The sequence below is a fragment of the Achroia grisella genome, unplaced genomic scaffold (assembly GCF_030625045.1).
Source record: "Achroia grisella isolate CSIRO2021 unplaced genomic scaffold, CSIRO_AGI_Agris_v1 utg319, whole genome shotgun sequence".
Taxonomy (NCBI): domain Eukaryota; kingdom Metazoa; phylum Arthropoda; class Insecta; order Lepidoptera; family Pyralidae; genus Achroia; species Achroia grisella.
In genome coordinates, this window is record NW_026712795.1 from 1573050 (window position 1) to 1645138 (window position 72089).

The 72089-nt window shown below is 32.0% G+C and overlaps 3 protein-coding genes across 7 annotated transcripts; 1 reads left to right on the top strand and 2 right to left on the bottom strand.

The window, feature by feature from the left end:
* Positions 1–16957: 16957 nt before the first annotated feature.
* Positions 16958–32628, bottom strand: LOC131843579 (fructose-bisphosphate aldolase). 4 transcript variants are annotated; one of them, XM_059192254.1, is made up of 10 exons: positions 31336–31483; positions 29283–29399; positions 28312–28403; positions 26334–26508; positions 23782–23985; positions 23253–23368; positions 22602–22701; positions 21927–22126; positions 20981–21055; positions 16958–17401 (listed from the first exon to the last, which is right to left on the bottom strand). In XM_059192254.1, exons 1-10 carry the CDS (start codon positions 31412–31414, stop codon positions 17306–17308), a joined length of 1254 nt encoding a protein of 417 aa, XP_059048237.1. In that variant the 5' UTR covers positions 31415–31483; the 3' UTR covers positions 16958–17305. The 4 variants fall into 4 exon arrangements, with proteins under 4 accessions (XP_059048237.1, XP_059048234.1, XP_059048236.1 ...); XM_059192251.1 differs by lacking the exon at positions 20981–21055 and having other exon boundaries at positions 31336–31482; XM_059192253.1 differs by lacking the exons at positions 16958–17401; positions 31336–31483 and adding an exon at positions 32513–32628 and having other exon boundaries at positions 20268–21055.
* On the top strand, positions 26012–46604 carry LOC131843580 (fructose-bisphosphate aldolase-like). Of its 2 annotated transcripts, XM_059192256.1 has the most exons (9): positions 26012–26143; positions 40062–40182; positions 40847–40938; positions 42242–42416; positions 43128–43331; positions 44185–44300; positions 44904–45003; positions 45773–45972; positions 46509–46604. In XM_059192256.1, exons 2-9 carry the CDS (start codon positions 40071–40073, stop codon positions 46602–46604), a joined length of 1095 nt encoding a protein of 364 aa, XP_059048239.1. In that variant the 5' UTR covers positions 26012–26143; positions 40062–40070. The 2 variants fall into 2 exon arrangements, with proteins under 2 accessions (XP_059048239.1, XP_059048238.1); XM_059192255.1 differs by lacking the exon at positions 26012–26143 and having other exon boundaries at positions 39993–40182.
* Positions 33625–34332, bottom strand: LOC131843572 (general transcription factor II-I repeat domain-containing protein 2B-like). Its single transcript, XM_059192244.1, has one exon. The coding sequence runs from the start codon at positions 34330–34332 to the stop codon at positions 33625–33627; it is 708 nt and encodes a 235-aa protein (XP_059048227.1).
* Positions 46605–72089: the final 25485 nt, after the last annotated feature.

Sequence of the window (72089 nt, forward strand, 5' to 3'; positions counted from 1 at the left end):
CCGCCAACATATATCCTTAGCGTAGACTAGTGCATATCCTTATCATTAAAAAAAAATAAGTATATATTCAGATTTGATACTAGAAGCACTCCTAAAAACAAGCAAGTACCTACAGACGTATTTAATGATTTTTCGTAAATCTGCCCTTTAGGAGAGGAAGGGCGGCTATAAATTGGGATAATTAAACCAAGCAAACCTGCGGGTAAAAACTTGTACCTATTTAATAATATATAAAAAAAAATATCTGTAAGTGTTGTAGATAAGTACACAAATTAAAATTTAATCCCGAGTTTTCATTACTAATTTCAACGATTCTCCTTTTCAAATTTGGAATTTATTTTTATCTAAATTAAATACCTACTAAATACTCAGCTGAAGTAAAGTTTATCGACCTAAGCAATTAAGTTCGACCTTATGTACCTCTATTAACTTCGATTGGGGGAAAATTTCGAACATGAGTGCAGCGAACACCTGTCTGGCGAAGGGGATCGGAGAACGGGATGGCACGGAATATTGGTGTTATTGATCGGTTCGGAAGAGCTCCTGTTGCATCATGAACGCCTAGTACTTTCCGATCGGCTGTCCATTATTGGTATTTGCCGATACAATTCCAATAATTTTCAAATCGAACCGGAAAATTAATGTAGTAAGTAGAATCGACTCCATAGATAAGTTAGTACAAATAAAGTTTATTTTGTAATGGTATCTTTAATTACGGCGTATTTATTATTCAGCGTAACCAAATTAACAAAAACGGTAAATATCAAATCTATCAATCTATTTGTCATTGGTAAATTAACTTAATTAATTCGCGGAGGAGCGAGAGCACATGAACGTGGATGGATGGAAAGAGATAGGACGACCAAAAAGAAAGATGGATGGAGTGTGGAAGCTGATATTGTAAAAAGCAGAGTAAACTCAGGAATCAGAGGAAGATGGCAATTAATGACATAGGAAAATTAACTTAATATACAATTTATTAATCTGGTTTTATAAACTGACGTTGTCCTGACCGGAATCAATTCATTAGGATAAGTAGTAGCTTATTCCAAAGTATTAGACGTAAATATGCCTTATTTTATGATTCAGATTTTTAGTGTATCTGTTAATCAAATTTATTTTCGCATTTAAGAGATGACCTTTCTTATACTTATAGCTGTTTGCTATAGAGATGTTTCAAAGAAATAAATTCTTAGAAATTTCTTTTTAAAATTCAATTAATTTTACTAGTTTTTAATATATCACCTAAGCAATATTTCCAAAACCACAATTATCACTATAAAACTAATAAAATTCTTAGAAACAAAATTAATTAAATTTCTTAGATTAAAGACACTTTCTCGATATTAATAATTGTCTAAACTCTGTAATTCCAACACCGTGTAAACTTGAGTGTGAATCGGAGATCTTATAATTGAATTAAAACTATAACAAGTGGCTTGTCCCGGCTTCGCTCATAATTTACAAAGATGTGTATAATTGTACACACTGGAATAATGTACCTTTTAGCGAAATATTTTTTTAATTCAATGCATAGATTCCATATTTTACTTTCCTTATAAGTAAATCCGATTCCTCTTATTAGTATAAATAATAATATAAGCGAAAGTTAAATTGTTATATTATTGTCATGAACTGGGGTCAAAAATCCATAACTTTCTGATTCTGTAGTATATAGACAATTTGACATTTGCAAAGTTCGTTAAGTTACAATTCTAATTGTACTGGTTGGTACAAAATTGTAGTTAAACGTTTAATTATTAATCTGTTTCACCGGAGAATTGTTAGTAACAGTTCAAATTATGGCTGCTGACTTAATTATTTTCGTTTAGTTATAATTCATTATTAAAATGTGGTCCCTGTAATCACCCTAAACAATTTTTAATTATTTATTAATAAGTATTTAAGTAGAGTAGATCTAAATGAATATCTCGATTCATTGAAGATTTATTTTTTTGTTCTTTGGTTGTAACAGTTTTTTTTGTAACAGCCTTACCTATTTAAGGCCCACCGCGCATATGAAATATTTATAAGATTTCGGTAGTTATGTTTTCTCACATGTAATATATGACTGGATTACAAAAGTGGAACAAGGGTTCAGATTTTAGGTTCCGGGAATAGGAAATAAGAAATGCCGTAATTCATGATGTCACTTTGTCCTCTATCGGGGTGGCGAGACATATAGGCAAATAGGTTGAATCTTACATCTTTTTTGCCGTGTAATATATCACGGTAACCGCGTTACGCGCTGTAACTTTATCTGTAGTGATTTACTATGCCCGTGTAACAGGATTTTAACAGGTCTGATATTTATATGTATCTGTTTTTTTTTCTTTTGACACCGGCGATTTGTGTTACCGTTAGCCTAAATATTTTTTATTGAGCACAATGCCACTAATAGCTGTTAAAATTATTCCATTGTGAAATAATATTCATCAATATAAAATCATACCTGTTTCTCTGGGATTAGAAAACCGATGATAATATATTGGCAGATTTAATACAATTTACTCCAATTACAGAAGGCTATCAGGTCAGCGTGTATCATAAACATAGTCCTAGTAGGTAAGCACTAAGCAGTAAACTAGTAAGTCATGTAGTTTGAAGTCTCATGGCATTTGTACTTACATGCATTTATGCTATCCGTGTGGTAGTGAAGTAAGAATACATGCGTCACCACTCCTATTTTATCTCCAAGATGTCATAAGAGCCGGCTGCCTGGTAGAACAAAACAAACATTGCTTGAAGAAAAGAAAAACTGGAAATACTTCGTTTGGCAAGTTTAGCAATAAATGGTTTGCCTACTACTGATATGGGTGTCAAAAAGTGTCATTAATGGTTTATTGTGGGCATTATTTTCATTATAATCATAATGATGAATTGAGTATTATTTATCGAAACATAGCAATAATTATGAACGCCTAGTATTCTAGAACAGTCTTTTCAATACAAACCTTGCGATTGGGTTCTAGAAATAATGAAGGTTAGGAAAAGTTAAACGATCTAATAAGGCGAAAACCCGCCTTTAGCTTATTAGATCGTCTTAAAAACAATATTTAAGGAAAAATCTTAATATAGTCACAGATAATATAATAAAAATAAAATAAAGACTGTATAACGATTTAACGATATTTTCGTTAAATATAGGTATGAAAAACATTTACTCATCTGTATTTTATTTAACCTGTTTACCAAAATTTCAGCACTATTATAAAACCAATTACAGCCAAATATTCTATAGCCATGATAATATTTATTTATTAGATAGTGTATCGCGTAGCGTTAGATTTCATCTACAAGTTTAACTACTAACTAAAGTCATAATATTGTTTTTTTACCCACAAAATTTAAATATTAGGCTCGTATAAAATCGCTATCTCAATTTGCATAGGCATCATAATAGGAAACGATAGTTCAAGGAGTAAAAATAGAACAGAAAACAGAAGATAAATGTTATATGTATGAAATATATCATTAAAAAGATTTACAATAAACTAATCAAAATATTCATAAACTAGCAACTCAAATAATGGCTCAAAACGCTTTCCTAGGCAGCCATTTCAAATTTCTGCCCTGCGCGGGTTGAACGAATCATAAAAATAAATCATTCTCTTCTCGGCGTCAGAGCTCCAAGCCTCCACAAATACCAGAGCAACAGGATCCTACAATAAGTAACCGCATTCCAACGCCAGTCCCTATCCTTCCAGTTGGAAGTGCCAGCCGGCAGTTCGGTCAATGAACTAGACAGCGATAGAAACGGGATATCTATCGCTGTCTTACTTCAACGCCATGCAGAGTCATTTTATAGTGATTTATATTGCAAGGGCAATAGAGTCCAAATTTATGGTATACCGGGACAGGATGCAGGTAAAATTTATAAGAAAAAGAACAGCTGATTTCCAACTATTGATTGTAACATCGTATCACATCTTAAAAGCAAACCAATATGGTCTTTATTTTGTTTAATATTTAAGTACAAATTGGTTTCTTTGCCTTATTTTGGTTTTGTTAAAAATGGGATAGGAGCGTGAGAAATTCGGGAAGAAACTTCTTCGGTTGTACTAGGAAGACATATGTATAAGGATGTACTGTTCCCACGCTTATCCTTGAATCTTATTCCCACGCTATTAAAATTTACAACGGATTATTCACAAGAAAAGAGGCTTTATGAGTTTTTCTAAACTCAACGAGATTAATTTGCAAATAAATATCTAAGAGAATCCAGAAATAAAAGTATTACAATATAAGTATGTACAAAAATATTAAAAAGGCATAAGTAATCGATTATTACATTTTTTTTATGTGTAATGCTTAGTAATGTTTTAAGTTTTTTGTATTTGAATTGCGTGTGTTGTATTGTATATGTTAATTTAATATTAAGTTTATTACAATTGTGAGTGTCATGTGTTTAACCCTAGCTAATAAATACCATTTCATTAGTTGAAGAGTAATTGTCTGTCGTGGTATGAACATGTAATGCGTAGGAATGAAGATAATATTTTAAGGATTAAAACAGATTAACAATACATAAGTGTACACTATATACATGCGAAAACTTTTTAATACTAATGCGATTAAATTTTACATTTAAATATTAAATCTATTATATACTTTAATATAATATTTTATCTATAATATATGTGTAATTATGAAAATATGTATAATATAATATATGTATATACCCTACAGTGAAAACTTCTATTAAAAACTTATCAAATCGCAGAGGGAGCCTAAGAATAAAATAAATATAAATATATACATATAAGAAAATGAAAAACTGTGAAACAAATAAAAGGGATAAAAAAATATTTTAAGGAAGGTGTTACATATGATTGTGGATGGTTATAAGGGCAGAGGAAGGCCGAAAAAGAGATGGATGGACTGTGTGAAGGATGATATGGTAACAGAGGAATAAGAAAGAAGCAGATGTTAACCATTTAATTTGATATAAAACGCCAAAATAAAGAATCATTATAAAATGCCCAAATAAAAAATTCTCTCTCACGCTGATGATATGATAATATAAGAAGCAATTACGTAGGTACGAAAGACATTGTGTGACGTGTATGCCTGCCTGCGCGTAGCCGTTCTTGTTATTGTTATTTCTTTATATTGTATATGTAGGTATATCACCCTTTGATGGGTTGACCGACTTATCATTGCGGATGAAAATCACTAAAAAATGATATTATTACCTATAGCATGTTTGTGGGTTTCGAAATAAAAAACAAATTAAGTTTTGTTAAATGCTGTTTTTTTATATCAACGTGGTAGTTGTTAATATTTTCTTCGAAATTCAAAAATAATCAGGACTCAATACTAGCCTGCAATAAACTAAAATGTTTTTAAAATAAAATCATACTGCGACGACACTGGCAGAATACGCAAATTGTCAACTGTATTTTTTTTTTAATTACCACTTTGTTTTGGATACTCGCCATTGCAATAGGAAATTTTAAGGAGAACCAAGATAAATAATACGTATAGATTGACGGTAGAGTAAGTAGCGTAGTTAGCCTGTAATCTTTCTTATCTGTGGTAAAGTAGTAAAAATGTTGCAGAGACAACTGAGCTGTAGACAACCGTTCGGAAAGTACTAGGGTAGCATAGAATGACAGAAGCGTGGCGTAACCGATCAATGCCCACCAATACGCATTACCCACACATGTATAAAAACTGATGTGTGTGCATCTTGTTCCCGGTTTTTTCACTTTCCTTTAGAGTGGATGCAATATTGTCTACTTCAACATGCTTTGTAACCGTCATATTGCGTAATTTTGGCGGTAAAAATATACTCTATTAAAAAAGGGTAACATATTTAAAAGAGTAAAGAATACTGAGATGATTATGGTACACACTTTGTTTTCCACTAATTCTAAAAATAACGAAGTTCTCATTTCGGCTGTTTTCTAGCGTGTCTTTAAACTGAAAGAATACCGATGATTCTTTTTGTAATTAAAACGGTATGTTTTAATATTACAGAAATTGTATTAGTAATTATGAAATAATTTTTGTAATATCGTAAGCACTCATTTGTTGTAGAAGAAATGACATCTTGTTCTAAAATAAGTTTCTACAAAATCGTGTTTTTGGCGATGGAAGATAACCTATATTTCTACCTATAGTTCTCGTGATACAATTTTCTGGCCAAATTTTATTACGATGTTTTGTCATGAAAACGTAAGAAAGAGACAGACAAACAAACTTTAAAACAATATAAGTTGAAATATGCAATTATTCTCTAAGCTATGTAATATAATCTGTGATAATAGGTTGAAACTGTTTTATTTTGTGTGTGTTTAATTTTGAGAACATAATAATTAGCTTTTTGAACAAAAAAATATGCAAAGTCAATATTTATTTAAAGTAGCCACATGCAAACAATACTTTTACGCAACTAAATGTATTAATTAACTTTATTTAATATATAGGTGTTACAAAGAAACCTTGTTTAAAAGGCCACAACTTATTATGTTAAAACGTGTCAATAAAATCAAAAAACTAAAAAAAAAAAATCTTTATTTAATTTGTTGACACTTTACAGATTTTTGATATTAATTATCCTTTTATTATTTAATTTACTGTAATTTTTATACAATTATTATTTTTGCATACCAGATTCTGGCGCATCACGTAAGTGTAAGTAAACTAATCTTTACTAAATTTATAAATATATTAATGATTTAATAAATTCAATTTATTTACTGGAAAATGTATAATTAATTCATTAAATTATTCTTAAGTACCCGCCCCTGATGTAATGATCCGCATACATCATATCCCCAGCTAGATCAAATAATATATCCCACTTATGACTGTAAACAGAAAAAGGCTAACGTGAGAATAACGCTTGCGAACTAAAAAAAATATTACAAGAATCTGTGAACAATAAATTAAAGTGCCAAAAAAAAATCCACGCAAAGTAAAGTTCATTTAAATTCTATTCCTTGTTTTATGTATGGTCACTAGGACAAAGTATCATGCAACAAAATTAATAGAACCAACTACAAACATTGTAATCTATTATATAAAGAAATGTAATTCAAACAGAATAACAAATGAACAACGGTAACAATTAATATTTGTTATTGTAATGAACCTGTCCTTATTACAATGTGGGTTGTGTTACAACATTACATTATAGCCGGGAAATAGATTACGTTTCATTGGGGCCAATAATATAGCATCACGAATCTACTGGTGCACTAATAGCCTAATTCGTTCGACAGGGCCGAAGTCAAGGCCTGCCTCAGAAGGCAAAAATGGAAATTACTAAATTTAATAAGTTTATTAAATTTAGTAATTTCCATTTTTGCCTTATTTTCTTATTGTAATATCATTTAATAAAATTATATTTATACAGAGGCGTTATCAACACCAGACAACACATACTTCCTTTTTAACTTCTGTACCCGTTCGAGTTGTTGCGTGCTAACCTGGTTTGATATTCTGTTATCTGGAGCTTTATATTGAACTCTGGCACTCATCCCTGATTCATTACCAGCAAGAATACAGACCATACTCTAACAGACTCCCCTTACTAATATCTATAAATATTATAGAATAAAGTAAACCTCGTCGCGTCGCTGTATATTTGCGATAACATTAAGAACGGGTGTTTATTTATCAATAAATAGATTCCTGAGGAAGGTTTAGGTGTGTAACTGGTTCAAATTTTGTATAAATTAATTTAAAAAATATAAAGATTTTATTAAAATTTCCTATTACGACTGATTAAAATAGATGGATTTCGACACAACTTGAGAGATGTGAGCTAAGTTGTACTATTCGTAATTGTAGCTGTTGAATCATCACTACATATGCAAAATTATATGTTTACTAATACGTTAGAATTTATAATTTTTACTAACATCGTCACATATATATTTGGGCCAGATATATTTGTAACTGTTATATTTTCCATCAAGTTATCGGCTTGTTTAGCATTCCCATTACATAAAAAGGAAATAAATAAAGAAGTATATTTAAAGAATCTCTCTCTTTCTCTAGGGGTGTAAGGAATACTTGTAAAAATCTTCACCCTTAGTTCCTCCCACGCGTTGTAAGGTGCTAATAAGGGCATTGAAGCAGCCCCTGATTGACACCGTTATGATATTTATTGCATCGTAAAAACTATCAGGCGCTAACTATGGTTCGAGGGCGACAATAATTGAGTAATATTGAATAACAAGTATTAAGGCTATGTTTTAGGGCCGATTTGGCTACTGTTAGGAAACTGGGTTATCCGCAATAAATGTTTTAGTATTCATAGCCGCCTTTATGTAGCCACTTTTATTGTTACAGTTAGCACTTATATTTATCTTACCCTTATCTATTTTGCCCGGGTGCTTGTAACTTTGTGAGTTCTGTCTATATTAGCATACGTATATGTAGACTTCTTTAAAGTCTTACCTGTATAGAAAGTCGTCTGCGTGGGTAACTCAGTCTCACTTATTTCGGTAGTCAGCTTGCTTTGTAAACTTTTTGGTTGCAAGGTGCAGATTGGGCAGTGAAAATACAGGATAAGAGGTATGACTTATTAGTGATGACAATACAGGGATATCATGGGCGTTATATGATAATATCCATAGAGCTGTTCGTGTATGTATATTAGGCGACCATTACCGCTTACATTAGATAGACCGTCAGCTTGTTTTCTATTCCAATTACATAAAAAACTATAAATAATAGTAGGTAGTAACATCTTGATATACAGAACCAAAGTAAAGGCAAATAGAAATTACGTATATTGTAATATTTTTATATATTATGTGTCGTATTGATTATTCATTTTATGTATATTGCGTAAACAATAGTAATAGAAAACTAAAGTGCCAACAAGGTTAAAAATTCTATACGAATAAATGCTTCTTCTGACTTTGACTTTGTCATCTCTGAAAAAACAAACACAAGAATATACCAGAAGGTGATATTTCATAAACACTGTAAAATTCCAAATCTAAATTTGTCATTTACGATGAGATAAAATGATTTGTTATTTGATCTCAGTCGACCTTACGGCAACGGCGAAATAATGGTCTCGTAGAAAAACGGATATCCCTGAGAACGTGTATAAATATTGTGGTCCAATGGCCATCAAATTAGGGCTGCCATTTTTTTAGGTAGTATTTTTGGTTTAAGTTACAAAAACACATTTACATTATTATTTTTTTATACTACGAAGGTGGCAAACAAGCATACGGTCCATGTGATGGTAAATGGTTACCGTAGCCTATGTATGCTTGAAACACCAGGATTTGAAAGTTATGACAAAAATAGCAAATAAATAGGAACACAAGCAAAAGGTACAGCCTTTTGCTAATGAAAATAGTCAAATAGTTACACATTTGTTTTATTTTTTTATTTTATTTTACATAAGTACCTATTTATTTTTATGACAAGTGACAAATGTGATAAATTTCGTATGTTCCAGCTTACATTACAAAAACGCAACTGAATTTGCAATAGTAATATTCTACTATCTGCTATTTCTATATTATATAGCACAATTTACTGAAATATAGTATGATCCTATACATTAAAGCACGGGTGGGAACCCTACCAGCAATCCCAAGGCGTTTCCGTAAACTAATCCATGGGATTTCATGGAGCAACGAGGACGACGTGATGAAAGATGAAATGTCAATTTCCGTGTCAGGACGATTATAATTTATCGTTTAATTGCTAATAAATAATAATCATAACCCTGGTCAATTAACACAGCACCATCTAGTCACAAAGTAAGCAGAGCTTGTGTTATGGGTACTAGACAACTGACATAAATACTTAGATACATATATATTTCTGTAAATACATACATAATATACATAGAAAACATTCAGACCAGTTCAATTATACTCATGAATACAAACGTTTGTATCGTGCGAGGAATCGAATCCGTGACCATCGGAAGAAAAGTGATGTCCTGTACCGCTAGACTATCGAGACCGTTGAACATATTTGTTTATACCATTATTATTGTTTGTAATATTATTGATACGAGTAAAGATTTTGTCTATCTATATATCTATTGCATAGAGACTAATATGGGATAATTGTATCCATTCGAACTCAAAGTTTTACTATTTATCAAAATAGTATTTAGTGCATTCGAAAAATGTTTGGTTTGGAATAATAATGCTGTAAAAAGCAAAAGACGAGCCTAAAACCTTATATGAAATTTACTCGTGTACGGTGCTGCCACGTGTTGTCAATTGAAGATATTTATGGGTACACTCTAGACACAGCAGGACTGCTTGCCCCAATCCAACCTCATTAACTGAAAGTACACGTGCTCCTATTTATTTTAGATAAATTGAATGGTAAACAAACTGTCAGTCCTCTAGATTGTAAGTGGTAACCTATGTAACATAAATATGTGTTGCCATTCCGTAGGATAAGATGTCATGCATATTATTCTGTAATTTCACTGCCTGAAAAACATCATGTAACGCAAGCAGCTTGACGGCTACGATCAGTAAGACTCGAGGTACCCATGCAGACGACTTTAAAAAGTTACCGAAATGTAGATATACATCAACACATCATCAACAACACGAGAATTCAAATATGAATAATATTCTTCCATAGATATTTATATAATCTATATGTAGGTATATTAATAATGTATAGACAGTGTTTTCACTCACCGTTCAATTTAACAGAAATTTTGTCTACCTACGCCTTAATTAAGAATGGGGCTAAATGAGAAAAAGGGGTTTTTAAAGACAGATTAGAGATTTCATAGCGCGTTCATAAAAACAAATTTTTCAGACTCTTACTGGTAGACTTATTCGTACGGAACCGTTGTCACCGTCTACCACTCAATCTCCTTGTTTGGTTACCACATACCATCATTTGGGCCCTCAGCTTACCATTTTACTTTCATAAAAGACGGTATTGCATTCTATGTAGGCACACAAAAAAGGAAATTTTTTGAACAAAGACAAGGAAATATATCCCTTTACGTTTACTCCGGGGACCAATTTCATCCTTTTCGAAGGACAATCGACTAATCTTCAACACTGCTTGATCTCTCGCGAACGTGACGCTGCTATCTCAGGCCCTTGAAGGTAACCTTGATCGCAAGGACGCCATCTACAGTACATCGAACTAATTCCATTGCTTCTTCCTTATCCCATTCATTTGGAGTTGGCGTAATGTTTTTCTTCTCCATTCATCCGTGTTTGCAGTCATATAGTTATTCACTCCCTTTTTTGCCATATTAATTTTCACACAGTCATTTGTATTTTTCCCTTCCTCGTTTATACAATTTTAAACTACAATATTTGTCAAAAGAGCAAGACGCAAGTTTCTTGCTCGTTCTTCTTGTGACGAGGTAGCTTTCCGAGCGGTAAATTAAATAATAAATACTATTAGTTCTTAAATTTCAGTTTGTTTAATTATTTTTCTCTTCTACAGTAAATCATTCTCTATACTGATATTGGAGATCTTTTTGACAACTAGGTTTATTACCTAACAAAGCCCTCAGTGGTCGTGAGTTCAAATCTAGCCAACATTATTTTGTGTCAATTTTTACATATAGCTCTCTAGTGTTGCAAACACCTATAACAAACCAAATAAATCCCAGAATTTTGTCACATGGCACGAATAAAAAAAAGACTTACTCTTAATATTTGAGTTATTTCTTTAAATTTAGTTATATCTCATTAAACCAAAATTATAGTTTTAATTGTAAAAAATGTAACTAGAGTGTTTCTGTTCTCTATAGGCCGTCCCCTATAGATAAAAAAACTGCAGTATTACTAATGTCAAGTATATATTTCTCTTAAGACAAACATAAAAATGTACAACTAAACAGAATTATATAGCACATTGTAGCGTTCCGTGTAGCGTTGTACGAGTAGCTGTCAACCTGAAATGTAATCCATTTGTTAATTTAATTATAATTATCTTGTCAATTGTTAAGAGTGTTTATATAATGAATTCTAATAGGTATATATATATATATATATAAAAACTATGTCTATACCTAAAATAGAAATGTAACCGATTGCTATCTGTGTATGGTCGATAAATGAGAAAAAAAATATTGGGCGATGTTGAATGACTTAACGTATTTTAATGCGGTTTTTTTGGTGTTTGTTTTATTCCAAACGGTTTACAAACAAATGTTCAGAAAATAAAAGCGATTCTAATATTTTCTACTTTTGGTACTATTAGAGCATGTTTCGAGTTGTGTCTCTCTCTGAATATATTAAAAATATATATATATGTTATACTTAATTGTTATCAGAAGCAGTCGAAGAAATAGGTCATCTATCGATGCGTGTTGAATGCAACACTTGACAGTTTGTCAACGGTGTGTTTATACATCAGGTCACATGTTGAGCGGAGTGCGTTTATTCTTTTCGGCCATACTAATGAGTGGTAAACGATGGAGGCCCCGAGGTCGACCTTCTATGAAATTTTGGTCTCGATCGATCGAGCCGTTTCGGAGGAGTATCGTTATAACAAATCCTGATCTCTAAGATCGCTTCGCATTTCGCTCAATGGGAATATTTGAATTCAATGTGGCCAGGAGGCTATCCGCTATTTTTTGGTTTGATATCGGCGTTTTATTTAGCGGAGAGAGTCAGAAAAAGTAATGTCAAATTAGACACAAATATTTATTTGGTGTTGGCCAGATTTTAACTTAAGCTTAAGTTTGTGTAGAGTTCCAGGAGACTACGATGCTTGTCTTCCTGTATGAAACATTGGATCCAATGTTAGACCAAGTTTGATGTCTGTTTGCCCAACATAGAAGCCAACGACGCGTTTAGCCGACCGTGTAATTAAGTTTTAACATAAACAACATAGAAAATAAACATTAAACCATTTAACAATCACAATGAGCCTGGATAATTAACATTTGTCTACACAATCACGTGTACATAATTAACGGTGGTTTACCTATCAAATGCAAGTACCTAATTAGAATATAGTGTTTATTGATTAAATTGTTCCATTTTATTAGACTCAAAGTTCATATTAAAACAAAATGTAGAAATGTTAGCAACCCTTTTCGACATTAGGGAAATAGTCATCTAAAAATTTATTAATGAAGAGATGCGTATAAGGGAATTATTAGTAATCAGTACTGGTGAACCTGTTCGCTCTACTTCAGGTTGACCTCCACCCGTCCCCGATGGCAACCATCATGGTGAATTTGTAACGATAGGGTAAGTAGTCTTATCGTCCTCCACTGCTGCTACGCCAGCGTATACGATTAACGCAGCCGAGTGCACCATTCCATTACCATCTAATAAAAACTTTTGTCAAAAATAATTCTCTTCATTTACGTTACTTTTTAATTAATATTCTTATTGAAAACATTAGTGGGTCGATTTATTTACCATTATCAAATTTATTTATAGCAATTTAATAAAGAAATATTTGATATTTAACTTGTTTGTTTGTTTCTAATACATACAATCAAAATAAAAATTTGTCCGATTTTAAAAGGTCTTTCGCATACATTTTGTATAGGCTACCTACAATATTAGTCTTAACGGAGATAAAATGCGCCACGGGATGTATCTAGTCATTAATAAAATCTAATTTGACTGCGGAATAACCAAATAGCTTCTAGGAACTCCATTATGCAAATGCGGCTGTTGACACCTGACTTGGACCCTTAAAGGTGTCACAGTAAAGAGGGCGCACTCTAAATCCCTGAATTGTGAGTAGTGTTGTGCGTAATAGTTCACGGGTCATGTCCCGGCTCTTCATTTAACCCACGGGTCTACTACGAAGTAGTTCTAACTCGAGACAGAGAGTTGCGAGAATTTTGCGTCTCGGAGCGCTCAGTTTAATAATAATAATATTCCTATTGTGCATAAAAAAATACCAAAAAGAACTCAATTTAAAAATATACTAACAGAAGGCCTTGAAAACCTTATTGCTCAAAGCAATGTCTTACAGACAACCTGAAACCAGTTTAGTTCGTAAATCTACTGCGAACTGTTTATTAGGTTTTAACTCGAGTCATAAAAAGTCGTATTATTGTTGGTAGACTCTTAATTTATCTCATTCATGTCTACAGTGAGCTACCGCGTTTCCTTCAGCTCGAGTAAGAGATAAGCAGTAAGCTGCTTAACTTCTGCGCCCATATTTATTATTGTTAGGCTTCAAATATCTCGATTTTTAAATGATTAGGCGTCTATGTTTCCTAGACCGCAAATACGATACTCTTTTTTTAGAGCACGATCTCTAGAGAGAAATCCTATGAAAAAGTTCTTTAGTGATCCTCCAAACTAGTTCCTTTGCGAACTACACAAGACTAATTGCGAGTTCAACGCCGTCTGTCTGACGTACAAACATTATGACTGTCATTTGTAAAGATTTAAAGTATCATCCCGGTTATCATAATTTAGACTCATTCGTTATCCCAGTTTCTAGTTGACAGGGCACATGAGGATCTGTTTAGATTTAAAGTTCAAAGGTTCGAATACTGACTGTCGCTCTTATATATTTTTAGATTAAATAATATACAAAATTTACTACGTACATTCATGAAAATAGCATTTATGCCTAGATTAATTTTCATACCTATTTATGAAATGGTCATAATCATGTTTTATTTTCTTTTGTTATCTGTACGTATGTTGTATAGTAAATATTAAATAAAATATATAGTAAATAAGAATATTACTATAATGCTGAATAAATGTCTTTGTTATTATTATTACTAATCTGTATGTAATAGGAATGGTACGAAAGCAGACGGCCCTAAAGGTGGTAAATGGCAACCTTCGCTTATATACATGACCAGAACTAAGGACATTACGTCATGTATATGTACTTACCCTATAATAGATTTGATTACCTTTGGTGGTCTGGCGGTTTAGGACACCGCTTTACTTCCAATGGACTGCGGGTTCGATTCCTCGTACGATACAAACAATGGTATTCATGAGTATGATTGTATCAAATCTATGCTATTACAGTTTCTAATTATACATCAATAGCTTGCTTTGTAGAAAGTTACATAGTGGTACCACCAAGCTGATGACGTAGTTTTGCCCCACGTAACGAATTAATAAAATTTACAACACTAGGTTATACTAACACCAAACATATTCCTGTCATTTTTTTTTAATTCTTGTACGCTAATACAAATGTGTTATATATGTTTGTATGATAGATGGTATGGCGTATCCGAGTACGCTAACGGTCGTCGGGGGATGATAGGCAGGAGGACATCATGTCCTTACTACCATGAAGACATAGTCCAACTTAGCAATTTTGGAAGAAATTTACGATCAAGATAAATTCACGAGGATCTGACATGGTACGCTGCTAGCAAAGGGTCATCAATCCACATTACTAACAATCCCCTCCCCCTCAACTTATTAGTCGCTTCAATAAGTACAAAGTTGATGTGAAATCGGATCCAAACGTGGTTAATGAGTTTTTTAATCGAAACACGCTTGTGGAAAACGATTCCCGGTATTACTTGAGTATTTAGATTTATTTTGATGATATTTAAAGCGTTCAGGAGGTCTCTGACCTATGAATACTATGAAATAGGTATGTTCTGCGATATTAGAAATAAAGGGATTGCTTTCATCCGCGCGTAGTTTTTAAGTTTTTATTTACTTACGACATATGGCTGAACTACAATAAGTTATATGAGTTGGAAGTTAAAAGACGAAGTCGGTGAGGCGAAGTGACTCTAAAATATTTTAAAAGATGTTGGCCTGTCTAGAACTGCGGTAAGATAATAGAACGTGTATCAAAAGATGCATTAGCAGGCTCCTACCTAAATGCGCTGGGCAGGGAGAGAAACACGAGCGGTGAAGGCGAGTGTTGATGTACATACCTACCCGAAAACTTCTAAGTGTTTCCCTAACTCTCTCTCTCTTTCAAACGATTGAAACGGCTCCCGCACACTTTATGAAATCATGATGTTAAAAAAACTGTTTATCTGTTTGTGTTAAGGTTTGCCTGAACACAATAACAGCTGGAGGGGGGAAAGGGGACTGTTGTAGTAATGTGGACTTATGATCTTATTGCTAGCAATGTACCATATCAGGTTGACCTTCACGCGGTTCCCCCTGAAAACCATTGTGATAAATTCTTGGAATCGTCAGCACAAGCGGGTGTACTATTCCATTGTCATACATAAAAAAATAACAGCTGGAGGAATTATTACGAAATTGTCACAGAGTATGTTGTAAATATTGCAACATATTCTGTGACAAGTTCATCATCATCATCATAAGGAGAATAATTAATTTATTATGAGTATGATTGTATCGGTCTGGATATATTATATGTATATTGTTTTTTAAAACAAAAATCTAAGTATTTATATCAGTTGTCTAGTACCCATAACACAAGCTCTGCTTACCGTGGGACTAGATGGCGTTGTATTAATTGTCTAGGGATATTTATTTATTTATTACTCCAGCGCAGACCGTTAGAGAAGGCGAGTGAACCATTCCATTATCATTAAAAAATATTATCGCCTTTAACCCTTAAAAGCATGATGATGTATATATACATCAGTATTTTCTCTTCTTTTTACGAACTCTTCGTAAAAAGTTGCATGAGGTATGTGGAGAACTCTTTGTTATAACGGTGTATGTGTGAAGTTATAGCAATCTTAATAACAACCTTAATGTGTAATATCAAAAAGAGTTTTGAATGAAACCTCTAAATATATTTGATAAAGTATATAATAATCTTACAAGTATCAAAATATATTATACAACTATATGATAACGATATTAAAAAAGTTACATGATTCTACTTACTTATTACAATAATTACATATTGTTTATAACAATCTCAGTAAACAATAAAATTTGCACAAAACTACAAATAAATATTATATGTGACATTTTTTCAAAAACTTAGAACACTGGATCACAATTTCATTTATTTAGTAGTTTTTGCAATTGAGTGTATGGCAATATTTATGATAATATAGGCTAATAACTACAATCTGTGCTTATATGTGATGCATCAAGGAAATGTACATATATTTTCATCAATCTAAAGTATTTTTATAATCTCAACAGTTATAGTGGGCTAATGCAATCATTTGATGAAACAACTTATAATAACATTAATACTACTAAACTATAGTAGAAAATATGGTAACAAATAAATACAGGCACATTGTAATTGCGCCATAATTAAAAAAAGAATGCACTTATTTTTTCTGTTCTATCACAAAAGTAGTTTTCTAAATATTGTCAGCCAGTTATAAATTGGTATCTATAAAATACTTTTTCACGCAATGTCCATTTTTTCAACGTAACTGCATTTTATAACTGTGATATTAATGTGCATGTATTTAGTATGCGTGATTTGCAACAAAAAGGCCTGCATCGGCGCCCAAACCTGTGACAGATCCGGCTACGTATTTCCCATGCGACGCTTGTCCGTTGGCCTGAAAAGATACAAAACAGGACGATTAACAACATACTGATTGCAACAAGAAAAAAAAAGAAAAAGTTTTTTTTTTGGAGTACCCTAATGCTGTTGGCCGCAGCTGGCCTTTACAGCTTCACCGGACGATAGGAGGCGTATACAGATCCAATATATACACGAGCGAATACACCCGCGGAAGGACTTATGCAGCGTCGAATGCCAGCTCCCACCCCCAACCTCGGCTTAGGCCGTCGTAATTTCGATCTCCCTTTAAATTGGATGAGTGATCGATCGGAGTGGATTTGTTTGCGGGAATTAGGATTAAAGTAGTGAGCAATGATGTTAAAACCCGCCTCATAATAAAAACAATAATGACGTAAATCTATTTTTGTTCGAATCGGGGAAAAATTATAACGAAAACAATCGAAAAATGAAACTTGATAGTTATAACTAAAATAAAAATTGTCCTAAATCAGTCCCCGTGGTACGGTCTACATATCTACATGTACTCTCAACTTTGCTCAGGCATTCACTTGGTAAAAAGTAACAGACAGACAGGCACAGATTGACATTTATAATATTAATATCTAATAAATATTAAAGGAAAATTTTATAAAAAATATATTTGAAGAAAAAATCTTTTTATTTATTTCTACTAATTCATTTATTATCGGGTGCAATAAAATGTGTCAAATTAAAGCCTCTATAAAAATACCATGCCAGAATTCCGTTGTTATTTAGTGTAGCAGCGGCATTTTAATGCCCTTAATCCTCACTTCTCACTGGGCGATTGTTTGCCAACGAGATAATTTAGTTCAAAGATCAGAACAACCTTATCTTTGTACTTAAACGATTAATAAACAGTAAATTTCATCATTTGAATGGACGTCTTGACGGGAGCAACAAGTAATTAGTTTAGTTTTTATTTATGGGGAAAGAGGAATCGAATCTTTTCGAGTAACATCTTCAAAGCTGAAGTTATTTCTGTTAAAAATTATAACATATTTTAATATCTTTACATATAAAATCTTTATATGTCTTATCACTAATTTTAACTAGTGTTTTGTACTACCGTTCTTTGCAAAAGAGTGATAAAACACTGTAATAATTAATTTGGTCAATTTTTCGTTATTTTTTTAAATGGTAAATATTTTGTATATGTTTGTGTTTATTTATTTATTTTTCATTCAACAGACAGTGTGTACAAGTTTTATATATATACGAACATTGTTAACCACAATTTTTCTTATTATTATTAATTATAATTAGAACAATAAAATGTTATTGCGCAAGCCATAAGAATACGGGAGTTAAGCAAATAAGAATGAGTAAGTATGAATAACAGGTATTATGAACGGTTTTAAACTTTTTTCAGGATTTAACAATTGCACACAAATATTTGGCAAGTTCACTAACATCCGGTATTTCAACAATCACGGTAAATATAGATACCATTTATGTAATAGTTATTATTCAATTATAGTTTGAAATGTCGGGGAGAAAACTAAACTATATTCAGATAAAATAATTTTACAGGTAGTTGAAAACAAAACCGACGAGTTGTTTACAAATCAATTACAATTACTATTTAATAAAACATTTGTTTTATCATTCGTGGAAAATAGTACCTATCTAATTCTAATTTAGCTCGCGTATATTGAAGATATAGGTAAATACTAAAACTAGTATAAACGCGAAAGTTTGCGAGTATGGAGAGATATAGAGATCTGGATGTATGTTTATTACTCTTCCACGCAAAAACTACTGAACGGATTTTCATGATCTTTACACTAATGTAGCTTATACATCTGAATAACACATACGCTATAATTTAGAAGATATTATGTAAACTGGATGAAATATAATGATAAATGTGAAGTGTGACAAAGAGGAAGTTGTGCGGGTCAGCTAGTACCGAAATAAAGGACTTTTATAAACATTATATCTAGGTAACTACTTCGACATTATTATATAAAATATTGGAATCTGGAGTTTATATTATGTTAGACATAGACAAACCCCTGTCAATTAGAAATTGCAATTGGTACAAAGTAGCACATTTTTGGTCATCACATTACATTTCAAACACGTAGCGACATCTTTTGATAAAATGTTGAACTTTTTATCAATAAGTATCTCTAATTGTAGCATAGTGCTAATAAAGCATTGCATTCATATTGCTTTATTTTGCCGCAATTTAAGGGGCGCAGTGATCGCTTCACCGTTACATTATTTTGTACTACACAAATAGCTAATAGTATTTTTTCTCATGTGACAATATATGAATATAAATGAGAAAGTATCTGTCTATTACCTGTTACTCGTTACCAAACAGCTGGACGGATTTTAATTATCATATATAATTAAAAAATTTAATATTTTAATCAGTTCTTTAGTACCCATAACACAAGCTTTGGCATCGTTAGGGACTAGATGTCGCTGTATGCTTTTGTCCTGGGTTATTATTTGTCATTATTATATACTATCTACATAATTATGTTTCTGTAACGTAGCTACATCATCCGAGAATTTATCTAATTGAGCTTTTTTATCTAAAAAAGCTACATATCGAAGTTCCCTTTTTAAATAATATACTAAATGTTAGATTCAGGAATAATTTTACATTTATACTCACTCCCATTTTAAACAGTTCGTGGGTTTTTAAGTGGTACCGGCAGATCGGACAAAATACCACGGGCCTTACCGCCCCAAAGGGAAGGTATTACGGGATTCTTTTTTAACTTACCACTGGTAGGATTTATGAATACAACAAATACGTTTGATAATCTAGAAAGAGACATACACGACACACTTGGACAGGAATTAGGTTATGATGATGATAATGATGAGTTAAAGAAACAACATGGAAACATAAAAAAACAAAATTAAAAAAATATAATATTTATTATATTTTCACACACACACATCACAAATTGTGAATTGAGCATGCAGTTAATACATATCTAATTTAATGAAAAATGAATTCTAATAATATGATAACAAGTACTACAGTAAACGCGTGAATAAACTATAATATTAACTATTTTATAGGCACTAAAATGTTCTAGCCGAATATCTGTACTAGTGATGTAGGTTTAGTTAGAAGGAAGTCTTCTTTTTAAAATAATTAAATATCGCATGTAGCTTAAAAAATATATAGATTCTCATTTGAGAATGAACACATATTCTTGAAGCGCATTGTTGCGTCATTTATAATTGTAAAGAATATTATATAAATTTTCAAAAATAGAATTTATAAAAAAATGCCTGACTAGAACATAAAGATAACCGAAAAATACAAGAATAAATTTGTGAAAATCCTTATTAAGTAAATAACGTTTCTGAAATTAGATTTCTATAAAATAAACTTAATAAATATCTAATATGTCGAAAAACTTATGAGAAACTTAGAAAACTTTGAGCTGCGTTTTAATTTTAATTAATGCTAAATAAGTTGTCTGAGTTAGCGAAAATAAAACTTTACGAAGTATGGATCAAACAAAATCCTTTTGTAAAAAAAGGCCACAGATTTAATTCGATATTGTCAATTATAGCTTTTAATAATATAATAAAATTATTAATAAGCATGCGCTTTAACAAAGTTAGATTTTCCAGCAGCTAGAGAAGGAATAGATCCAGCCTGGTATTTGGCTGTAGACGCTAGGCCATTTGCCTGGTTATTGTATTAAAAAAAAAAACAAATTTAAAATTAGAATCAGTGTAGGGCGTGGTGTGCAGTTGCGATATAAATCCACATTGTTGCCGCCATTGGTGATCAGACGATGGCGTGATGATGATGATGAAGGAAGAAAAAGAACAAATTAGTAATGTATTCTAGTGTAAAACTAAAAATTTTAAACTAAGACATATCTACTCCATGGGTCTATTATGTTGGCTCTTGTAAGATGAAGAGAAAATTAATATTATCTCTTCACTACTAAATGGGTGTACGGACTTAAATGAAATTTAGTATGAAAATAGATAATACTTCGAGGACAGACATAGGCTAGACATGTTTTGTTTAAAAAAGCAGATGAATTTGCAGGAAGTAGCCAGCATTTAAAAAAATTTACACTTTATTAGAATCTAGATATATTGAAATATAAATATAGAACTGGAAACTTTATTTTCTATACGACCATTCCCTCAATTCTCAATTTCGATGACAAAAAATGACCAGTAAGATATCTAGCTTTCTCTATTTTATATACAGAAATACATAATCGAGAATTATTCCAATCTAAAAGAAAAATAGGAAGCCTTCGGTGGTCTAGGCTTTTCGGCAGAATGCCTTACTTCCGATAATCGCGGACTCGATCCTTTGTTTTCCCGAGTATGATTGTATGTATTGGTATGGGAGTTGTTTGTATATACTCTATAAAAAAAAAATATTCTGGCACTTGTGTATTACCCATAACACAAGCTCTGCTTAGCTTGGGATTGGAAGGGCTGTGTGAATTCTTTATTATTTGGCTTTATATTATGGCTGTGAGGTTTATTAGTATTTTCTATCTATTAACATAATTGTTAACATAGAACCTCACCTTAGCACGCTTGAGCAGTTCTTGCTGGCCAGCAAGAATGTTCTCGGGCTTGCCAGCCCAGGCACGGAGGACAGAGGCTTGGAGGGCGCGTCCAAAGCTGAAGGTGAGGGCCCACGGCCTTTTCAGATCTACTGAGTTTATGGCGTTCAAGTGTACTGATGCTTCCTCCTCTGACTGACCACCAGAGAGGAATGTGATGCCTGAAATATAAAAAAGGCGATGTAATAAAACCAACGAACATAGATTATGATCTATGTGTAACTAAAATAGTAGATATACTGATGTTAGTGACTGACCACACAAATTTTCTATCTAATCTCTTAGACAACTCTACCTTAAATTTCGGATTATATTTGAAGAATCTTAATCCAAATTTTTTTATGAAATTAAAATTGAAATCGAAGTGATGGTCAATCTGATGGGAAGTTGAACTGTTGCCTTTATATGTGAGCACTATGGTCTCATCTACTAGACTAGCTTCTTAACTGTAGATTTAGGCGAGCCAGGCGACTTTGAATAATGTCTACCTGTGGCTAACTTAATCATAAACAATTTTGTTTAAATACCCACTATCATTGTGAATTACAAAGTAATTTCTGCTATTGGGCTAAGTCATTGGCTTTGATAAATCAGATCATATACTAGGGTACCATAACAATGTTGATCATAACTCACCAGGTACGGCAGCGGGAACTGTCCTCAATAAAGCAGTGACGGTGGCACGTGCAACGTCCAATGGAGTGTAAGTTTTCTTGCAGGACTGACCAGCAGTCACCTAGAGAAGAAAATTAGATACAATTATTTCAGTTCCTTACTTTGTTGTAATCCAATGTGTTTATTACGATTGAAACCAAGTTGAAACATCTAGTCAATTTAAATACCCATTTTTATTCGTATTTTATTAAAATTATAAAAACTCATTGAAGTATGTTTTTCATATCTGAGGCAATGATGAGTGGTGGACATGAACAGAGTGAAATAGACAGCATCTTAATGGCTACTCTATAATCTAAAGATTAATAAAGAAATTAGGAAGCAGGACAGAGACCTTTCACTGGCATAGAAACAATAATAATTCATAATGATACAAAATGCTATATGGCTCGTCAATTATACACAATTTTAGAATGTAATCCAAATTTAGTATTAAAATTGTTAGATCTACCTATTTGTTACCTTTTCAGTAAAAATGCCTTAACAGATCCTCCTGAAATTTGGCGGGAAGACAGATTGTATCGCGAAGGATATAGGCATTTAAAAAAAAGTGGCCAAAGTCACCAGAAAGTATAAAGAATAAATAAGTATTAATAAGTCAAACTGCCTTACCATGTTAGGTTTGAGTAGGGTACCCTCAAGGTAGACGTGGTGGTCGTTGAGCGCCTTGTACACAGCTGCCAGGACGACCTCAGTGACTTTCTGTGCGCGATCAAGGTCATGTTCACCTAGAATAAAAGTGCATTATTCATCACAAACAAATATGATCAAGTTATTATTAAAGACAATTATACATTAAGCAGTCAAGGAACAAATCTAAGTTTACGTTTTACTATTTACAATACAAGTATACACTTTTATATCTCTTATAGATTATCCACTCCAAAATGTGGCAACATATTGGTTGTGTGTTGATAATGGAGACTATGATGCGTAGGCAAAGGTCAGGCCACTTGGTTAATTCCTGGAGAATTAATTACAATGTACTAACTAACGTGACTGAATTTATACTCATGCGCTAGTGTCTCGACAGACGGTAGCACCATTTCATCATCATCCATTTCAATTCATCAAAAATAAAAATGTTTTATTAATACAAAATTTACTAGGAAAACACAAAATAGTTGCAGATGTCACTTACCATCAGGAAGAACTTCGGGTTCAACGATAGGCACGATGCGCTGGCTCTGACAGATCGAGGCGTACCGGGCCAAGACATTAGCGTTCTCCAAAATGGCCTGATAAGATGGAGTGTTGCGTCCGATCTTCAATACACAGCGCCATTTTGCAAAGTGGCAACCGTCTTTCTTGTATTGTGCGCAACGCTGGGCGAGGTCATCAAGACCTAAAACAAATATAGATTATTTTTTAATTTTAAAACTAAGTCAAATAAAAACTATTCCTTCAATATTCATGAAACAATAAGTTCACTTTTACCAGAGTAGCATAACTAGATAAAGATAGAATAAGTATGTTTTGAAAAAAGAAGACTATTTTTAAAGATTTATAAATTGCAATTATTCTGATTAGTGTACAGGCTCAAAAACTATGCATTCGATGCGATTAATATCGTTATTTATCAAACAATACGTTCACCAGGGTAGCATAACTCTGAAGACGTAGAAAAGGTATGCTTGATGATCTATAAATAAATTGTCGCCTATACACTTACCACTTAAGAACTGTATCTTACTACATATATCGGAGGACTCATAACTAGTAATTACGTTATGATAAGTACGACAGAGGTACCCAAGCAGATGACATTATAGAAAGTCTACCCCAGTTCAACTAAAAATAAATAAATACATAATATACTCAAATGCAATAATGTTTTTAAATATAACATTTTGCATTTGAATATAATAAATTCTCAGTATCATAAAAAATGTATTTAATACTTATATAAGATATAATTATCATTTCAAATAACAACCAATCAACACATCGCGTGCGTTTTGTATCCATCACAGAGAACAAAACCATAACATATACGGATATGTGTGTAGATAGATAGTCAAACAAGCGATTTTTTTTATCAATTTGTTTTACGGCTCAAACAAGTTGATAAATTACAAAAATTAAAGTCAATATCCAATGTTAAATAATAATAAACAAGCCTTAAAAAAAAACTATTAACTTGTGACATATTTCTTCATTATTTACATTTTTTGAATGTTGTGGTGTGGCACTATCCGAAATTAAATTATTTACACGATAGTAATTTTATTATACTGTAGAATTTAATAAATCGATATAATATCTCTTTTTTATAAAATAAATGACCTTTTCTTCATATATTATGGATCATTTGTTATTTCTGATTGTACAAAAAAAAATATTAATTTCGATAAAAATATAGCCCATAACCCTTTTGTATATGACCGTATATTGGCAAACAATACGACTGCCTACATGTATTTTATTAGCAGTTGTCTATATAGATGAACAGATGCTGCATGAAGGGACTGGTCTTGATAACTATTACTGATATATTTGTCACTCAAATGACTATTACATTTACTTTTATCAATCTTGCTATATGGCAGTTTGGATTATATTTAAGATGCAGTACATATTTAGGATTTTGTTCACACAAAATCCTAAATATGTACTGCATCTTTAGGATTTTGTATGACATTCATTTATTTAAAAGAGGAACACAGTTTCTTATGTTGTGTCTGCTTTCCGATTCCGAGCATTAGAATTATAAAAATATTATTTGAATATTCAAGTGTTTATATTAAGTTTATTTCAATAAAGATTATTTATATTTGAAGTATATAAAGGACAGAATATCACAACTATATGACTATGGTATCCCTACTTTTAGCTACCAATAGTCTCGAAATCTAACCCGGACAAAGTAAACTTTAATTTGTGTGACAGTTTGTGTTGGTCTGTTATTTAATTAAGTTGCATATATATTTGAAAAAATGTACTTACTAATATCTGGTAGTTTTGTAAAAATTACAGTAGTAGTTCTCTTTAGCTTAGAACCAGACATATAATATACATTATTTAAATTATTAACCGAGTCTTAACACGAATAATTTTATGGCAAATAAAGGTATTTAATATTTAAATAATTAATTTAAATAATGTATATTAAACACGAAAGTTTAAAATTAACAGACATATAATACTTTATCTGTATTTAATTATTATATATAAAGTTCATGTCATATGGAACACAGAAAAGTGAAAGAGTTTTACATGTAGTTCATTACTATTATTTTTTATTGTCCCCTAGTATACTTTCCAGAAATCTGCACAAATAGAAGCTTCTTTCTGGGATAGTCTACGGTGCTTGGACTTTGAACAGTCATACTCATACAATGACCTATTTGGGGAAACTCTCGGTCAAAAGAATTAAAAATGATAAGTTAAACGAGCACCTAATTATTTCTATATTTTATATAAGAAATAGATAAGATAGGTGACGCAATGTAGAAATAAATCAAAGTGACGGAAAGTGCCAATATCGCATATGGAAGATTCTGGTTAAGTAACATTTTTTTTATTTCACTCCTGTTGTGACCTGTTTCCATGGGTATATGCTTTCATTAATAAGGGTTAGTCGTAATGGTACACCAAATCCTACTTCCACCTGGAATTGTTCATATTATTCTTTTTCGGCAATTTGACAAGAAAGTTAACCATGTCAGTTGTTCCAAAACAGTTACTACTTACCCTGAGTGGTGCATTCATCTTCCGATCCAAAAAGAGGTACGACACCTTTGTCGACCTTGATGCCAGGAATGATGCCGCGTTTCTCCAATAGAGACACCAGGGGTGTGCCATCATCCGTCTTCTGGTACAAGGTCTCGTGGAATAGAATCACTCCGGAAATGTTCTCGGAAATTGCCTGTAATGAGTAATAATTTATTTAATTTCTAATAAAAAAAAACTTTAAAGTGACCTTCTTAGTATGGTTTTAACTTAGTACATAAACTTCGCCATAGATATGATCAGTGCGGCAAACAACACCCTCCTACTAATCTGTAGAGTAAACTTCTAGCGGGAGAAATACATAGGTGAGATAGAGATAGCTGTGGAAAGTGTTTACCTTTAATAATAACAAATATCTAGAATAAAAATTTAATAAAAAGAAAGTATCATTCTGTATTATTTTTTTAATAACAAATTTATTTTTTCTATCTATTTAATTTCGATACTTTGATTGAATGCATTTTTATTTACCTTACAAAAATACCCAGATCAAATCAAACAGGCGAACCTTATTAATTTAATATTAGTACCAGGAATTCATAAATGTTATGTATATCTCGAAACCAATATTATGAATTCCAACTGAGTTGCGAGAACTTGATTTCCAGACCAGTAATGCAACAAGATACGAGTGCATTCACCTCTGTAGTAGCCGTCTAGTATTAAGTAAAGGAGGACTGTGGTAGATTTTGAGCATTTTGTATTAAAAATGCTTGTATAATACAAGCAATTATAAAAAAAAATACAAGCAACTTACTACATACTACTTCGAAAACTGTATATTATTTCTATAGTGGTATTCGTTTGGTAATAAACAAATTCATGAGCTTGTCGGTGTAAAAAGAAAGTGAATATATTGATTCCGGCATGAGGAAAGAACGTCGGATGAAAGATCGGCGAAAAAGACATCCTATGCGAAGATGATCACGAAATGTGAAGCAGGAGTTGTATAAGGCTGGTTATCTTCCAAAAAAACTGGTGATCTTGAGACAAGAAAACTACTATATACAAGTATATATCAGTACTAGGGTTCATTCCCGGGAATTCTCGGGTCGAGAATTCCCGGGAAATCCTTGGGTTCTGTTCCCGGTAAATCAAGCTCGAGAAAAGTCGAGAACTCGAGAAATCAAGTACCTATATAGAAATTAAATTGACGTTTGTTGTATTGCGTAGCGGCACAATAATACAAGATATTAAGGTTTTCTTTCATGTATATTGACGCGATATTTTAAGTTTTCCATTTTGTAAGCTGAGTGACCCAAAGAAAAAACCAAGCACATGTATTACGGTTTTCGAAAAACAAATGCATGAGTGAATAGCCGTATAAATTTGAAATTGAAATTTCTAACCAAAGAGGAGATATTTAAGATCAAAGTGGCCAGTACGACAAAACGCTAATTTCATATTTAAGAACCTAATATATTTCAGTATTTAAAAAAAATGGCTTCTTCATAATATGTATAATGTTTTTAAATATACCTACTCAATAAAAGTTTTATAATTAATTTTATAGTTAAATTTTATAATTAATATTTAACAAAAACTGCAGTGATTTTCGTCTCAAATGAAACCACTGAGTTTTTTGACGTTATTGGAACAAAAAATAAACCAAACGTACGTAAATGTAAATTTCTCGACAACCCGAGAAGACCCGAGAAATTAACCTCGAGAATTCTCGAGACCCAAGAAATTGAAAAGCTCGAGAAATCATGAACCCTAATCAGTACAGAGTATAGATATAGCAGTTAAATTACAAATCAAAATGCATGACATCTCAGTCCTTCAGAATGGCAAAGCATGGGTGATATCACGGGTGACACGTGATTACATAATGTCCCGTGTTGCTGTTCATGTATATAGGTGATGATTACCGTTTAGCGTTAGATGGCTTGTCAGTCTGTTTATCATTCCAATTAGGTACATAAAAAGTATAGGTTACCGCATCAGAGCTGAAGAGAAGTTGGCGGTATTTGCGGCGATTTTCTTCTGTATTCTCAACTCCGATGTCCTGGAGACGCTTGCCCATGGTCCCTAAACATAATACAACATATTCAAAATCAAAGTCAAAAATCATTTATTCATGTAGGGCATTAACCGCTTATGGAACGGCAAATTATTTGTATTAATATTTTTTTCTACCAGTCTAGTTCAGTATACAAATTCAATCTAGAAGAACTGGCAAGAAACTTATAATTTTTTTTAATATTTACCAAATTTTCTCATTGTGTACTATGTAGGTGTCTATGTTTAACATAGAAGTGAAAAATCCCGTGCATGAAGTATTATTACCGGGCATGTTTGTCATTCGAGTAATCGTTTAGTGTGTAATAGGCTTTATTCATGTCACCAATCACAAGAACATAATATAATAGAAACAATTTTTAAGACAATCAAGAACTAAATAATTTCTCTGTAATTGGAATGGCAAATAAGATGACTGCCCAACTGATGGTTCATGCGACACCAGTAGTACCACTCATATGTTGCCATTCCAGGGGACTAAGATGTCAAGGTACTTATCTTATAATTTCAGGAATAAATAATAACAATAATAGTAATAAATAATAAATAATCTCAGAACAATTCACACAGCACATTTAGACCTAGCTAGCTAAAGCTTGTGTTATGGGTACTAGATAACTGATATAAATACATAGATAAATATTTTTTTCGTAAATACATATTATACATAGAAAACACACAGACCGATACAAACATACTCATGAATACAAATGTTTGTGTTGTGCGAGGAATTGAACCTGCGACCATTGGTGTGTTAAACCGCTATATCACTGGAGCCATCAGGAATATTCTCACATAATAAATTTAAGAATTATAGTATAAAATTTAGTATCAATAGTAAATAAATTTTATTAAATGTGTGTAAAGAATTGTTGTAATAAATCTAACCTGTAGATTCATCAGCTGCAAGAATACCCTTGCCAGGAGCAACAATGGCTTGGGCGATCTTCTTCAGCTCCTCCTGAAGCTCGGGGGTGGGGTATTGGAAGTAGGTAGTCATTGTGGCTGCAGAAACATACATAACATTAAAACTTTATTTAAAAATCGTGAACAAGTTTTAACTAATAGAATGAATTAATATTTCTATATAAAAACTTCTTCCTCAAATCAAATAGTATCACAAGTATTATATATATATATAATATGTAAAATGTTTATGAAAAATTAAAATAGAATGATTTTGAAACATTGTTTTAGAAAAATGGTCTAACAATAAAGATGTAAAATGTTTATGAAAAATTAAAATAGAATGATTTTGAAACATTGTTTTAGAAAAATGGTCTAACTTTAACATGTAATCTGACAACATTTTATATTGTGTTTTATTTATGACAGCATTTACGCAGTGATATAATAATTAATAATATGCTGCATAGTGTTACATCCGCCAAATGGACTGTACTATAATATAGTATATTTAATACATAGTATATTTAACTTCAATGCACACAATACAAAATTCTATTTTGTATTGTGTGCATTAAGTTAAATAAATAAAAAAATAATTAATAAAAAACATTTAAGAAATCCACTCAAAAGATTTTTCAATTTGGTTTCCATGTATACTTAAAAAATATTAAAATCACTGTTTTTAAAATACCATCAGTTTTCCTTCTCTTTGGGTTAGTCCGTTCCAGATCACCATTATCATATTTATTTTTAATTTTATTTATTGTCTTTGACATTGCAAAGTTTCACACTTATTTTCTACAAGACCACTAAACGTGTAGCAGATAGGAGTAGTTATAATGAAATAAGCCCAATCAATAATTATATTCATAACAACATTAATAAAAAGCACAAAAAAACTTTTATTACAAGTAGGCAGGTTATATATAGGACAGAAATAACATTAAAATATTTTTATATTGATATGTTACCAGATAAGAACACAGAGACAAATAACTTCAAAGTCAATATTATGTAAGTGTCTCCACAACAATCAAAAACTATAAACTATAAATTATTTCATCTTAGTCTAGCTGCACTAGTGACATACTTCCTGTGTGCTATAGTCAGTTTATTGCTATGTGTATGAGATGGATCCAGTGACAAATGTATAGTCATATTTTATGGCTATGTGTACAAGATGGATCAACTAACAATTGTGTCAGTTATAATGCGCCATTGATTTCCCGACAATGAATTGCTGTTTGGCATCAGGTTGGTTGAATTCTGTATTTCACCAAAGAACACCCAAGGATAGAACGAGTAATAATTTCAGTACCAGCATAGACGGAAGAATAGTCATAATTGTACATATAGTTTGATTAGTATTGAAATCAACTTAGCTACCAGAAAGGTACCAAATAACCAGTGAATGGTACCAGAAAATGGTGCTACTTAATGAAAAAACTAACTTTCAAAGTCGCTAAGATAAAATATCAAAATCTTGTTCAACTGTATATTCATCTGTTAAAGAGCTATATTTAAATGGAAATCTGAAAAACTTGTGTATATTCTGAGATTGCACATTTTGTATAGAGGTTTTACACTTTATAAAAATTCCACATTCGCTACAGAAAAGTTTTACAGGAGCACCAAATTTTGAAAGTGTGCCCTTAACGATTAACCTTGCCTTTGATCATGTTTGTTAATATTTAGCACTATAGTTGCAAAAATAAATTTATCATGGACTTAGGAAATAAAAGCAGATAATAAACGGGTCAAACAACACGGAACAGTAAATAGATAAATTATTATAATCAGCAGATAAAATCAATACCTTCACTATAAGCACTAAAACAACGCTAAGTTTATGACACAGTTATTCCATTGATTTTTGCTTTCCATAAACACATTTTACCTCGTATTTTTGCGTTAGTCACAGTATATTAATATTAATCATCAACGTAGAATAGATCGACTTTGCAGAGGTAGGTACGTGACTCTATCGGCGTTTGGAATTTATATTCCGCAAATTTTAAAATCAAAGGCCTACCCTTCGTCCCGAAGCCTGGCATCCATCCTGATTCAGGTGGTCCTTTTTTACCTTTTCCCTTTTTGCCTTTTGGAGGCATTGTATTTTAAATTTCACTTAAAATTAATTTTATCAGAAAAATATACTCGACATTACGGCTAATATAATTGTAATAAACTCACCTTGACCACAGCAATTGTGTCAGTTTTTCTTTGTTTTCAAAGTAATTCTTATTTAAAAATAAATAAAAGTTTGAAATTGGAAAATAATTTAAGAGGTCAACGACACTAATTAGTTGACAGCGAATAGTGTTGTGCCAGGTATATGTATAAATTAAAGTTATAATCGAATTTCGAGATTTTATTATTTATCAAAAGCATATATAATAGCAATAGGTGAATAATAATTGTATTATTATTAGAAGGTAGGATGTTATTGCGTTTGAATAAAAAAATATATCTACTATCATTATAACTGCTTAAAATAAAAGATTTAATTCTTGCCTGGTAAGATAAATGCACATTCTGGTTGAGAATAATATAAAATTAAATATTGAAAACCTACCTATCAACTACTACTTTTACTCTCATTTCTTACAAGACAGTAACCTTGAAAGGTCACCGGAAAAGAACAACGTGTCAAGTATATACAAAAAACAAAAAAAGTAATAGTTTTATATAAAATATTAACTGTAACATTAATAAAATATTGACAGATCTTAAATATAGGCTTTATAGGCACCTAATATTTCATCACTTTTATTTATTTTGTATGTAAATGAAAAATAATGTTTAATATTCAACATAACGTGAAGATATTTCTTTATTTAATTTAACACTACTAACAAGTTATAATTTAAAAATTAGATAACAAGATATAATTTAAAAATAAGACAATATTCACTAATATTGTCGAATAAAGAATAAAAAATGTATTTTAATATTATAAAAAGAATCTCCTCGTCATAAACAATTTAATCATATATACACCTTAAAAAGTATTTATATTAAAACCAAACATTATTTTGCGTTTAATTAATTCAAATAAGTGTTAATTGACGGATACCGTATAACCGGAAAATAAATATTGTATTATATTTAGAGTAATATAACCTAACTAATCATACAGGTATTACCGTTAGAAAGTTATTCATTTTCCCTTATTTTTAGTGTCAAGTTTTATAAAAAAAATTACTTACTATTATTTTTTATGTGTAAGACGCAGCCAGACACTCCCAAACTGTTACTCTGTTTATATTACTGTCAAACGGTTTGGATGATTTGGATGGATGTCGAAGAAAGGACACGATTGAAAGGTCATTTGAAGGTCTGCTGATAGCAAGCAACTTCTGTCGCAGATTATAAAACGACATCTAGTAGAAAATTGTGAAACTGCTTCAATTTAAGATAACGTAGCACGTTCTGTTGATCATGAAACAAAACAATGCACAAGCAATTCATATTGATTGCATCCACAATACATAGATGACGCTGTTCATATTCTTTTTGTGTAAATGTACTCACGCTCAATAAAATAAAATATTTAATCACAGAATAATGTAAAATCGTAAAAAATATTACATAGCGTAATTTTTAGTTGCAATGCCGAAGTTTTTCATATTAAATTTCAAAGTAACACAGGACATTTTTTATAATCCATAAGATCACTCGAACGAACGAACTAAGCCTAAGAATATCTTGATCTCATCTATTTCAGAAGCCAACCAGCTTGCTTTGTAAGATGTGTTTCAGTTGAAGCATAAGATAAGCAAATCACAGGATACAGAGACATACCAACATCTTAATACTTCGGAATGGCAATGTAGGTATAGATATCCTCACCTAATAGATATATCACACATTAACATGTAGTCCTAGGTCTGCTCATTTAAGTATATAGGCGATGGTTGCCACTTACCATCCATTGAGCCGTCAGTTTGTTAGCCATTAGAATTACATACAAAAAACTTTTTTATTAACAAGATTTCTGTCATTGTAGATTCTATTAAAGCGGTGAGCTAAACCACTGGACCACTGAGGCTGCTGTTTTACTATTTTATTGCCTAATTACCTAAACTGAAAATAGTTTTTTTTAATGGATTATGGTAAAATGGATCATCCGCCTGTGCCAACGGTTTACACTGTAGAGCAGCGGTCTTCAACGTTTTACAATACAAGGGCAAAAAAAAAAATTTTTTCTGGTACCATAGGTATTTTTATAGGCAATGGTCAGGATGATTAAACAAGTAGATAAGTAGAAAAAAAAAATTATTGAGCTAACATCAAATAAAAATCAATTTAATTCAATTGGTTAATGAGATATCTGACACTGTTTATTTTTAACCAGTTTATCAATATCTGGTTTAATATTGCTGGTTGCAATCCTCAAACTATTCTCAAGGTGAACATCGGTGATTCTGGTCCACATTTTAGATTTCACGTTTTTCATGCGTGAAAATAACTGCTCACATGTATATGTGGATCCAAAAAGTGATATAGTTTTAAGTGCATGATCTCTGATTTTGGGGAAATCTCTAATGGAGACGTATTTCGAATAGAAATCAAGCAAATCAACATCAATTTTGTTTTTTAAGGTTGAATTGCACTGTAGTTCTATCAATTCCATCTGAAATTCTTCCGGAACTTCTTCAACCGAAACACTGAATGGACGAGCAAATAAATTCAGGTACTTTTCGTCTCTCCGAAAATCAGGGAATCGCGAATGGAATTGTGTTTTCAGATCCTGAAGTGCAGAAATATATTTGTCCATATTCGAAATATGGAATAATGACAGATGAGGAAAATGCGTCGTAATTTTTCTTTGGAACTGGCTGATCCATAGTTCGAGTTTTAATTCAAACGCTTTTAAAAAATCAAGTAATTCGTGAACTAAATTATTTTTTCCTTGTAATTTTTGATTCAAGTCATTGAGTTGTGATGTGATGTCGGTAAGAAAACCTAAATCGGCCCGCCATTCTTCATCGCTGAAATGCGGCACAGCTTTATCTTTACTTTGCATAAAATCGGCAATTTCTTTTCACAAGTCAAAAACTCGTTTTAACATTTTACCTCGGCTCAGCCAACGAACATCGCAGAAATAAGTTATGTCACAGTATTCAGCATGGATCTCCTTTAAAAATTCCTGAAACAGCCTATGATTGAATCCTCGAGATTTAATGAAGTTCACAGTTTTTACTACAATACTCATTACTTCTTTGATATTAACAGATTTTGCACACAAGTTTTCTTGATGAATGATGCAATGGTACTGTACAAAAGAAACATGAGGATTATTTTTCTTTACTAAAGCAACAAATCCTTCATTTTTTCCAACCATAGCCGGAGCGCCGTCCGTAGTAATCCCAGCCAAATTTGACATATTTAGTTTATATTTATTTACGACAGCATTGAATGATTCATACAAATCACTACCTTTTGTGCTGCCTTTCATTGGAACTAAAGCAGCCATTTCTTCAGTGACAACAAAATTCCTGTCAATGCCGCGAATAAACACAGCCGACTGCGCGGTATCAGTTAAGTCTGTACTCTCGTCGAGTGCAAGTAATAAACGAATTGCCAGGTCTTCTATTCGAGCTACAGTAACACCAGACAAACTTATTTTGGAGTAAAGTGATTTCTGTAAGGGAAATAACATCTGCTGCATCCTCCAAACATTCTTTTATGAATTCACCGTCAGTAAATGGTTTTGACTTGCATGCAATTTTTTCTGAAATAATATAGCTTACTTTTACTACTGCCTCACTGTCTTCATTATGTTTGCGGAATGAATGCTGCTGGCGTTCAAGTTGTTTTTTCAGGGACTCCACCTTATCAATACGAAGTTGTCCTTGAAAGAGAGCAAACTTACTTGAATGTTTGGAATCGTAATGACGTTTGATATTATATTCCCTTACAGCACCGATTATTGCATACGAGGCAAATCGGCTTTTCTCCAACACAAACAAATAAATATAAGTTCGTCCATTTTTCTTGAAATAATCGGCGCTCATCCGTAACTTTGCGTTTTCGACTAGTACTGGCTTAAATTCGCACAACACAGGCCGTTCAACGCTCAGCACTTACTGACTAAAGAACAGTTTGCCATCTGAATATATGCTAAAAAAAATTTAAAAAATCTGACAAAATGGTCAACAACTGTCTACACGTGCAAGTAATTCCAATTTGTAAACAAAAGAACGAATTTCTTAGAACGTTTGTTTGTTTGTATGCATGATCCCGACAGTCGAGTTAATTACGGGCTATGATAATAAAGGGACAAAAGAACGTACACAGCTGTGTAGTTTTCACTAATTTCGACAACTTAAAGGTACTTTTTATTACTTAATTATTGTCGTTATCGAGAGTGGGCCTATGCTGATGGCGAGCCGCAGGAAACATGGCAGCGGGCAGCATGAGGCCCGCGGGCCGTGGGTTGAAGACCCTCGCTGTAGAGGATCACAAGATGAGCATGAGGTCAGGTCAGTTAGCCCATTGTGACAAATCCATCAGGAAATTATCAGGATGGTTTCCACGACGAAACCACGTGAAGGTCAACCCGACTTGGTAAATTGTTAGCAATGGGATTATTACTTCACATTACTGACAATTTTTCATCCCCATACTGAAAATTATTGAGAACTACTATATATGTATGCTTACTAACTGCAGCGTTAGGTATTTGATTTATATTTAAAAAGACTATGTATTACCTAGTACTTTGTAGTTAAAAAACCGATTAAATTAAATAGAGATAGAAATCTCTATTCAATTTAATCGGTTTTTTCTTTTGGCTTTTTTTATAATTAGTTTGTTACCGTTATTACAAATAACACTGAGTAAATAACCACTATATTTAAATTAGATGTAACTTTATGTTAGATGGTGAACCACTTACAGCAAATATATTGGCGATGATAATGGAATTTGTTAAATATCTATAAATTGACGTAATTGTCTGTATCTACCATCATTATTTTTCATGGTACTCATGACCTCATGAGATATCATTATGGAGGTTATCTTAAAACGTCTTTTCAATGGTATATGATATTATCAAACGTGTTTTATTATCTTACTTATTCGTGAACTTGTACAAATTGTTATTATATAAGTATCATAATGTATATCACGTGTTGTTGTATGGTGCAATGGTATGGCTCAGGCAGTGACGGATTGACTATATCAGGGCCCTTGGATAATAAAATGAATCTGGGCCATCGCCGTTTAAAAAAAGTCTTAAATATTGGTATCTCATTCTTACTTCATAATATATATATATACTATCGATATATCAGTTGTTTGTAAATAAACAACTACATTTCAAATTGTTGATGTGGTGCTGGTAATAGTAAAAAAAAACGTTTACCCCAAACTACATAACGCGGGCCCACAATTATATAACCCACAATAACGTAACAACAGTACCCATTTATTGAAGTTAAACTTCTATATAGACAAGTATTTGGATTTTTCGGTTACGAAAAATCACGCGGAAGGCTAGTGGCGGTGAAGACGACATCGGCAGCCAGTTTTTTATTATATTACATTTTATTAGCTCACACGATAAAAAAATATTTGATTTAATACTAAAATTTATTAATATTAACAGCTTGCATCGAATAAAAATAATTCAATACCTATGGTCAATAGGGATAAATTTTAATAAAAATTTTTGCACTGTGTATCGTTTTCAATCTATTTTGTGCCAGCCCTGGTCTCCTAGCCATTTTTCTACTTTGCCTAATAGTTAATATGGCCCTGGGCTCAAGACTTACATACATACAGCGTGTTCCTAACATTCAATATAATTGTTGTAAGTTGGTTCTCGAGTATAGGTAGTAGTAGCTATTGTTTGTGGTTTAAAGCTGAAGGTACAAAAGCACGCTTTACATGAATTATACCAGAAATCACTTTACACGTGGAACGTAATTGGCCTCTGTTGTTGTTGAAATGTTGAAAGCGACATATTAACATTCTAATACTAATAAATTTTCATTACCAGGTATGCTATTTATCTGAATATATTATGGTTTATATGTAAAATACATACCCCCGTGCGATGCTGGGGTGGATAGCTAGTACTCTATAAAAACATTGAAATTAGAGGTGCCACACTTTTTAATATGCCATATTTATTATAATAATGTCATAGATTTTTTGTATGTAACGATGGGTCTTAAGTGTGTAACGATGTCATATCAACGTTCTATAGAAAGTCGATCGATTTGATAAATCGATTATCCATTATAGACATACATTACTAAAGTTTTGAAACAGTAAGAAATAGAGGGCATATATATTAATGTTCCATTTAAAAAAGGTTTTCTACGTTATAAGTAGATTGTCAAAATTAAGGCGGGAAAGTAGGTCTTGTCGAAATGCACGTATTGAATTTTTTGTATCTAGTAGTATATGTAGAATGTGCGTTTAACTATTGAATTAGAACATTTTCATAACAATTAAGTTCACAAAATATTCTAAAGGTTTATAAAGGTATTAAAGAGTAGTAGAGAATGATATGCATAAATAGCTTTAGAAATTGATACATCGTTGATCCAGTACACTTAATTATTTATTGTAATTTTATAAATGTAAAATATAATGAAGAATAAGAAATTTGGTCTCATGATATAGACTAACATGTTCACCATAACGAAATCTGTGGACTGTATCTCTTACTACCCCCTCCGATATTATCAAACGGGGATCGATTAACATGGTTCACTAAAGTCGTATCCGTAGTTGGCCTTCACGAAAGTCTTTCCGTTGCCATCTGCACTCATCTCCTATCGTTCGGTGAAGCTGTAAAGGCCAGCTGCGGGCAACAGCATTAGAGTAGTCCGAAAAAAAATCTTACTATCTCATATGAAATTACTAGCTTGACAATATTTTTTGACAACTATGACATAATCACGTTATGTTGTAATAGTGCCTATAACGCGTGTTTCTAAGGCGCTGATGATAATTATGTTGTTAAAATTAATCCACCATTATGACACCACCCGTATCTTGACAGATAACTGTATCTTAAGTTACTGTGGAATCTGTTTTTATTCAGTTCTATTTGTTTTAGTCACCGGTGCAGTACTGAAATTCGGTGAGCACAACACTATTTTTTTTTTATTTATGCCAGTATAGCTAAATACAAAATTTTCTTATGTTCTTAATTTACAAGTTCTATAAACTAAACAAGATCGCTTTTGAGATACAGTAAAAAGATTCGTATTGTATTTGTATATAGTACCCTATTTGATTTATATCTATTTAAATGGAGAAATAGAGTGTTATTTTTTTATAGGTAGAAAAATGAAATGACTTATAATTTATTTTGTTGTGCGTTTGTTTTTCCGTCAGGCCATCCGTCTGTCTGTCTGTTCAGAGTTTATTTTCATTATTAAGTGCAAGTAATAAGGAAATCATAAAAAAAACATTAATGTTATACCTATACGATGATAGTACCTAGTAGATCACGGGAATGTCTTATATGTACACCTATTCGCAGTAAAAAAGTTCGCAAATGCGGAAATAAAATTTACGAATAACAAACTATGGGATAAAATCGTAATATTTTATATGAAACTATGTGAAATCAATATCTAATTTAAGACAATTTCTATTCTACTATCATACAAATATGACTACGCTGAAAAATAGTTGTCGTTATAGAAACGTATGGAGATCTGGTATTATGGCTATAAAATATATATTTAAAATGGCCTAATCGTTAATAAATATTATAGATTAATTTTTAAATTTTTAATAATATAAGGAGGAAAATGAAGTTAATTATACAGGGGAGAATCTTTTTCACAAATGTATAATTTTCTTATTTTTTAATAAATTTAAATTAATGTTCTTGTACTAAAATAATAATGAAAACTAAAATACTAAAATAATAATAATAATGCGTATGTTTAGATAAAAAAGACCTATCTATTTATATATATAAGTATATAGATTTTGCGCTTTCAATTACTATAATTCCCTAAAGGTTGGTAAATTGCAGCTTTAAACAAAGCAGCATTTGTAAAAAGTGTATATTTCAGCCGCCAAGTAGCTTGCGTTGTAACATGTGTTTCAGTTGTAGAATGAGATTTGTAAGTGAAATTATAGCTTAGGTGGCATGACCTCTATAGAAAGTGTTCTATGACATAAAAAACTAGAAATCGATGAAATAAATTACGTTACAGTAGCGTTTCACCTGCATGAAATTTGTAACCTATGTGTTATTCTGATATATATAAGTTATATGACTGTAAAGTTTCATCAAAATTAAAAGAGTAACAAACATCCATCCATACTCACAAACTTTTACGAGTAGGTATATCTTACTAATATTTATAATATTTGTAAGATATACCTACTCGTATAGGATAATCCAGTGAACTACGTTTTAAAAGTTATTAAATTTAAGAAAAAAGTAGTGCCCCAAAATCGTATAAAAAGGTACCGATTTATTTTTCCCTTTTTCGCCGATTTTATCATTCATCCATTATAACGTGTAAATGAAAAAAAAAGGATTTCATATAAGTCTAGTCGTTTCTTAGTTTCATCATGACTAACGAACACAAACTATTTTTTTTTATACATATACCTTTATATTATTCTGTAATATATAAAAAACAATGTTACATTGTAATAACAAATGACTATTTTTATTTACTTAAACCCTGAACTAAACCTTGACAGAACGATAACATCTCGAGATATACAACGTCACTAATTATGTTTTATTTTGTAAAATTTCAGTATATCACAATGTCGACTACCTTCTCATACCCTGACCCTAGGCTCCAAGATGAGCTGAGGAAGACCGCCGAAGCCATAGTTGCACCAGGAAAGGGAATACTTGCTGTTGATGAGACAAATGGTAAGTACCGACATCCTAAAAACCATTCTCATAAATTCTTTATGAATTCCCCACGCTATACTGACTGACCTAATTTCATTCTCAACCTTTCCTACTTATCTGGTCCCAGACAGTGAATATCATTAGCTTCGGTGGGGTTATTAATAATTTAATCATCAAATAAATATAGAGTGGCGAACTGAGAAACGATAAATCTTTATTACATAGTATAAAACAAAGTCGCGGTCGCTGTCAGTATGTATGCTTATCTGTAAAACTAAGCAACGGATTTTAAGTGTTTTTTTTTAATAGATAGAGTGATTCAAGAGGAAGGTTTATATATTTAATACATGTACATCCGTGCGAAGCCGGGTGGGTAGCTAGTATAGAATAGAATGAAGTCGCTTCCGCTGTACTAAAATTATAAGTACCGATTATCTTTTTTAACTTTTGTCACATAATAGGAATAGTAAATACATACATAATTCAATAATATTGATATAATTCATTGCCATTCCAGAGCACTATGATGTCATGCCTCTAAACCCTGTAATTAAAATTTTCTATTCTATTCTTTATTATTTTTAAATTGATTGGTGACTGGACTATACCGTGTTTTATAAATACATCTGATATCGATCTTTAAATTATTACTAATATAATTACATTAAATTTCTGTTTGTAGAGGGTATTGGAAAATTATTAGCAGCAGTGGGCTTGCAGAACACAGAAAATAATAGAAGACGGTACAGGCAACTTCTTTTTACAGCTGATGATGTAAGTTTCATGTGTTAATTATGATTTTGGATATTAGATTTTGGTTATGTATACCTTTTAAGACTAATTAATCATTTTAAGATGGTGATGTCCATCAACAAACAAATATATTTTTTATTTCAATTAATTTAAATTCCTATTATAATGGCTGGGCTTCGTGTAGATAAAGTCACAGTATTACCACAGCTAATATTTGAAATAGCCATCTAAAATATTTAGAAGTTTATAAATCTCTTACAAGTTTCCGCTAAATATCCATGAAAAAACTACTTATAAGATAAGTGCTCCTGAACAATGTTTATCGTGGCACGAAGTGACCCCAGTTACTGCAGATATCCCCAAAATACCTTTTTGTTGGCAAATAAAAAAGTTCCTACGGAGCCAAGCGAATTTCCCGAACAAATGGTCCCATTGGGGCCCAGTCCTTTTTTGTTAAATATTAAAGAAGGCAGGAAATATGAGGGATGCCTTAAACTAGATGTTGTTTTGGATATATCTCAGCAGTCTCTGCAATATTAGACCGTACCCAAATAACATTATAGCGGGGATTATGATTGAATATTATAACGTGGGATTGGACTGGGATTTCTGAATATTTATTACTTAAGACACGTCTTAATATATGTTATCTAGACTTCTCAATATATCTAATATAAAAAAAATTATAAGCATATTGTGGGCGATAAAGGAAATCAGGGAATTGTCGTAAGATGTGTATATTGCTCAATTACAGACCGTATTGGTTACAAGAAGTAGGAAAGAGTAATACAAATTATTCGTTATTGTTGTACGATGTTAGTGTTATGTTTCAAATTGTGTACGAGTGTGAGATTTTACACATACCCAACCTTTTTGGTTGTCACTTCTTTCTGTTGACCCTATAGTATATACCCTAAGTTATAGTTTCTTTGTATAGTATATACTATAGTATATACTATACAAAGAAACTACTAACTAGGGCCAGGAAGGGAAACCGAAAGGGTTAACAGAAAGAAGTGAAAATTTAGAATAAAATTTGGTATTTGAAATACGAAGCTTATAGAATAGATATATATCAACAAGACACACAAAAGAGTTGGGTTTGTGTAAAATCTCACTCTCGTACACAATTTGAAACATAACACTAACATCGTACAACAATAATTAATAATTCGTAGTAATACGATACTTTTCTACTTCTTGTAACCTATACTATACTATACGGACTGTAATTGAGGGTTGATCTTTTGGATCCAATTTGTCAATTACTGTCATATTATTGAAACCAAAAAAATAAATAAATACATACGTTTCATATTTACAGGCACTTTCAGAAAATGTGTCAGCTGTTATCTTATTTGACGAGACCGTATACCAAAAGACTGACAATGGACAATCGTTCATTGAGGTGCTGAGACAGAAGAATATTATACCGGGAATCAAACTGGACAGAGATGTGGTTCCGTTATTTTTGTCTGAGGATGAGGTCACTACACAAGGTACTTGCAAAATATGCATTTTTTTCATTTATCTTAAATTCTTTTCCACTATTATAATAATATGTTTAAATTTATTGACTTGAATTGGGATATTTCATATGTGCATTTATAATATGGTTGAAGTGAAAGTGTAGAGGAAGTTGAAGTATATTTTTTTAAGTTTTTATTTAAATATTTATTGATGACTAGCTTTTGCCCGCGGCTCCGCTCGCGTTAATTAACCCTTTAGGGGTGGAATTTATCAAGATCCTTTCTTAGGGGATGGCTACGTCATAGAAGATTTATGCATGCAAAGTTTAAGCCCGATCGATTTAAAATTGACAAAGTTTCATACAAACTTTCATCCCCTTGGGGGTAGAATTAATAAAAATCCTTTCTTAGCGGGTGCCTACGTCATAACATCTAGCAGCATGCCAAATATCAGCCCGATCTATCCAGTGGTTTAGGCTGTGTGTTGATAGATCACTATGTCAGTCACCTTTGAGTTATATATATTTAGATTATTGTTGACATAATTAGATATGATCAGATATGTAATGTACACAGGTAGAGTATAAATGTTGAATTAAGTCTTTTGGTATTATTTTACACTTTTGCAAAGTACTAGACGAACAGAAATATATGGGAGTGTTTCAGTTTATAGTACAATTGTACTATATATATTTTAACTAAGTTATCTACTACTATAAAACACATTATGTATTTTTTTAGGTCTTGACGATTTAGCGAAACGGTGTACAGAATACAGGAAACAGGGCTGTAGATTCGCTAAGTGGCGTTGTCCGTTGAAGATCAGTGAAAGGACGCCGTCAGTTCAAGCCGTTCAAGATATGGCCCAAGTATTGGCCAGATACGCCTCCATCTGCCAAAGTGAAGGCTTAGTACCTATCGTGGAACCTGATGTTTTATTAGATGGTAGGTAATGGTACAGAATAGAAAATAATTTCTTACAATAATCTTAAATTAAAGCACTTTTAAATAGTTTTTTTAATCTAGTGCTCATTCGGAAAGCTGTCACATCAAAAGAAGAAAGAGCAAGAAACTTGCGTGTTGCTCTTATAAATATTATTGTAATTATCTAATAGTTTAAAGTTGAAATGAAAATTTTGCTATCAGAAAAAATCGATTAATCCGTTTCTAAATTTTAATATTTAATGTGGAAATGTGTGACTTAAGTTTAGACTTACGTGGCTATTCTCACCTAATATATTATTCATTGTTTTAATATTGATCGTTGGAGTACACTATATTTTAGTACTTATCTAAGTCAGAGGTTACCTACTGTTATTTTTCACAAAAGTAATTATAACTTTGAACACATACTGGCAAATCATTTATAATTTACTTGCTGAAGTAATTTTAATGTAGAAAGTTCAAATAGTTAATATAATGTAATTATAGCTTCGCACTTAACCTTTAATTATTCTTCCATCCTATTTCAAATATTTTTTGGGGTGTATGTAGTTATATATGTATTTGCCGAGTTTTTAGACTTTATTAAAAAGTCTTTTGTTTCTTTTACCTCTCTCGTCTATTTCAGCTGCCAAGCAATTTGCATTGAAGAGAAGAGATAAGGTAGTGAAATTATAGGATATTAAGTTATGACACGAGTGTGTCATGGAATGGCTAACGTATGTCGCGACATTGTTTCATATTGTTGGCAACGGTGTACCACTCACCATCAAGTGCCGTCAGTTTTTAAGTCACTCCAGTTGTTTAAAAATAAAAAAATACAGCGTTTTATTAATAATGTTATTTTACGTACCAGGTAATCATGACATCGTAAGAGCACAAAAAGTAACGGAAGTGGCTTTAGCGGCACTTTACAAGGCATTAAGCGATCATCACGTATTCTTGGAAGGGACATTATTGAAGCCTAATATGGTAAATATTTAGCGTATCGTACATTTTATAACATGGCTTACTGACTAAATGTAGTAAGGTAAATTTCACACGGTTGTATGCGTGAAAGTAAATTGCTTTGTAAGTTACGTCTTGGCTTGAAAGGTATATGGCAGAGAAATTACAGGGTACGGACATAAGACACCTTAGTATCAGTAACGTGATAACATGTTTGCTGGTGCTGCTAGATATGAATCTATAGCTGACGGTGGTCACATTTCCTCAGGTTACCTTTCTCGTTACATAAAAAAAGAATTTATAGATCTGTTTACACTTCTAGGTTATGTAACGATTAAATAAATTGATAAGCCCCAGCTCAGCCTAGATCAATAGTAGATTGATATGCGGTTACTCTCATCGATATATTATTACATAGTAGATATAAATCAAAATAGCTGTCGCTGCTTACATATCGTATATATATGTATATATGCTTAAATCTTTAAAACTACGTAACGGATTTTGAAACGATTCTTTTAGTAGATAGAGTGATTAAAGAGGAAGGTTTATATATATAATACATGTACACCCGTGCGAAGTCGGGGCGAGTAGCTAGTTATATCTAAACTGTTCATTTGTTTCCAGGTAACACCAGGTCAAGGTTATTCTGGAAAGAGTACCCCAGAAGAAATCGCAGTCAGAACTGTTACAGCATTATTACGTGGCGTACCAGCTGCTGTACCAGGTACAGTCATTTTAAAGTTCTTATTCGATACAGTAAAGATCGAGTAAATCTTTGAATTGCGGCTTTCAGTCTTAATATTTTAGAACAGATTTTTTTACTTTTTTTGTACACCACAAAGGCCGCAGCCTATGGACGCCTGAAATACGGGTCGGATGAATGACTTGTCTCTATCTGATTCCAAACGAAACAGAACTAACAGTATAGAGTATACTTAGGGGGTCAGCCTCCTCGATGTGTTTGAGAATAGTTGTGATGACTTCTTGACTATGGCTTATTTGACTCGATTGATCAATATCATGACACAGTAGCATAACATCTTGGTCTCTAGAAATAGCAACATATGAATGTATGAACATCATAATGTTATCTCCAAGATTTGTGGTCTCGGTCATATCTGTAGGCGATGGTTACACATTTTTTAAATTAGTTTTAATTTAAACCATTAATTATTTAAGAGCGGTAGCCTTTTCGATGGATCTTGTGATGACGATGACGATGCAGTGGTAGAGGAAAGATAAATATTTCTTTGGTTACTCATAAAAACTTCAAAATTTTACAAAAATGCTTTAATTGTTAGAGCAATGTCACTTACATTCAAGTTATGAAATAGCTCTAAAAGGAAAAATATATATATATATATATATATATATATATACATATATATATATATATATATATATATATATATAATAGATCAACAGAAAAATAAATTTATATATCATTTAAAGTTTCCCGAATAACAGGTTAAAAATTTCTAATTTCTTCCAAGGCATCACATTCTTGTCTGGTGGTCAGTCTGAAGAGGAGGCGACACTGAATTTGAACGCAATTAACAGTGTTCCGCTGAAGAAACCTTGGGCATTAACCTTCAGCTATGGACGAGCTCTGCAAGCTTCCGTGTGGAAGACTTGGGCCGGGAAGGATGAAAACGTGAGGAAAGCACAAGCGGAACTCTTGAAAAGGACGAAGGTATGTACTATTTACAAATTTACTCGCATAATTACTACCTGGGTTGTCACAAAAGTTTCTGACCTCAACCCAAATATGGCGACACTCGTCCATAAAAGCTAGTGAACGTAGTTGTGTATCTTTTGACAGTTTTTAGTTAACATTAGTTTGAGTTAATATTTTAGTTAATTCTCAGCATCTTCATCAGATCAGCTCGCTGTAACCATTATTTCGGCTATAGAAAGATATGTTGTCAGAGAACGACCTAGGTTATTCCACGCAGATAGTGCTACGGTATACAATTAGTAATAACAGCCTGGCAAAGTTGACACAGCGCGATCTTAAGCAGAGCTTATGTTATAGGTCTAGTAGCTTAATTGAATTTGTAAACTTAAGTGTACATGTCTATCGTCACTTTATGTATATTTTATCTAATTAGACATTATGTTGTTATTAATTTATTATAGTGTTATTAATCTATGGACGAAGGAAATTTAAAAAAAAACTAATTCTTTTTATCTACTGCTGTTTGTATAAATGTTTTATTTTATTTCCAGGCTAACGGACTGGCAGCCCAGGGTAGGTACAAGGCTGGATCAGTAAGATCTGTTGCTGGCGACCGATCTAACTATAGCGCCAATCATCAATATTGAATGAACATCATAAGAGTGATTGTCATTGAAAAAAAACTGGTGTAAAATAATAATGTTATAATGTAAATAAAGTTTCTATAAACAAAAATTTATCTTTCTATTTTCTGTAATAAAAATAACATAGTCACGATTGTTATTGTAGACGGGGTAGTCAGAGGCATTACAGACTGTCAATGTTGTGGTGTTAGCACTTGATATTGCGCGTACAGCTTTTATCGAATATTTTTTATCTGTTATCAGAGTTTGATTCTAATAACAGTTTAAAAAATATCAATGATCAGGAAGAGTCTGTCAGAATTAAATTATCATAATAATAAGCTTTAAATTCCATGGCCCGCTCATAATTTAAACATAATTAATAAAACATAATTTAAATTTAGTAGTATACCAAAATGAATGAAACATTCTTTCTCTTCACCACTCATGGTTGACTGGTAGATAACATCGCAATGTATTGAGTCCGCCATATGTACACATTATTTTTGTGCATTGAAATTCAATAAATAAATAAAAATGACTTTGCAAAACACACTATATTTATTATCAACCAAATCACATTACTCGATGAAGTAATATTACAAGTTGACATTGTATTAAAAATAGATAACCTATGTCACATTTTATTTCTCAATATAGAAACGTCACCAATAGGTGACGACGTAGAATATAACAGAATATAGTAATATAGCATATAACATAAGACGCCGCATGAGACATCTTAGTCATCCAGAATGACAACGCATGAGTGTGATACCACTGTCATTCTGGATGACCAAAATGTCCTGTCTCTTAGTGTAATCTTCTGTAATTTGATTGATCTCACTCTTCAGCCGAAATGCAGTTTATAAAGCAAGCTGCTTGGCGGCTGATATAGGTAATATTGAGGTACACGCAGAGGACTTTTATTATAATTATAATCTGATTAGGCTTTGTCGTGAGTAGGAGCAGTAATATTACATATATGTAAAATTAATATAATAAAATGTATATTTAAATATGTAAAATCGTGTTACAATCTTAGTTACCATGCTCCTTTGAGTCGGCTTGACCTCTGTTTATTAAATTTTATATGCATATTCATTAGGTCTGAGAATAAGCTACTACCTATTTTTCATATCAGTAAGTGATAAGGTTCAAAAATACTGTATGTATTTTTAAACCTTATCACTTAGGGACCCTAAATTTTCATTATTCTATCGAGAAACTCTATTTTTAATAGCGATTTAATTTATATGGCAACACAACGTTTTCGGGGTCAGGTAGTTGTGTGTATAATTTTACTTTATTTCGTACACGGAGTCTAACAGAAATCGAATTAAGTAGGTACTCAAGTTAAGTTTATTATTACGATCAAAGTGCTTACCCAAAGTAATTAAATTACCGTATACTTATATCGGCATTTGGAACGATAAATGTAATGTACTGTGAAGTTTTTATATTTCCTAATATAAATTTATAGTCTACAAAAAATTATTACTTTTTAGTTATTACTAGCTGATGGTCGCAACTTCGTTTGCGTAGCAGTTGTACTTCGTGAGCAAATTTCATTCTCTATTGCATCCCTTGATTTTTTTAAATTCATATAAATACTTATTTTCATGTATATTTTCTTTTGTAAATACATTCATACTATACATAAGAAACACCCAAACCAATATAAAAATCATACTCATAAACAATAATACACATGTTTATACTGTACGAGGAATCGAACCCGCGACCATCGAAAGCGAAGGGGCTAAACCGCTAGACCAATAGGGAATTATTTTTATTTTCTTTTTATAAATTGCCAGTAATCCTTGTGACATAGTTTCTTTTAGAGATAGTGCATATTACATTATATCATATATTTCTTACACACTTTAAACTAAGCTAGACCACCGAAGTCGAAAGCGTAGTCTATAACCATCTTCAGAATCCCTTCTACAATATATACTTACTAAAAAATATAACATTCATTATAAACAATTCATTCATTATCAATCAATCATTCATTACAACCAAACGCTGTTTAGCATAACAAACAAATTCATTTTACGTTTATAATATTAGTCTCTTATAAATTAACTTAAAAAAATATGTTCTAAAATTGTTCATCCAAAATATCTTGTACTTACGAAAAGAAGACAATATTCGAATTGTTTTTATATATTTTCTCCAAATACATTAAGTGCGAGCAAATATAATTATTATACCGTTAATTGTATGTATTAAAATAGCACCCGCGGTACTAATAAATGTATGTATATATTAATTTAACTACATCTATTCACATTAGTATTTTAAAATACAATTGGCACGTTACGTGCTCGTCGGCTGAATTCGGTGGATTACAAAAACTTACTCCTCTCAAACAGAAATGTGTGGATTATACGCAACTAGTTAACGATACCGAGTTATAATTAAACTACCTTCTTTTAATATTTTAAATTATCAGATTTTTCTCCAATATCGATGTGAACTAGTGTTCACATCGATATTGGAGAAAAATCTGATACTGATAGTGATAGTTCACAAACGAAAGAAACTCGAGGTGCGACTCGAGTATTATTAGTTACATTGATATGTAACTGGTGTACACTAGATGTTATTTATATTCCTTGCACACAAAGCTCAAACCTAATATCTGAAGTATAAAAGCCTGCAATGGAATGGAACTTTGACCCAGTTCGTGTACACTAAAGGCGTTATTGAATTGGTCCATTGTAGTGGTTCTGTTGAGGATTTCTTTTATACTCTCTTAAATGTTCTTTATCTTTCCCTTTCTCTTCAAGTGACTTAAAATCGAAAGAGCTTCTACATAAGAATTATGTAGATGCGTAATTGATATGTGAAACAAAAATTAATATGAGGAGAAATTAATGTTATTTTTTTTAATAAGAATTACAAACGAATTGATTGTAATCGGTTGTAGTATTATATTTGTTTAATTAAATACACGAACACGGACCATGGACATCACGTTATCATGTAAGTGCGTGTGTTTCACGGGTTATATAACCATGTAGTTTTATTACAGTCTACCTCTGTTAAAATATATAAATTATATTTATTATTATTTATATAAACAGAGAACCCTAGACAATTAACACAACGCCATCTAGTTCTACGGTTAGCAAAGCTTGTGTTAATGGTACTAAATAACTGATATAAATACTTAGATACTTTTTTTGTAAATACATACATAATATACATAGAAAATATTCAGACCAATACAAACAATCATACTCATGAATGCAAATGTTTACACCTTGCGAGGAATCGAATCCGCGATCATCGGAAGTAAAGCGGTGCGCTAAACCGCTAGGTCACCGAATATCTGCTAGATTTGGATTTCTAGATAGGTAATGATTGCGGAAGCAAATTTTTTATACTGATGCTTATAAAGTACTAAAATGGTTCTAAAAAAATGTTTATATATATAATATTATAAACGCGAAAGTGAATATGGATGGATGGATGTTTGTTATTCTTTCACGCATAAACTACTAAACGGATTTTGATGAAACTTTACAGTAATATAGCTTATACTTCGGACTAACATATAGGCTATAATCTAAAAAGATATTGTGTAAATTAGACGAATTATAATGATAAATGTCAAGTAATTGCTATACAGATGAAGATGCGCGGGTCGGCTAGTGGATTGTATATACATTTCATATATATAGGTATGTACATATAGATGTACCTATTTTCTTTTACTGTATAATGCAAACTGCTATCTTCGTGACACAATTTTGTTTTTTTTCATTTTAATGGCAACACAAAGTTTAATGTAGAAATATAGTACGGCTGATTTGGTGCATAAAAACAGGTTTTATGAGAAAGCATTATGTGAAAACGTAAATACTTAATATATAAGCTTGACTATCTGAGACATAAAACAGGAAACATCTGGGGCTAAACAATAATAACCAAGCCTATGGGTACATAATAATGAAAGCCGTATGTTACCGCCAATGTTGTGGCAAATCAGGTATAACTAAGGTTACCACATATTTAAAATAGAAATAAACCACATTCAAATAAAGTTACGGTTCCACAAACTTATCTGACGCGGCTATAGCGTCGGTGTTGTGAATTTAGTGCTGGCGCTAAATAGATATTCTGAGGTTTGTACTTTATTTCCAGTTTTGGCCACTTGGACAATTCACCTCCACCTACGGCTATAATAACCTGGCGGATATTTTAGTAATATTTTTATTCTACCGCTCATTCAAAAAAAATACTTCCCTGTTAAGAGAGCAAAAATTCAAACAAATTCAAAATACCTATCTTTATTCATGTAGGTGCTCTGATATGTCAAATCTACCGTCAGTTCGGAATGATTTCGAGATGAAAAGAACTGAGAAGAAACTCGGCTCGTAATCTTTTCAAATAAATATTGTACATGTTTACAATAATACATATTAATTTTTAAATTCAAATTTGGGAAAATAGAGTGACCGCTAGCTTATGCTATTGCAAAAGCAAATAGTCTAATCACTGTTCGTAGCCCGAACAGACCAATCCTCACAAGCAGCACGTTCACGAGTATGACGAATGAACTAGTCATCATTGCACTCAACTATATTAGAGCGAGCACATTTACCTGGTCCACCATGCCGCTACAAGTTTGAACTTTATAGCGAGCGTGATTGTTTCTGCAGTCAGCAATCCCCATAAACAGCATCCTTTCAGAGTATAATAGATATAACCTTAACTTTAAACATTAATGGAGTAGAATTACATTTCTATGTATATGCCAACCCTAGATGAAATGGAAATTAAGTGTGTGGTTTGTACTGATTTAGGAGTTGGTTGGTTACGATTAGTTTGCTACCATAAAACTTAATGGATATATTACTGTGTAGCCATAATAAATGTACTGTACATACTGCGTAATAATTATAATTAGCTATGGAAATGTGAATAATTTTCTGAACGTCGTATAATATTATAATAATAACCTTATTCGCACAACACCACCTGATCCCAAATGAAGCTTGAACTATGGATACTGAACAATTTTTTTTTAGATAACAACAAGAACAATGCTAAAAAACACTCACAAATACATATAAGTATCAAGCAAAAATCGAACCTGCACCGTCGGGAGCAAGACGGTGTTGTGTTAAGCCACTATAAAATGTTGATTATGTATTGCAATTATTATACACTAGCTGACCGGCGCAACTTCGTCTGCATACTTATCATTATGTTTCGCCGAATTTATATAATATCTATATAAATTATATGCCTATGTGTTATTCTGATATTTAAGCTTTATTTCTGTAAAATTTCTTCAAAATCCGTTCCGTAGTTTTTACGTGAAAGAGAACAATCATTCATTAATCCATACTTACAAATCTTCTCGTTTACATTTAGTACGATATGTGCTGTAAAGAATGAAAAAAAGAAACTTAAAAAATAAATTAAAATGTATTATTTGTTTTTACAATTAGTAAATTTTATATTAGCACAGCAGCCCTATATATTCAAATAAAGAATAATTTATAGAAGATAAATATTTGTTCAATTAAATGCACAAATATTGTAGTTGGTAGTAATGAGGGCTAATATTAACATTTAAATATTTGACATAAAGTATGATTGATGTACCTCTAAACGTCTCTGAAAATTGTGATGTAAATTTACTCCTACGCTCGTCAACGGTTTACACTGGCGGGACATTTAGATTTCATCAAGTATGAATCGCAGGGTCCCTGGAAATCATCATGGTTTCCAAGAGCACTGCGTGGAACGCGATTTGACATGGTATGGCTAGTAATAGGGTCGCTAGTCCCTATTACTAGAAACTCCTAAAACGACCGCTAGACAGATACTTTTCCCGTAAAGTACTAGGCTAGTCGAAATTATAACAGGAATGAAAGATAAAAAGTTACAAATATCAACATATTATTACATTGTGTAACATTTGTTTAACAATTACTACAATTACTAGTTATCATACTGGAGTATCATTGCTTTGCCTTTATCCCATTATTTGGGGTCGGCGCAGTATGTCATTCTCTTCCACTGCTCTCTATCGGTCGTCATATATGAACATACTCTTCTTTTATTCATATCATCTTTCACACAATCCATCCATCTTTTCTTAGGGCGTCCCTTCCCTTTACGTCCATCCACATTCATATTCATATTCATATACTAACAAATCTATATTTGTTAGTAATAGTATGTAATATTATATTATCTGTGGTAATAGCAATAGTGACCATCATCATCATCATCAATCACAAAATTTGACTTGTGTATACTAACTAATATTTGTGCCGTGCGAGGAATCGAACCACTAACCATCGGAAAAAAGGCGGTTTGCTAAACCGCTAGACCACCGAGGACATCGATTGAGGCAAAAGAAGTTTTTCTAAGGAAATTATTTGTATTTACAGCCTCCTTATATGTAATATTTAAAACTCATGTAAACATCCTAAATGGCCAGTTGTCACATAAGATTGTATTTACATCCATTTCAACATGACAAGTCTCAATAATACCAAAAAAAATCATCTCTAATACAATACTCATAAAATCTAATATCGTGTTTACAGTGACAACAAATATATTTTCACCTTTCCCGGTTGTGTATTCACCGGTTGTCAGTTATCCGGATAAACCTGGATGAGTCCGGATCAAAATATAGCCACGTAATGACCAACCCGGTTACGCTGGTGAACCGTAAAACCGATTTCAACTTAAAAGGAAGCCTCATTTTTGTGTTGGCGGTACAAAGGCATGAAAACAATGGAAATGTTCAAGTAAATTAGGAAGCCCTAAGCCGAATTTTAATTAAACATATACATATCACGACTATTAACCTAGATAGGGTAGTCAGAGAGAGAGAGATTTTTATATTTTTTTATTTGTATCATATAAAATTTGTTACAACCAGTCCAGGGGTTGTTAAAGAGCTCGCGAAATTCGTTTCTTTTTTTTTTATCTTCTATCTAGTCGTATTCTTCTTTTTTTTAATACTATATATGTAGCAAACAATCATACATCCCATCTGATGGTAAACGATTACCGTAGCCTACATACGCCTGAAACACCAGGTCACCCGTATCTAATACCACCAGTATCAAGTGCTCGTTACCTTAAATATTAAATAAATATCTTTTTGTGTCTCAAGTAGCAACCTGTCTACCCTGTAATTACACTGGCATATCTCACCCTTCATCTGAAACGGCTAAAAAATACAAATTAAGCTACGTTGAGTATAGACGAGACAGACACTAACGTACACGAGTTTGGAAAAAGTCTGCTCCGGTACACAGAATCGACTGTAGAAAACGCAGTACCCAGATGACCATATTTTGTCCAGAAACATCATTTGAATCATTATAGCAGTGATCAAGCCTACCGCTAGCCTATCTACAAGCCTAGTCTCTACATTAATTGACGAGTAGGTTGTTACCCACGTTTCATATAAAACTAAAATTTAGATAAAATTCTAACAATTAACATATTGATATTCACATTGTCAAGTCAGTCAAGGTAATGATATATAAAAATCTACTTTTATAATGTATTACTATGACATCACTCTATTTTTAGTACATTAACAATTTTTGAATATTCACAAAAGGTTTTGGCATAAACCAATAGAAAATCAGCTCGCAAAATAAAAGTCACACTGGCTCCGATTTATTTCGCTAAAAAGCGCTGGCAAGCCAAAAACTCATTTACACATTATTTTCGAGGGCTCACTCAGTATTCAAAAAGCGTTGTTGGCCTGATTGAAAGTGTGGAGGCGCAAACGAGTGCTGCCGTACAATGGGGATGAGAGCTGGCAGTCGGGCGACCACACATTCTATTCTTTCCTTTTTTATAGACAAAAATAATAAATTTTGGACAATTTAATATGTAAGAAAAAAATGTAAGTATTTTATATTTTTCTATTATTCTTATTGTATACAAACGTATATGCTGAGATTTGCGGACAAGATATAACTTTTAGAGATTACAATCTGCTGTGAAACTCAGTTCTATGTATTCGGAGGCGGGTATATTCGCCATGACATTCGACCAGTCCAGCTCTCGATTGAATACAATAAAGACTGACAAAACAATAAAGATATACATACAGAGAAGATGACACCGCATCAGAGGAAACCCACCCGAATTAACTGGCAACAAGAGATATAGAAGAGGTGAATGAGGAAGTTTTAGTAATAAATTTTAATATATGATTTTTTTTTGTTTCCTGTATGCATACAACTACAAATGTCTTTATTCATATTTATAGAATTCTGAAAGAAACTGGTTTTCGAGGCACATCTTTATCTATATTGAAATCTAGTGGTAAATGTATAACATTGTACTGAAATTTACTAAACCTTGTCTTTTTATATAGATATATCAGAAAATCATTATTAGAAGACTTTGCCAATGTTACCAACCAACAGAGAGTTTGCCAACAGAATCCAAAGTATTGATTTTTAGAACGTTTGTCTCTTTGTTTCTGGCTGTTAAACTTAGAAACTTCTTAACCGATTTGGGTGCAGTTTTCAGTAATATATTATGGTAAGGTTCACTTAAAATTTCGTGTTTAGCTTATTCCGATCGATATATAAACTAAAATATGTCATTCTGGAACTAAGTTGGTATCCCTGCGTAGAACATATTTTCACTGACGTATCTCACCGTTCAACCGAACTTTATCTTACAAGGTAAGTTTTTTGGTGACTGAAATATGTAAGATAGACATACCCACGAGAATGACTTTGTATAAAGTGTAACTCCATAAAAATATACTAAACATAACTATAGTTTAGAGATTTTTTAAATTTTAATTAGTATTTCATTACAGTTAGTGCACTATAATTAGATTGAAATTATATTATTTAATTGTCGTCTGAAGTACTGTTGGTACTGCTTTAAGAAATAAGTGACGCGAAAAACAGGACACTTCTATAATAAATAAAAATGATGGTAGCCCTAGTTTCACTCAGAGACGGGTTTTTGTGCGTTTCACGCCACGTGCGGTTAGGAACTACGTCACGACACGATATCGCCTGTGGATACTTTTATACGGGAGCTATTTGTACCATGTTATGGAAAGTCTGACTAGATCACTCAAGCTTTGAAGGCCTTTTCTTATGGAAGTAGTACAGTAAATTAAGTGACGGCTCCGCTTATAAGAGCGTCATAGACTTCATGTCATCCTTGTACCTTGCGTTGCCTTTCAAGAGATCCAGTAATTTGAGTTCGTACCATGTTATGGAATGTCTGGCTAAATAATTCAAGCTTTGGAAGGCATTTTCTTACAGATCTGTTAAACTAAGTGATGGCTCTATTGGTAAGACCGTCATAGACTTCATGTCATCATATGACCGTATGTATAGTATCTGTTATGCGTTGCCTTTCATTAGGGCTAAGATGTTCAGTTATTCACTGATGGACTCGGTGGTGTAGCGCTGTAGCATACCGCCTTACTTCCGATGGTAGCGGCTTCGATTGCTCGCACATTTCATTATATTCAGGACTATGATGTATGCGTATGATATATGTAATGTATATTATGTATGCACTTACAAAAGAAATGTGTGTACCAGTTATTCCATACACAAGCTCTGCTTAGCTTGGGACAAGATGGCGCTGTGTGAATTGTCTTGAGATATTATTATTATTATAATATCTCACACTCTAACTGAAATACAGCTTACAATGAAACTCCTATAAGTCTGGCTGAAATGGGGGAGACAAAGCTACCCACAGATGACTTTGATGTAAACACATATACCTGTGGTAATTTAAACTATTATCAATAACGGTCGGGCGTCATATAATAAAGGGAAGCCGGATAGAGATATAAGTTCAGTACAATAAAAGTAAAAAAAAAAACTACAAAATGAATAGTGATTTGTAAAATGTTTACAAACATAAATGAAGTGGGATTTACAAAGAGTATTGTAACTTTTTCTGTATGTAACTGTAAATTCATTCATTATTGAAATAACCGTACCTGCATTGAATTACTCGAAGAATTGGAATGTAATATTTTTATTTATCTAAATTGTTTTTAATCCGTCGAGAGTGTGCGACATTATGGCGTGTGGAGAAATTATACTTTTATGAAATAATCATAATAAAACGTGCGTACATTTCGTAATGCATAATATATTTCGTGTGCGCTTCCAAAATATTGTCCGTAATGTATTCTAATATTGAATTCCCTCCGCCTTCCAAGTACGTGTGCGCGGGGCGGGTAACGTAACATGCGTAGGTACACTCCACGGCAAATATTTCATATATTGTCTTTGATCTATAAAAATATGTCAAGATTTTTTTGTATATAATAAGTAAATGTATCTAAGAAAATATATGTATAATTATTATCTCTACACAGTATTAAATGAAGTCGATTCTGCTGTCTGTTCGCTTACATCTTTTAAATTACGCAACGGATTTTAATGAAATTTTTAGCAATAGATAAAGTGATTCAAGAGTAATTATTAATATAATTAATATGTATAATATACACAAGTACACCCGTGCTAAGCCAGGGCAGATAGCCTGTAGTTTTTAAAATATGTCATTACTAATTTATAATTGCAATGAAGTATTTCATGAAATATATACACGTACTACAGTAAATAAAACGACTGATATCAGTGTTAAATATAGTGTGTATTACTTCCTGATGTTGTAGGATATTCTGTTGAAAGAATTTAAAAATCTCAAGTATTTTTGAGCTTACACATTACAATTAAAAAATTTTAGACAATGATAAATTGCTACAAGCTGGTTACATTACGACAGAGTTACTTTTAAAAAGCCTATTACTGGTTGTTAGAACAGTTTACTAGTAAAACTTAATGTATAGAAGGGGAAAAAATAAATAAAACAATGATTAAAACTCTAAGAAAATAATATTAGGTACGAAAATTTTTTTTAGCACGTTTCATAAAATAAATATCATATAAATAAAATATAACTATTACTGATCAACGACCAGTTAATATTTTTAAAGCGTTCTTACTCTCTTTTCGACAGAAAATAAGTAAAATTCCTCATTCTATTTCGCTGGGTTCTATTCAGAAATATTTCAGACACTTTTCTTAAGTAAAGCTATTATCAGGTCTGTGCTTACCTCTTATTTCTTTATATTTCTTATCCGCTTTAGTTTCTCTCATACCCAGTTTTCGTTCCAGTAAACATTACCGGAATTTTTGTGCTTGACAAAATGTCTCCCTCTTGGTTAGATTTTAGATGATCCATCGATGATATTTTAATGTCTAATATATATTTTAAAATCCTTGTTATGTATTATTCAGAATTAATTACACCTTTACCTCAAATAATGTCATGTCTAAGTCCCGAAATTTTAAGTAAGATAACTTCTAATATTTGCTAGAAAAACATTTTTTTAATAATAATTTTGTTTTTACTTGGAACACTTTTCGAGTAGAAGTGTAATATGATAATTTTGTCAGTGTTCATAATTAGGCAGTTAAACTAATTAAAAGGTCAATATTGCATCAAATATACGTTATATTTTTTATTTCCACTCTTTATTCATTACATAAACCCATTCATAAATATATACACATACTACATAATATTGTATGATTAACATAACAGATAATAATTTTACTGCCTGTACTTTTTAAATTTCTTTATACAAATGAGAACGTTTGAAATGCTTTCCATAACAATCATTACAAACATAAATAATGATATTCATAAAAATAATAATTTAATATTCGTTTTGTTGTGTAGTCATCTGCGAGTGAGATGTGGCAGACTTACGGAGTAGGTACTGTATGATAATAATAATAATAAGTATGCATGTAACATGCACTCACATTCACACACAAACTCCGCCACAAAACCTAAAAAACCAGCAAACGCTGAGAAAATGAGACAAAGATGAGATGAGATGAGATAATAATAATACTCTTTATTGTGCAAAACAAATCAAATACAAAAAATAACAAAAGATTGTCTTGCCGCTCAAAGCAATGTTCTACAGACAAGCTGGAAGATAGAAGTTTTAGTAAGGGGAAAGCTAGGTGGCCTACTATAAAAATACATATAATTAGATAATATAGGAATACTGAATACATACATACAAATACAAAAGGTACATATACAAATAAATACACGTATAACAAAATAAAACATTACGGAAATAGTTTTAGTCGGAGAGAAACTCAAACTGTACTAGATTTTTGAAAATTGAATGGGATTGAATTTAAAGTGGCGAGGATCCAAAGATAATAATGGCCCACCACTGTTACATGGATGTTCATGACTTTATGCGTTATGTATTTTATGTTATGTTACAAAACACATTAAACGTCTCTTTGGAACTATGTACTTTTCAAACAATGAAGAAATTTTTTAAATCAGTGCATGTTCAGTAGTTTAATTTCGTCATAATAAAATCCATTCTCCCTTTTTTTTATTAGTATAGAAAATATAATATGATAATATTATATGAAAACGAAACCGTAAAAGTCCATGTTTATTATAAGCAGCTTGGCGACAATAGTTATTCTTTTTTATTTTGAGATTGTTGACTCGGCAAAGGCCATCAAAATTCTTAGTAGATATGCTATCTAAATTTTGTCTACCTTTGCAGTTAGAGCCAAAGGTAATTACGACCTTTATATAGCTTGATCACAGAGGACGCGCCATGTCGTTGGGTGCAAGTTACAAGTTATCCTGTAGGAAATAATTATTTATTTATATACTCTGTATTGCACCTGATAAATTACAGGAATCATAGTTAACAGAATAATAGGGTATAAAAGACTTATGCAATCTCTTCCAGACAAACTTTAGGTAGAGGTTAAAAGATAAAGAGTGGTAGCGCTAGAAATAAATAAATAAATAACCTGGACAATTAACAACGCCATCTAGTCCCACGGTATGCAGTTGTGAGCTTGTCCTATGGGTACTAAACAACTGATATAAATACTTAGATACTTTTTTTAAAATACATAACATACTGTTACATACATAACATACATTGAAAACACCCAGATCGATACAAACTATCATACTCATTAATACAAATGTTTCGAGGAATCGAACCCATCAGAAGGAAAGCGGTCCGCTAAACCGCTAGACCATCTAGGCTGTCAAAAAAGATATATGATAATCTACACTTCAAACTAATATTATAAATTTGAATGTATACTGTCTGCGTCCGTTTTTAACTTCTCATGACTAATTCTAATTAAATTAGACCTAGTCATTGAAACAGAATATAGGGAAATAGTTAAATTTACTATTTGCCACTCTTATATACCTATATTAAGTAAAATAAAGAGATTGATTGATTAACTATATTACTCGGATAGACATATCGGATATCTCAAAAAAGAATTTTCATGGGGAGAAATAGACGATGACAGTTTGTGCAGATCGAGAAAACCTCTATGTACTAGCTAGTTTTTCTAAGTTTTATAAATCTAATAGATAATTTTTAACCTGTAACTTGAACCGCATGTAAAGCATGAACCCTATAGTTTAGGATTCTTATCACGCGTGTTCACGAGTTTTCAGAGAACGTGTAGTAAGGAATACGTGAGCCAACTGCTGGACTTTGTTTATTTGAAGCCTCTCACTACATTTGTTTGGAAGAACTCCAGAAAATAAAAGAAATCGAGATAAAGGACGTGACGGGAACATTTGACAAACTTCTTGATTGGCATTTGGAGTTATATTGTGGTGTTAGCGAATACAACTCTTTATCAATTGATAAAGAGTTGTATTCGTCATCATCATCATCATCATCATTACAGCCCGGAAGACGTCCACCCTTCAAAAATCTCCACGACGATCGGTTCTGTGGTTGGTTGCGAGCACAACCAACGCTTTCCAGCGACCTTGATCAGATATTCGGTCCACCTTATCCACCTCCCACGTTGCGTCTTCCGGTCTGCAGTCGCCACACGAGGACTTTAGTGCACCAACAGCCAGCTCTTTATCAATACTAATATCTTATATATGAAATTCTCGTGTCACAGTTTTCGTTCCCATACTCCTCCGAAACGGCTTGACCGATTCTCATGAAATTTTGTGAGCGTATTGAGTAGGTCTGAGAATCGGCCAACATCTATTTTTCATCCCCCTAAATGTTAAGGGTAGTCTACCCCTAAATTTTTTTTTATTTTATAGACAAAATTTTTAGTTTCTATTTGATTTTTTAGTTTCTATGATACAACATACAAAAATACATACAAATCTAAATTTTCACCCTTCTATCATCAACCCGTATTTTTTTATAGCGTTATTTATTTATATGGCAAAACAACGTTGCCCGGGACAGTTAGTATTAAATAAAAAAGTGCATCTGTTTTTGTATCTGTTTGTCGGCGTTGGCTTTCAAGAGTCACGACAATCATCTTGTACTTATGTAGTATATACTATAAAATAAGCCAATATGTATCTCTTCTTTCTTTACATGGCTTTATAATCAGAGTCTACATAATTTTTCACCGTCTTCCCTAAAAGTCACTGCGTAATGATAGAAAGATATAGCATGAAGATGCTATGCCTTCGAAAACAAACATTTTCAGAATCAACGTCACCTTTTCTCACGAGACTACAGCATGGGGGTTTTCAAGAAGGATATATAAAGGTTTCTTAAGCGTTGGTAACGCGTACGTGTCACTCCTGGTGTCTCAGGCGTCCATAGACTATGGTAAACATTTACCATCCGATGGCCGCATGCTTTTTGGCACCATCGTAACATAAAAAAATATATAAATCATAATATAAAATAATACCTACTTATTTTATAATAAATACTTTTATTCCAGCTCTACAGCAAGCCAGTGTTAAGCCAAAGAGAATAATTTCATTACGAAAGAGTAGAAATGGCGACGTTTCGTAATTGTGAACTCAAGTTCACAGTTTAAGGTGTTAAGTGTAATGCTCTTTGGGGAGAGCTAAATGGGTGAGGACTCGTATATGAGCGACAGCGGATATAATAAAAAGGAGTACCTTATGTTAATGCGTTGTAATAGAATGTGGTGAAATATGCTGCGTTGTGATGAAATACGGTGATTAAACAGTGTTGTTTTTATAAAGCTTATATTTGAACACTAAATTCTAAATTAACAATCGTTTCTATTGTTACTTTTGGTTCGCTTCCTTATTATAGTTTTTGTAATCATACATTATTTCTACAATATCTCCTCGTATCCTATACCCTTGAGATGATGTAATTTTAAGACGGTTTAATATTTAATAAATATCTTTTAATTGATAATACGATCTTTAAAATTAATAAATAAAAACGTGTATATAGTGAAAGGTCCTAATTATTTTCGTGGTCTTTAAAGATGTTTACCAGGATACCAGAAAGCATTAGAAGTACTATGCATTAATGCAAGAGACTTAAAAATAAATATTTTAATAAAACCGCTGACTTAAGTACGATAGCACATTCATTTTAGTAAGTATTCTCCTTTATAAGTAGGTACATTATAAAGTACTAGGTAGATATCTAGATTACTTTAATAATAAACGGGCTAAATTAATTTTGGAGGTTGTAACTTGAAACTTGGAATATTTATAAGTAAATTACTGTAACAAGAGGCAATCGTGTTTTATTTATTACGTATATTGTCACTTTAATTGAACTCTGATTTTAAATAAACCTAACATGTGTTTTATAACTAATATATTACATTTAAAAATTGATTTGTTTGTCGAGTTGTTACGCTCTAAAGTCTAAACTGATTGACATTAAATTTTACATACAAATAGTAGGATGTAGTATGCGAATATAAAATCTATTAGAATTCAGTAAAAGTTCGACATTATTAAACGGTTTATTATTAGGAAAGTAAATTATAGTATATGAGATTATAAGTTCATTACAGTGATTTATAGGCCACGAGGCGGAATTTTAGCCCGATCCGAAGTCGAGGGCTTAATATAGTCGAGCGTGTTAAATACGGACCTATATCGTACGACATTTTACAACACACTTGCGAGAGTAAAAAATTATAATATTGTATTTTGTTCATTGAAACAGTTAGTGATACTACCTACAATTATTAAAGTGATACGTATTTCCCGCCATATTACTTTTTTAAATTAAGCGTAAATCCCCGAACTGGCGGCGCGCAGCGATCAGTAATATTGAGTTGGCAGAATGGAACTAGTATACAAATTCCTTAAGGTCGATAAAGTGGCCTACGTTCGATCCTCAGTAACGATACATGGAAATTTTTCCCCTCCGATCGATCCCCCGTCCAATTCAAACGGGACCGATGTTATGACGGTCTAAGCCGAGGTTCGAACCCCTAGCGGTGCCCTCAGTCTAAAGTCGTATCCGTCAGGTAGAGTTGGCCTTAAGCCACTTGATAAGGGTTCGCGGGTTCGGAGTGCCGTCTGCACTCGCCCCCTACTGTCCGGTGAAGCTGTAAAGCTGCGGCCAACAGCATTAGAGTAGTCCGAAAAAAAGGCGATTAGTTTGAAATTTGATAAAAAAGAAATTGAGAGAGTGAAAAGAAGAGAAAGAAAAGAGTGCGATTATGGAATATGCTCGTAAATTCTCTATTTGCGTATATAACACACACGAGTTTTATGAGCTGCTATATATATCGAAAATCGGTGAAATTAGATCCACTTCACGAGCAAGTGTGTTGATACTTAATAATCGATTTTATCACAGATAATATTCTCATCTAAGTCTTTTCAGTTGCTATTTGTTCCGTTATTATTACTGCTTATGAGGCTATAACTAACCCCTTAATGTGGTACATTCAGATACCACATTAAACCCAACAGTTACCATTATACATATTCACATATTTACTACCTACTTAAAGGGACAGATAATGCCGTTATAATATAATAATACCGTTTTACATATAAATAAAATTGGAGTGTCTGTTTGTAATATTGAAATAATCGTTTTTACTAGAATTTTTGTCTATCTGTCTGTCTGTTTGTTCCAGCTAATCTCTGAAATGGCTGGACCGAATGGCTGAATCTCTGAAGTCGCGTGTACAGCTAGTATAATATAATATAAAATGGGTAAAACGGTTGAAATAGGGCAAGTTGTCAAATTCGTTACAAAACTTTGCAAACGGCAGTAAAAAAGTTAGAATTGAAGACATAAAGCGGGCTAGTCGTTGAAAAGGGTCCCTAATGAGGGAAATTGTGGAGTTTTACTCCCCTCCTATAGAGGACCAATAGTGGTAGGCGTCTTCTCACTTTGGCGGCTTTAGTTCATTATATATTTTTACCATTGTAGACGAATTTGATAGTGTACAAAGTTTTAAAAGGTCAAGTACCTTTTAAAACTTTGAACTTAGGGAAGTATATTAACAACCTTCTCATTTGCTCATTATTTTTTATTATGTTCCAATTGAGTATTTCAAATTGTATAGTATATATTGAAACCCATAACTATTTTATTGTTAAAAAGATATTAGGAGCATTTTATTTTTTTAATTATATGTAGTTCCAATTTTTTTTAATAGTGACATATAAGTTATTTTATTTATTGTCTGTAAACCATATCCTATACTGTATCGTATATATTCATACAAGCACCTTTTTTCTATTATGATGAAGACTAAACTAATCACCCACTATACAGTTAAGCCTAGTGTTGAAACTATGGTATTGCTAAAACTTGTATACCTAATGGTACCTTAACTCAAAAATGTCAAAAGGAAATAGTCTAATCAGTGGCCGTAACACGAACAGACCAGTCCCCTACAAGCAGCATCCTACATCATTATTATATAATTTTGTAAATGTAACATAACATTCATTTTTCATACACCTCTTAAATTAGGTATATTTATGTGGATGTTAAAAGATTCGAGGGTGTCGGAATGACCCATATCAACGCTACCTCCATTTGTAGTCGGTTGTAGGGTTAAATAACGGTACTTGAATGGGATTCGGTTGAGGTAGTCTATTCAGTATATTTTATATTCCACGCATAATAATAAACTGTATTAACCAAAAGAAAGAAATTGAGAAAACGACTTTAATCATAACATTTTAAAGTAGATTCTTCATATTTTATTTATTTAAGTTAATGCATTTTATAATATTTTATGTGTACAAATATTTTTACAATTCAACAGAACTGACATTTTGTGCAGTAAATATATACGAAGCTTCATTAAGGCTTTTTCACAGTGCTTAAATAGTAACAGTTAAGCTACTTGTCTATTCTCGGCTGTGATGCCAAGGTTTGCTTTGTAAACTGTGTTTCAATTATAGGCTGCCTCCTGTGGAATAGCACCTTATGAATGCTATCACGGGTGTTACATGATAACGTGATGACTACAGTGTTGTTCATCAATATAGGCGACGGTTATCATTTATTTATTTATTTTATTTATAACACTTTATTGTACCAACGTGTAAAGGATATGAACAAATTTGAAAGATTTGTTAAAACCACAAGGTCCTAAGGGTACTATAAACCAAAACACTACACTCGTGTATATAAGGTTTATTGGTCGGTTTCAAATACAGGTGCAAAAAGTTTTATAAAGTAATATACATATGGACTTTCTACAAAACGAAACGTTAGCGAGTTTCAATTTTGTTACAGCGCCATCTATTAGCGCTGCATGCTAACAATACTATTTTATGGATTATAATACTTTAACATACCGCCCACCAAGAACAAACTTCTATTTGTTCTTCCTTCCTTCTATTTCCGCCCACCATGAGGACGGTGACCAAATTTTTCATTGCTGAGTTACCTCAATACACGAACTTATTTATAGCCATACACTGTTCAACAAATATCAAATTCACAACCAAATTACTATAAGTACAATCCAACACAGTTGCACTTTACAATTAAATTTAAGAAATTACAAAAAGCGTTCATTTACAAAAATAGGTTTTTTAGTTAGTATTTCTTAAATCTCAAAGTAACCACTGAGACAATACTATATTTCCGGAATGTTTATGTACTATTTTATTATAATTCTCAACTGCTTAGATATAAATCATTCACTCAAACCAAAATTAGCTTAGTTTTGCCAGTCAAACCTACCATCCTAATGGTAAAAACATTCCGCCAGATATTTCTGAGATCAACGGCGCCAGTAAGATGTAATTGTTACACATAATGTATTATGTGTGCCTTTATAAACTTTCATTTAAATCAATTTTTTGACCTATGATACTTAACATAAAATTAGTATCTACTACCTATATGTTCTTTACAACAATAAAGTTTTATCAAATTATAGTTTTCCTAATGTAATATTTACGATGAACTAAATCTACCTATAACTCGCAATATTTTAATGCCTTGCATTGTATACACAACATTTTTTTTTTTATTCAAATTTTATAATTTACTTTTTATTGTCCTTCATTGTACTTTTTTATATATTATATATTTACTATAATTAAGATCACACATATCACAATATTCAAGAAATTTTATCAATTTTCACTAGTAAAGTAAGTACAAATGCTTTTATTATTAATTCTATTTTTATATTAACCTTTCTCATTACATCATTTCTCCTAATCATTTCCTTTACTTTTTCTAACTTTACTATTATATTATTTATGTAATAATGTTTTATTTTCTTTCAGTTGCAGATACATCGTTCCTGTTCTTATTACCATCCACGTGTGCTGTTTGTTGATATATCTGTACCACCAAGTAATTTATTTTATTTATAATATATGCACTATTAATCGTCAATCATGTTTTGATAAGCCGATATGCAGATAATCATCATTCTTCAACAAAGTACTGTATTCATGTAAGTATATTCGACTTATAATATTGAAGTTAACATGAGTATATAATTTTCTATTTTTATTTACAGGATGTTTCTTTGACAAATCTCACAACAACGAGTAGAGGTAAGTACCATTTTTTATTTTTACTTTTTTTTTACATTACTTTTTTTTTAACTTTTTTTTTTATCTGAAACCAATCACAATAGTCTGTATACATTTTTATAACTGTTTTACTCGCTTTCTTATTTCTATCTCTATTAAATCCTCGAAATAACTGCTTCCTAGTTATTTTAAATTTTTCATTATTATTAATCTCTTTTGGATCGTCTTGATTCCAGAAAGGTAAGCTGTTAATATACTTTCTTATGTTACTATGAGTTCTATTTGAGAATAACTGTTCATATTTTTCTTCCTTAACCTTTAATATCTTATTTTGTTTCAGTACTGAATCAGATTTATACTCTTGAATTTTCTTATCTATGGTGCCTTTCTCTAAACAAGTATGCATTGCAATAATATTTGTGTTTACATTAACTTTATTATTTACAGCCCCTGACACTATCCAACCCAAAGATGTCGACTGCGCGACTGGAATACCTGTAGGACCTCTCATCATTTCATTTTGTATTACCCTGCCATACACTTCGGCTCCTAATAATATATTTATTTTATTAGGTGTATTAAAGTTTGGATCAGCTAGTTTGATCTTTTTTAATTCCTCCCATTCTAGAGACACTGTTTTTGTTGGTAATAGGGTTGTTATTGACTTTAAAACATAAGCAATTACTTGAATAACAACATTTTTATCAAACAAAGAGTGCATTTTTATTTTTACCATTGATTTCGAACGTAATTGAGAATCTCCACTGATTCCTGATACTATACCCTTTATTGGGATTTTCCGTAAACCCAATAATTGAACCGCGGCCTCCGTGAGAAAGGAGGCTTGAGAGCCTTGGTCAATAAGCGCCCTTACAGTTTTTATACCGCGATTTGTTTCAATGCCCACTAAAGCAGTCGGTAATAAAACCTGCCCACAGGCGCCATCTGTCGAGAAACATGAAACAACAGCTGGTGACTCTCCAGCTGAGGCAGCGGACTTTTCCGTTACCATGGAATTCTCAACAGTTGACCTGATTGTTTCTTCCCTGACTCCCTCAATTTCATTGATACCTGTGTTACTCGTTCCTTTACCCTTAGGATGCAATAAAGAATGATGGCGACGCTTGCATATGCGACACGTTACCTTTACTTTACAAAATTTGGCTGAATGATTTACTCCCAAGCAATTGAAGCACAATTTTTTAGTTTGTGCATATTCACGACGACTATGGGATGTTTCCTTTGCGAATTTTTTACAAAATATAATGCGATGATTTTCGGTACAAAACAAACAACCAATGTTTGTTATCGCATGAAATGTTTTTGTTCTCGAAATGTTACTTTGAGGTTTAGGTACATTCTCATTTTCAATAAATTCTAAAGCTCTATAACGATTACATATAAACTCTCTAAACTGATCAAAGGTGGGTAAGTTATCTGTCACATTGCTATTCGAAATAGATAATTCCCATTGCCGTTTCGTTTCGTTGTCTAATTTTAACGTAATCAAATATATAATAATTAAATCCCAAGTCTGTACTGGTACATCTAAATTCCCTAACGCTTCTAAACATTCTGTAGTAGTATCTAACAAACCTTTTAATGCATTTGCGGATTCCACCTGGATACTTCTCTGACTTAATAACCTTTTAATTATGCAATGCGATAGATATCTTTTATTATTATATCTATGTTCAAGTTGATTCCAACACATATCATAATTTAATTCGGACACAGGTATGTGTCTAACAAGCTGTTCTGCTTCTCCTTCTAAACAACTTTTCAAATAATGCAATTTTTGAACTTTATCTAGAGAATTGTTATTCCGAGTCCTAATAATAAACTTTTTAGTTTTTAGTTTTAAATATTTTTTATTATGTATTAGTGACAAAAATAAATCTTTAAAGCTAGAAAACTGTAAATAGTCCCCTGAGAATTTTGGAATAGTAATTTTAGGTAAATTAAATTGTACATTCTTATTTGAACTAATATCTGTAGTATCACACTTTTTACTTTGCACTAATTTCGACAACACACATTTTAACTCTGACTTATATTCAATATACAATTCTTCCGTAATATCATAATAATTATTTTTAAAATATGAACTTTCTTTGTACTGACAATTGTTTACAATATCTTTATGATTACATAAAAATTCTAACCAAAGACTTTCTAAAATATCTATTCTTATTTCAATATATGACTCTGTTACACACTCTTCAGAAGCCTTTTTATAATTTTTAAATGAATTTCTAATACGTCTAAGCACATCTTCCTGTAGATTTAATTGACTTTCCATTTTAACAAATAACAAAATAAACTTTATAAAAACAAATATAGCAATAACACAGAACAACAATAGTATTTTCACAACGAGAACAGCAACTGAACCTTACTTATTTTAAGGATGAATTTAATCTAATATTTTTTGTTTCTATTAAAATCGCAAGTTCCGTAGTATAATTATTCACTAATTTTTACAAGTGTTTACTCACTATTAAACACTTAGAAAATTTTAAGTTCCTATATTAAAATCACGAAAAAATTACAAGTGTTTTAAAATGTTTACCAACCTAGGTAAAATCGGGCATAGGTTCCCCGTCTCAACAGAGTTTGTAAAATTATTCTAAGTCTAAACTACCATGCAAATTATTCTAAGTTTAATTTTAAAGTTACAATTATAATATTAAAGTTCCGGTCTTCTTTGAAATAAGGTTCACTTTAGCTTGACAAATATATTTAAAAGTACTCACAATTTTTCACTTCACACTTTACCACTCAGCCGAAATTTCCTCTCCTCCTTCACCTCCGCCGCACCCTGGTTGTACCGCTGCTGTCTCTTTCTGCCTTGAAGACGCTCCTCCTCACTCTGCTGTTACTTCAGGTCCTTCTGACTGGTCCACCATAGGCACCAATCACCTGATGAGGGGCGCCCCGAGCAGCGAACCACTGCCCCTAAAAAAAAACTGGTTTACTTCAACCAGTGTTTTTTAATACCGGGCTAGTAACTAGCGCCAGTCATAAATCCGACTCGAACTAAGGACCAAATGTTAAAACCACAAGGTCCTAAGGGTACTATAAACCAAAACACTACACTCGTGTATATAAGGTTTATTGGTCGGTTTCAAATACAGGTACAAAAAATGTTACAAAGTAAAATACATATGACCTTTCTATAAAACGAAACGTTAGCGAGTTTCAATTTTGTTACAGCGCCATCTATTGGCGCTGCATGCAAACAATACTATTTTATGGATTATAAATACTTCAACAGATTAATTATAAAAATAATAGAAAGGGCGGTCTTATCGCTAGTGCAATCTCTTCCAGACAACCTTTGGGATAAAAGTATTTACAAAAAAATATAATATGTGGTACATGAGTGGAAATAAGTTAGGAAAATGAAATGAATTTAAATAAAATTAAAATTGTCATACATACAGTTATGTAAATGAAACAGATGTTAGTTTATCATTAGTTTGTTTCCAAATACATAAATGATAATGGAAACGTTAAATACGCATCAATAATAATAATTATTATTGTACATATATACTCGTATACACATATATACTCGTATAAATAATTTAATTTACTTGAAACCATATTTTTCTAAAACGATTTACTTTTTGTGACTACAAAAGAAATAAGTACAAAAGAAAGTACAACACGTATTCGCCGAGAAAGGAGTAATATTCCTCGCTAAGAGAAATACAGCAGACACTGCTCTGTTGCTAACAACATAATTTCCTTATTATTAAGTAGAAATATTCTGTTATGTATGCGAACAGAATACTTAGATGTTCTACAATTGAAATATTCTAAAACACGATCTATATAGTATAGGATTTTTGCTACGGCTGGGCCGATGTATTGATTTCTGACAACATTTTAAGGAAATTCTTATTATAGTAATTTTTGTATATAAAAATTACGTGTCACTTTGTTTGTCCTTGATGGATTCCTAAACTACTGCAAATTTGATTTGCATATTGTGTGCAATTTGATCCAAATTTAAAAATAGGATAGCTTACATCTCAATTTATAGTCGCAATATTGTTTTATTGCAAATTATTTTTATATATAAAGAAACTGTTAGCTACAGCAAAGCGTGGACGGGTCTGTTAGTTATACTATAAAAAAAAGTCCTTAATGTATTCTTATTCTTGAATAAGTTACTATATAGTTAATATATAATATATACTAATACTAACTATATAGGTAGTTAATATTATAGTGTTATAAACAGTCACAATTAACTCTTGAAATCGACTTAATCAATTAAATTGAACTGAGAAGATGGTTGGAGGTAAAGTCCAATTTCAATCTTAACCCGACAGTCGGCATTACCCATTGTCTTGAATACCTTTCAATATGTCCTGAAATATGGTGACTATATAATTATAATTTTAATCTGAAAATATTTCTAAGAATAAAGTATCGCGATGAGGGAATATTTTAGGTAATACTAACTAACTTATATGATGCTTTAAAAATAGGAATTTAAGATTATTCTTTTCCATGAATAAACGTAATTAATATTGGCACGCCGTGATATATATGAAATGGAAATGAAATGTAATGAAAATATTATTAGTTCTATACTTTTTACACCATATAAAGTAAATCAATTCAAATCAAAATATATTTATGTAGCTCTATTATCACTTCTAAGAAATCATATCTACAGTCACATCAGAATGTAGTGTTGTATTAAAAACAACTGACTATAATAGCTCATGCCTTTTTTTAACTTCTAATATTCATTAAAAAATACAGATATATATTTAATTTAAGGTATATCGAATGGCTGTCAGTATATAAATAAATAAATAACCCTGGACAATTAATACAGTACCATCTACTCCCACGGTAAGCAGAGCTTATGTTATGGGTACTAGACAACTAATGTAAATACTTAGATATATTTTTTTTATAAATTCATACATTTGTATACATAGAAAACATCCAAACCGATACAATTAATCATACTCATGAATACAATTTTTTGTATCGTGCTAGGAATCGAACCTACGACCATCGGAAGTAAAGCGGTGAGTTAAACCGCTAGACCACCGAGGCGGTCGTTTAATTTAAGGTATATCGAATGGCCGGCAGTATATAATATTGCATTTACGTTAAACATATTTCTCTTCAGGAATGGAAACGCATGAGTGGCACGAAAGTCAATATATAACTGCCACTTTTTGGGGTTTGCTATAAATATTTGCTTCGCCGAAAAACGCGTTATATCAAATACGAAAGTCAATATATAACTCTATAAATAGATAGATTGATCTCTGAAAAACATATCGTTTTTTTTACTTAAATTCAATTACATAGATATGAGACATATCAGCAGGCTTTATTATAACATCAGGTTTAAGTTACGACAATAAATTTAAATTCCAAATACGAGTAGTTTATATTATTTATTATTAAAAAAGTTATATTTAGTTAAAGGCGTTTTTCCATTTCATATTTCATTAAATTCAATATTTCCTTTATTATAGTTTCGATCATTAAAGATTTCAATACCCGTTCCTATAAAGGACTTGTTATGAAGACGTCGAACTTCGTCGTAAAGTGGGTTTTCACCGGGTTTCGATATACAAAGCAGATCATAAACGAACGTGCGTTATAAATGCAAATAACTGCATTATTAGC

Excerpts from the sequence above, each read along its gene's own strand:
- LOC131843572 (XM_059192244.1), bottom strand. The coding sequence starts at position 34,332 with ATGCAAAGTAAAGATAAAGCTGTGCCGCATTTCAGCGATGAAGAATGG.
- LOC131843580 (XM_059192255.1), top strand. The coding sequence starts at position 40,038 with ATGTTTTATTTTGTAAAATTTCAGTATATCACAATGTCGACTACCTTC. Across the intron at positions 42,417-43,127 it reads GGATGAGGTCACTACACAAG|GTCTTGACGATTTAGCGAAA; the intron begins GTACTTGCAAAA and ends GTATTTTTTTAG. Across the intron at positions 43,332-44,184 it reads ACCTGATGTTTTATTAGATG|GTAATCATGACATCGTAAGA; the intron begins GTAGGTAATGGT and ends TTTACGTACCAG.
- LOC131843579 (XM_059192254.1), bottom strand. The coding sequence starts at position 31,414 with ATGCCTCCAAAAGGCAAAAAGGGAAAAGGTAAAAAAGGACCACCTGAA. Across the intron at positions 26,509-28,311 it reads TTCTCTTCAGCTCTGATGCG|GCAATTTCCGAGAACATTTC; the intron begins GTAACCTATACT and ends TACTCATTACAG. Across the intron at positions 23,369-23,781 it reads ACCCGAAGTTCTTCCTGATG|GTGAACATGACCTTGATCGC; the intron begins GTAAGTGACATC and ends CTTTTATTCTAG.